The following is a 72,089-nucleotide window of genomic DNA, read 5'->3' as shown; positions in this document are numbered from 1 at the left end:
CAAAGCATTGTTTGTTAAGGGCTTGTAAGTAAGCATTTCACTGTAAGGTTGTATTTGGCACATGTTCAATAAAGGTTAAATAAAATACAAATGTGACAAATAAAATTGGATTTGATTTGAGTATGGCATTCTCTGGATTTATGGTGCTTTCCAGACAACTGGGAAAAAACAAGGTTGAGTCATGATGACGTCAGTGATCTTCAGGTCGTAGCTCTAGAAAGAGGCCCGAGTTCCCAACTTACAATTCCAAGTTGGATGACCTTTCAAAATATGTTTTGCCGGTCGGAGCTCGTTTTTTTCCCCGAGTTCCCAGTTGTATTGAACTCACTGAAGTCAGATTTCCCGGTTCTGTGTTAACAGTTGTTGTGAGCGCGTCAGAAATCATGCTGGATTGACAGCATGGTCAATGTTGAATGTCTATCCTTTTAAGCTTGGAATAGAGACCATTCAACACAGAATTAGGACCACACACCCACTCCACTGAATAGCAGGCTAGTGATTGCTTTGCAATGCTTGCAGTTAGCCACTGATTACATCCCCTCTCTGACTGCTCTGCCTTCAGAAAAGGTGTTGGACACTTCTGTTCTCTCTCGCTCTCTCTGTCTCTCGCTCTCTCTCTCTTCTCCCAGGCTCTCTGATGGGTGACCCAGTGGTTATGTTGAGCTTGTACCCAGAGTTCCCCAAGGATGTGATGTCATCGATGACCTCACACAGGGAGTTCCTGTTCGTAGTGGATCACTCTGGCAGCATAGAATACCCCATTCACAATGGATCTGGGTCACAGGACCGTATTGGCAGTGCCAGGGTATTCACACCCACACAACCCTTGAAAGATCATATTCTGGGGCAAGAGAGAGAAGACGGCTGTCCTTAGCCACTTCCCTACCGGCTTTCAGAGATTTTAACTCCTCAGGGAAGCTAACTGCTTGTGCTTGCTGGAGGAGTAGTGTCTCTGCCGCGAGGGAGGTAGGTATAGAAGCCACCCCATCTGAGGTCTGGTTTGTGGCGGTGATCAGATCCGGCAGTGTTTGGGATTGTGCTAGGTCAGGGAGAGCCGTTGTTGGTTCCGTAGAAATGCTGTAGCATTGGGCGGACCTCCTTAACTCATGAGCTTAATTTGGTTGCGGAGGGGCCGTACGCCTGGGGGCTGTCGGCCACTCGTTCTCTGTTTGGGACAAGCCTGCCTTCACAAGGTTATGAATCTCTCGGTTATGAACTTCTGCAAGCTCAGGATTCTTCACCAGGCGTCGCTCCGTTCCATGCAGTAGTGGGAGTACAGCCCGTGTCGTGGTTGCCAGAGGAGGATGGTTGGGCACCCGTAGCAGTGGGGTTGCATACCTGCAAACGCCATCCATTTCAGTGGTGGTGGTGCTCTTCTCCAGGAGGTCTAATGCATAGGAGTCATGTTTCGAGCGAGTGACCTCCTGTAGCTTCCTGTTGGAGAATGTGTCCATCTTCCAGAGCATCTCAACATTCCCGAAGGAGGTTAGTGGCTGCATATGGATTGCTTCTGGTGAAGAGGACTTGCTGTGACTGTACAGCTTGGGTGGAGAGAAGTAGATGGGATGGACCTTGCACAGCCCAACCCAAGGATGTATTGACAGCAATGGGCCCTCCTTCTGGTCCAGCTCGTATAGGCTCAGTCGGGGTGATGAGATATGGGTGGTCTGACCCAATCAGGATAAGTGGCGCTACTCTGGCCAGGTTAGGAAGAGGCAATCCTCGTAGATGAGGATATTGTTTCTGTAGAACACTTACCGGGCAGGAGTGCTCTGCGAGATTCAAGCCATCTGCCTTGAAGGCATTGGTGATGTTATAGGCCACGTCCCTGTTTCCTGAAGGTGAAATGCTAAATGTTACAGCAGAGCCTTTCATTTGGATGACATCATGTCGCAACGTTCTGAGATTAAGGGTCTCGGGGGTCCCCTCCAGGTTAAGCTGACGGGTGGCCGCCGTGAGAATGATTGTTCTTTCTGACCCATCATCTAGAACAGCGAATGTATCAATGCTTCTCCCTTCAGAGTGACCTTGACCACCTTCAACATGACCCTTGGAGACCGGTTCTGCTGGTCGAGGTACAGCTCCTTTGCAGCTCCTACCATGAGCATACTCTGCTCCTTCTGTGCTTGGGGAATTAGATCATGCAACACGGTGAGATGGATTTCTTTACAGCGGTTGCAGGGTTTCCTCAATGTGCAGGTCTCCGCCTTATGGCTACGGGCACAATTGTAGCATCGCTCGCCTGAAGTGATCCAGGCCTTCAATTGAGTTTGAGTGAGCTTTTTTACCCTGGGGCATGAGCCAAGGAAGTGCCCCTTACTATTACAATATGGGCAGTAAGGCTGGAATTTGATGTTCTTGCTCTTGAGAGGGGTCTTCTTCCCGGGTTCCTCCCGGGCCTCACTATTTAAGTACATGGTAGTGGGATTTGGCCTTTTCTGTCCCTCCTGGTGTTCAAATTCCTTCCTTCCCCCGGTGGCTATGGCTGAGATTGTGGCCTGGTGAGCGATGCTCTTCGCCTTTGCCTTCACCTCCAACCATGCGGCCAGGTCTCTAAGAGCATAGGTGCTTCTCGAGCCCTCTTTCAGGATGCCCTTATTCAAACAATGTTCAATGAAACTGTCTCTGAGGTACACTGGAAGTTTGCTAAGAAGCCTGTCCACGTGGGAGCCACATTTCAGCTCGTTCCCGTCTTCTCCTTCAACGGATTGGAGCATCGAGGTCAGGGATTGGACAGCCAGGGAGAATTCTTGGAAGGCAGCATGGTCTCCCATTTTAATTGGAGACGTGTTCAGGATGTTGTTTAGTTCATTCTGGACTAGCTGACGTGGCTCACCATATCTCGCCTTCAGGGCCTGGAGAGCTGCAGTGTACGGTGTTGCGGAGTGCATAAAGGATTGGGCCAGCCTGTATGCACTGGGAAACCGCAAATGATCCATTAGTACTTGGTATTTGTACCGTTCTGACAGATGACTGTGAATACCCAGTAGACTCTCCAATGCCATTTCCAAAAGGACAAATTCACTCTCCTTTCCGTTTTCAAAGTATGGCAGTTTGGGTCTGGGAATTCCATAGGCTGAGGCTACTAGAAGTTGCATAATGTTGGCTCCCTCTTCTGGTTGCGTGAAGGATAAACCCGGGACTTCTGATGAGCCCACTGTGGCTTCATTGGGCCGGTCCCCTACGGTCCCAGACCCTCCATTTGTGGCAGCCGGAATTGGGCGAGAGCCCTCCGACCTGTTGTTTGAGGACTGGCCTGGCCCTGGACGAAGGGAACGATTTGCCTTGGTTGGTAATTGGCGGAAAGGCGAAGGAGTGATGCTTTGTCCAGATGGAGGAATGCTAACTTGTGTCACTGGCATAGAGGGCGTTGGCGGAGCGGCCTGTCTCCCGTGCTCCGTGTTGGCTGTTGACCCCGGAGCCTCCGGGGACTGTGTGCCATGCTGTACCAGAGGGGCAGATTGAAAGGCAGACAGTTCAGGTCCATGTGGAGGGGTGGTCAGGTCAACTCCCTGTTCGTTCCTCTCCAGGAAGGATGAGACCATCCGTGCCTCCTCCAATTCCCTTCTGGCTTGACGGTGCCTTCGCTGCTGTGCCAGGTCCTTGGCAATGAATTCCCGTTCCTGTAGAGCTCTACGGGCCTGCACATCCAATTGGTGACATCGTTCATCAGCCTGTCGTTCTTCCTCAATCTGACGCTCAATTTCTTCCAAAGCTAATAGTTTCATCCTCTCTTGTAGGACAGCGGTCTGTGAATCGCTGAGGGCTAGTGAATGGCGGCTGCCATGGTCACTCCCAAAGGGGTATCCACTGGTCGAACTCCCACTCCGTCTACAGTGCTTCGATGATTTCCCATTAGTTAAGGAGTGAGTGGAGCCTGCCTCAGGAAGCTGGTCGACCTGTGCGGTGGGAGTTACCTCCTCCATAGGTTCTTCATGTAGACCACTTTCCTGCTCCAAAGCAGTTTCCAGTCCTTGGCTCAGAGGGGATGGTTGATGGCTGAAACGTATAGTTGATCCATCAACACTTTGAGCTCTGGTGGGCTTGCCCTTTGATGTTGGAAACTTGACCACATAATCCTTAAGATAACCAGGTGCTTGCCTGGTTCTTCTGGTGCTGCTGGTGATTGAGGATAAAGCCTTTGTTGCTTTAGGCTTAGCTCCTGGATATTTCCTTTGTTCCAAGACCTTTCCCTCAGCTGCTCTCTCCTCCTCTCTTCTTCCTTCCAGTGGAGACAATTCTTCCCTCTCCGCCTCCATTTCCTTTTCACCTGTCTTTGGTTCAGTCATCATCCGGTTCGAAGGACCATTGAAAGATTAGTGGAATCTGTGTGAGTAGCTGGACAGGTAGGATGACTGACAGTGAAGGTGAACGTGTCAGGTGACAGAGGAATGGATGAGACTGAGGCAGGAATTCCTTTAACCATAAAGTGGTATATTTACTGAGTAGTCTGTGCTGCATCACAAAGGAAACAAATAACATGTATCCAATTAGATTCATAATCAAAGATCAAATTATATCATTCATTATTAACACAAGTTAGGGAGGTCAACAGTTCAGTTCATTAAGTCAATAGTAATCATCCGCGAGTCATTTAGGCTCGTAACTATTTATCATAAATCATGAAAGAATACAAACAGTGAATCTCTGTGAACAGTGAATACAATCTATAATACCCATCAAAGTCAATCAGTTAGCAAACAATGACGTTTCTCATTTCACTCTTTCAATTGTCTTCATGTGTACATATAATTCATTTCAATACATATGAACCATATCGATTGCATAATTGGCCTATGAGGATCCGTAGGGCTGTGATCATTGACAATTCACATTACACAATATGTTTGAAGCGTGCGCTCCAAGCCGCGCTCCGCGGTAAAACCTATAAACAATACCTGAATGGCCCACTCTCCCGATCGCCACAGATAATTCAGATGAAAGGTAACATAGTCGGTGGACTTACGTGGATTCATGGACGCACAGAACTTCTGGATCAGATGGAGTTAAGGAAGAGAAAGCAGCGAGATCAGGCGATGGCAATTTCCTCCTTTTATGGAGTTGAGATCTGTCTGACATTTCCACCTGACCTAATTAGAGCGCCCCTGGCCCAGCTGAGTAAATGGCAATGAATTAAAGGAGTATTCCACCAACTCCATGGGCCTTTTCTACAACCCTATTCTAGTGAATGAACAGCTCAATCTGCACAGGATTCACCACAAGGTAGTTTGGCGTTAAATCCAATACACAGTGGTTACTCTGTACTAGTTCTTTAAGACTGTCCTATAAGGTTTATTAAAGAGTAAAGACACTTGTTGGACTTCTCTCTTGCAGGATACTGCTGCTCTTGCTGAAAAGCCTGCCCATGGGCTGCTACTTCAACATCATCGGCTTTCATTTCCTAGTTGGGGCAGAGATCCCATAGCTAGCTCTGTCACCTCCCACCTGAAAGAATTGGACTAACTGGTTTTAATAGAGTTTGTTACAGAACCCACTGCGCCTGTCTGGAAAGTAAAGGTCTAAACACGGGTCTTTTTGACTCAAAAGATGAATTGTAAAACCCAATCTAAAGTAAACCTACCCAACCTGTCTGTTAGCAGCAGTGTGGGAGAGTTCTGTAGGTTAGGGTTTTTTCACAGGTTAGAAAACGAAAGCCTTCTTATTGATGATTCTTCCTGTAGGGGTTAGTGGGGTAAGTTGAACCATTTTTTACACGCAGTATCACCCTGTCAAGAGAAATACAGCATTCTTTCTAACAAAGACATCTACATATACTGTATTTCAGGATGTTCTGTATCCCTGGAAATAATCACAATTATTAACATTAGCGTAGCATGTTTGACATTTAAGTGGAAATACTACTACTAGCAGCTTTTTGATAAGCGGCTTAACAAAATAAATATGTCCCGTATTAATCGGTATACAGTTCCATAAATGGCCACCTTAATATTTTGTTCAATATATATCCGTTTAATTTTGTTAAAAATGACACCAACCTCGTTTCCTGTCAACTTTTCATTGCGTAGCCCGGTGCACCCTCCTGTGGACTCTTAAAAAATGGTTCTTCACCAACATGTTCAGTGTTGTATTCAAATGTCTGATCGTTTGTTTCACAGATTAATCTTATGTTTTGAGAAAGTAGTTTAATACTAAAATATAAATTAGTATGAATAATTTACATCAAATAAAACGTTAATTTCAGTCATGTGCATTGACATAAACAATTAAAACAGTGTTGGAGTTTGTGTTGCAGAGATGCACTTGGAAAGTAAAGGAAGAAATACACAAGATGGGTTGAATAAAAATATGTATATTATATTTTAGACGTATTTTCTTTTTTACAAATAAATAATTTCATATGAAAACAAACAAAACAAACAATTAAATCTCGACCTCCATCCCTATATTGTCACAAAAAATCGTCTCCAACGTCACCTCTGGATCCCACAGCACACACCTGCAGTGGAACCAGTGCTGGGAGAAGTCACAGCACACACCTGCAGTGGAACCAGTGCTGGGAGAAGTCACAGCACACACCTGCAGTGGAACCAGTGCTGGCAGAAGTCACAGCACACACCTGCAGTGGAACCAGTGCTGGGAGAAGTCACAGCAAACACCTGCAGTGGAACCAGTGCTGGCAGAAGTCACAGCACATTCCTGCAGTGGAACCAGTGCTGGCAGAAGTCACAGCACACACTTACAGTGAAACCAGTGCTGGGAGAAGTCACAGCACACACTTACAGTGGAACCAGTGCTGGGAGAAGTCACAGCACACACCTGCAGTGGAACCAGTGCTGGCAGAGGTCACAGCACACACTTGCAGTGGAACCAGAAGTCACAGCGCACACCTGCAGTGGAACCAGTGCTGGCAGAAGTTACAGCACACACTTACAGTGGAACCAGTGCTGGCAGAAGTTACAGCACACACTTACAGTGGAACCAGTGCTGGCAGAAGTTACAGCACACACTTACAGTGGAACCAGTGCTGGCAGAAGTCACAGCACACCCATGGCACCTCGGATCTACAGTTCTGCGGGGAACTTGCAGGCCGATCACGCTCCCTGCGAGCACAGCAGATGGTGTCTTCTTTTATGTGAAAAAGATATATAAACACATGAAATTGATTAACATGGTTTTGCCAAATGTAGAAGTACTACAGAAACAATAGTGGAATTCCTGCAGTGGAACCAGTGCTGGCAGAGGTCACAGCACACACTTTTTTTATCAAAGACGACAACTCTGTGCTTTTATCGATGGCTTTTCAACAGAAATTTTTGGTGATCGACTAGGGATGCCTTGAAGATCGAACAGTTGATCATGATGGTCAGTTGGTGACCATTACTCTAACACAATACTCTAACACAGAAAATCCATTTTTGGACCTAACTTGCTACTTTTTCAATGTGGTTTCTTCCTTCACAGACACCATGAAATGATGGCCTCTTCCTAAATCTTTGGTCAAATTAATAATGTTGTGTATGGTTTCTGAGAAATAAATGTGGCTCAACTTACCCCTTCTTCCGTAGCAACGTCCCTCTAAGGCCCTTCTGCTAGCTTGCTATCTCCGGCCCGCTAGCTGTCTGAATCACCGTGTCTCCAGCCCGCCGAGCTACTCACTTAGATAACTCTTTAGTTCCACCTCCCACACATGCTGTGACCTCACCTGGTTTAAATGTTTCTATAGACAAAATCTCTCTCATCATCACTCAATAAATAAGTTTACCTCCACTGTATTCACACCCTACCATACCTTTGTCTGTACATTATGCCTTGAATCTATTCTACCGTGCCCAGAAACCTGCTCCTTTTACTCTCTGTTCCGAACGTACTAGACGACCAGTTCTTATAGCTTTTAGCCGTACCCCTATCCTACTCCTCCTCTGTTCCTCTGGTGATGTAGAGGTTAATCCAGGCCCTGCAGTGCCTAGCTCCACTCCCATTCCACAGGCGCTCTCATTTGTTGACTTCTGTAACCGTAAAAGCCTTGGTTTCATGCATGTTAACATTAGAAGCCTCGTCCCTAAGTTTGTTTTATTTACTGCTTTAGCACACTCTGCCAACCCGGATGTCCTAGCCGTGTCTGAATCCTAGCTTAGGAAGACCACCAAAAACCCTGAAATTTCCATCCCTAACTATAACATTTTCCGACAACATAGAACTGCCAAATGGGGCGGAGTTGCAATCTACTGCAGCTTGCAGAGTTCTATCTTACTATCCAGGTCTGTGCCCAAATAATTTGAGCTTCTACTTTTAAAAATGCACTTCTCCAGAAACAAGTCTCTCACTCTTGCTATAGACCACCTTCTGCCCCCAGCTGTGCCCTGGACACCATATGTGAATTGATTGCCCCCCCATCTATTTTCAGAGCTCGTGCTGTTAGATGACCTAAACTGCGACGTGCTTAACACCCTGGCCATCCTAAAATCTTACAGCCCTCAATCTCACACAAATTATCAAGGAACCTACCAGGTACAACCCCAAATCCGTAAACACGGGCACCCTCATAGATATTATTCTAACCAGCCTGCCCTCCAAACACACCTCTGCTGTCTTCAACCAGGATCTCAGTGATCACTGCCTCATTGCCTGCGTCCGTAATGGGTCAAACGACCACCCCTCATCACTGTCAAACGCTTCCTAAAACACTTCAGCCAGCAGACTTTTCTAATCGACCTGGCCCGGGTACCCTGGAAGGATATTGACCTAATTCCGTCTGTAGAGGATGCCTGGTTATTCTTTAAAAGTGCTTTCCTGACCATCTTAAATAAGCATGCCCCATTCAAAAAAAATTTGAACCAGGAAAAGATATAGCCCTTGATTCACTCCAGACCTGACTGTCCTTGACCAGCACAAAAACATCCTGTGGTGTACTGCATTAGCATCAAATAGCCCCTGCGATATGCAACTTTTCAGGGAAGTTAGGAAAGCTAAGGCAAGCTTTTTCAAACAGAAATTTCCATCCTGTAACACAAACTCCAAAAAGTTCTGGGACACTGTAAAGTCCATGGAAAATAAGAGCACCTCCTCCCAGCTGCCCACTGCACTGAGGCTAGGAAACACTGTCACCACTGATTAAATCCACGATAATTGAGAATTTCAATAAGCATTTTTCTACAGCTGGCCATGCTTTCCACCTGGCTAATCCTACCCTGGTCGACAGCCCTGTACTTCCCACCGCAACCTGCCCAAGCCTCCCCCATTTTTCCTTCACCCAAATCCAGATTACAGATGTTCTGAAAGAGCTGCACAATCTGGACCCCTACAAATCAGACGGGCTAGACAATCTGGACCCTCTCTTTCTAAAATGATCCGCCGAAATTGTTGCATCCCCTATTACTAGCCTGTTCAACCTCTCTTTTGTATCGTCTGAGATCTCCAAAGATTGGAATGCTGCCGTGGTCAGACACTCTAGACCCAAATGGCTATAGACCTATATCTATCCTACCCTGGATTTCTAAGGTCTTTGAAAGCCAAGCTAACAAACAGATCACCGACCATTTTGAATCCCACCGTACCTTCTCCGCTATAAAATCTGGTTTCCGAGCTGGTCATGGGTGCACCTCAGCCACGCTCAAGGTCCTAAACGATATCATAACCGCCATCGATAAGAGACAATACTGTGCAGCTGTATTCATCAACCTGGCCAAGGCTTTCGACTCTGTCAATCACCACATTCTTATCGGCAGACTCAACAGCCATGGTTTCTCAAATGACATCCTCGCCTGGTTCACCAACTACTTCTCAGACAGAGTTCAGTGTGTCAAATCGGAGGGCCTGTTGTCCGGACCTCTAGCAGTCTCTATGGGGTGCCACATAGTTCAATCCTCGGGCCGACTCTTTTCTCTGTATACATCACTGATGTCGCTTTTGCTGCTGGTGATTCTCTGATCCACCTGTACGCAGACATCACCATTCTGTATACTTCTGGCCCTTCTTTGGACACTGTGTTAACTAACCTCCAGACAAGCTTCAATGCCATACAACTCTCCTTCCGTGGCCTTTAACTGCTCTTAAATGCAAGTAAAATTAAATGCATGCTCTTCAAATGATCGCTGCCCACACCTGCCCGCCCATCCAGCATCATTACTCTGGACGGTTCTGACTTAGAATATGTGGACAACTACAAATACCTAGGGGTCTGGATAGACTGTAAACTCTCCTTCCAGACTCACATTAAGCATCTCCAATCCAAAATTAAATCTAGAATCGGCTTCCTATATCGCAACAAAGCATCCTTCACTCACGCTGCCAAACATACCCTCGTAAAACTGACCATCCTACTGATTCTCAACTTCGGCGATGTCATGTACAAAATAGCTTCCATTACTCTACTCAGCAAATTGGATGCAGTCTATCACAGTGCCATCTGTTTTGTCACCAAAGCCCCATATACTACCCACCACTGCGACCTGTATGCTCTCGTCGGCTGGCCCTCGCTTAATATTCGTCGCCAAACCCACTGGCTCCAGGTCATCTATAAGTCTTTGCTAAGCAAAGCCCCGCCTTATCTCAGCTCACTGGTCACCATAGCATAACCCACCCGTAGCACACGCTCCAGCAGGTATATTTCACTGGTTACCCCCAAAGCCAATTCCTCATTTGGCTGCCTTTCATTCCAGTTCTCTGCTGCCAATGACTGGAACAAACTGCAAAAATCTGGAGACTCATATCTCCCTCACTAACTTTAAGCACCAGCTGTCAGAGCAGCTCACAGATCACTGCACCTGTACATAGGCCATCTGTAAACAGCACATCTAACTACCTCATCCCCATATTGTTATCTATTTTTCTCATTTGCACCCCAGTATCTCTACTTGCACACTCATTTTCTGCACATCTATCACTCCAGTGTTTAATGGCTATTTTGTAATTATTTTGCCACTATGAACTATTTATTGCCTTACCTCCCTTATCCTACCTCATTTGCACACACTGTATTCTATTTTATTATTGACTGTATGTTTGTTTATTCCATGTGTAACTCTGTGTTGTTTGTGTCACACTGCTTTGCTTTATCTTGGCCAGGTCGCAGTTGTAAATGAAAACTTGTTCTCAACTAGGCTACCTGGTTAAATAAAGGTGTTCTCAACTAGCCTACCTGGTTAAATAAAGGTGTTCTCAACTGGCCTACCTGGTTAAATAAAGGTGTTCTCAACTAGCCTACCTGGTTAAATAAGGGTGTTCTCAACTAGCCTACCTGGTTAAATAAAGGTGTTCTCAACTAGCCTACCTGGTTAAATAAAGGTGTTCTCAACTAGCCTACCTGGTTAAATAAAGGCATTCTCAACTAGCCTACCTGGTTAAATAAAGGTGTTCTCAACTAGCCTACCTGGTTAAATAAAGGTGTTCTCAACTAGCCTACCTGGTTAAATAAAGATGAAATAAAATAAATAAAAATGTAGCTCAAATTACCCAACTCTCCCCGACAGTTATGTGTTTTAATTCAGTCTGCCCACAAGCACAAGAAAATGGTAGAAGTGATCGGGATTTGGTTGATAGCCTAATTTTGGTGTTTGATTACAACTAACAACAATAATAGTGTTTCCTGGGTGTGTCCGTGTCAGGTGTTTCTCCTTTGGGGTCGGGGAGGGGGCCAGCACTGCTCTCATCTCTGAGGGGGCCAACCAGGCCAGAGGGTACGCACAGTTTATCACAGGACAGGATGCAGCCCAAAGTAAGATCTCATTAGTGCGTGTGTGTTGTGTGCATGTGCATACGTAAAGAGAGTGCTGTAATGGTTTTATACCTTTCCCACCTCCGTCACTCTCAGCAGTGTGGGAGAGTCCTTCTACTGTTATGTGTGTTAATATTATTTAACATACAATTTGTATTGTATGCTTCGCTTGTAAATTATGTCTTAGTGTTGGAGCGTGCCCTGGCTTTCCATTTTTTTTAAATTGTGCCGTCTCATTGTTTAATATAAGGAATTTGAAATTACTTTTACTTTGGATACTTAAGTATATTTTAGCCATTACATTTGCTTTTGATACCTGAGTATATGTAAAACCATATACTTTTAGACTTTTTCACAAGTAGTATTTTACTGGGTGACTTTTACTTGAGTAATTTTCTATTAATGAATCTTCACTCAAGTATGACAATTGGGTACTTTTTTCTCCACTGTTGAACAAACCTGATTAATAGGATCCATGAGGAGTGTTTCGGTACCTCCTTATGAGGATGAGTAGGCTAGAATACCGCCCACACAGACACTCTAGGATGGTTGTTTTCGGGAACACACTCTGGACGACGCTTCGGAATCTAACCTCCCCTGGAGTTGCAGGGATACTCCCAATACATCGGCATATTTCACACCGTCAGATCAACCCTACAACCCACTATTCTTAGCTGCTTCAACAGTGCCCAGACCCATTTTCAACTCACTTAATCTCTAAAAGCCTTTTCGTTTTTTCTGCTTTAGTGAAAGAAAACCATAACGTTTTATTAAACCTACTATGGGCAGCAGAATGTCGTAACACCGTACTTCAATCTGACAGGAGATATCCAATGTATTGACTGTCTACAAGCACAATGACCAGACCGCTATGTTTAGTGTTCAGTCCATTGACGAATTGCTATAGCCTATTGAAATATGTGCCTAATAATACGTTTAAAGCATAAGGTAGAAAAAAACTGCACTACAGACGCAAAAACAACGATTGGTTGAATAGGCCCAATGTGTCTTTTCACCAATGGTAAGGAAGATAGCAGGCGTGACTATGAACACTGGCCAATGAGTTGATTGCGCAATGTTTTCTATTGACGTTAATCTTTATAAACCAGGAAGAAGTAGCCTACTCGGATATTAATGCTACACGAACGTTGAAACGGTGTGATTTTATCTCCAGGACCAGTAAAAGGAAACCATTGAAAACTAGCCTATCACATATGTCAAGGTAATACGTTACATGACTGCGTCGTTTGGGGATGATTCGCCTATTTATCTCAAAATATTCAACATATGTTGAAATGGCATGAACCTACTTTGCTTATTAATGTTGGTGGCCAATAAATGTTAGCCAGAAATAGCCATTCATTTCGATTACATCCACATATCATACCATACTTATTTTATGGATGAATTTTATGGAGGTTTAGGTTGCTAGAATTAACGCAATGACAGCGGAGCAACAAGCAAAGTGACCACGCCTCAGTGTCTGTTCTAGAGTGCGCAACGTTACAGAACGTTCAGAAATTAATCATTTTGGGGAGACCAGAGGCAATTGTGATTTTGTGTGTGTTACTCTATTGCCCGGAGCCCACTTGAATTAGGCCAGTAATTTTCTAATGTAAGACACTTCCATCCATAGCTGCTTGAAGTAGGGGTGTTGAGGGTGCTGCAGCACCCCCTGATAAACTGAAAAAATAAACTCACTTAATTTGTGCTGTTGAAGTCAGAAGTTCACATACACCTTAGCCAAATACATTTAATCTCAGTTTCACAATTCCTGACATTTAATCCTAGTAAAAATTCCCCGTTTTAGGTCAGTTAGGATCACCACTTTATTTTAAGAATGTGAAATGTCAGAATAATAGTGATTTTATTTAAGCTTTTATTTATTTAATTACATACCCAGTGGGTCAGAAGTTTACATGCACTCAATTAGTATTTGGTAGCATTGCCTTTAAATTGTTTAAATTGGGTCAAATGTTTCAGGTAGCTTTCCATATTAAGTTGCTTGAATTTTGGCCCATTCCTCCTGACAGCTGGTGTAACTGAGTCAGGTTTGTAGGCCTCCTTGCTCACACACGCCTTTTCAGTTCTGCACACACATTTTCTATAGGATTGAGGTCAGGGCTTTGTGTTTTCCTTTAGCCATTTTGCCACAACTTTGGAAGTATGCTTGGTTCATTGTCCATTTGGAAGACCCATTTGCGACCAAGCTTTAACTTCCTGACTGATGTCTTGATGTTGCTTAAATATATCCACAATTTTCCCACCTCATGATGCCATCTATTTTGTGAAGTGCACCAGTTACTACTGCATTAAAGCACCCCCACAACATGATGCTGCCACCCCTGTGCTTCACGGTTGGGATGGTGTTTTTCGGCTTGCAAGCCTCCCCTTTTTCCTCCAAACATAACGATGGTGATTATGGCCAAACAGTTCTATTTTTGTTTCATCAGACCAGAGGGCATTTCTCCAAAAAGTACAATCTTTGTCCCCATGTGCAGTTGGAAACGGTAGTCTGGCTTTTTTAAGGCAGTTTTGGAGCAGTGGCTTCTTCCTTGCTGAGCGGCCTTTCAGGTTATGTTGATATAGGACTCGTTTTACTGTGGATATTCCTCCAGCATCTTCACAGGGTCCTTTGCTGTTGTTCTGGGATTGATTTGCACCTTTCGCACCTAAGTACGTTAATCTCTAGGAGACAGAATGCGTCTCCTTCCTGAGCGGTATGACGGCTGCGTGGTCCCATGGTGTTTATACTTGCGTACTATTGTTTGTACAGATGAATGTGGTACCTTCAGGCGTTTGGAAATTGCTACCAAGGATGAACCAGACTTCTGGAGGTTTAAAAAAACAAAAAAATTCTGAGGTCTTGGCTGATTTTCTTTTTTGGATTTTCCCATGATGTCAAGCAAAGAGGCACTGAGTTTGAAGGTAGGCCTTGAAATACATCCACAGGTACATCTCCAAGCTTCTAAAGCCATGACATAATTTTCTGGAATTTTCCCGGCTGTTTAAAGGCACAGTCAACTTAGTGTATGTAAACTTCTGACCCACTGGAATTGTGACACAGTGAATTTTATGCAAAATTGCCTGTCTGTAAACAATTGTTGGAAATATTACTTGTGTCATGCACTGTATATCATTAACGTTTATGAATTAGCAAATTATCTAGCCTAGGCAGCCAATGTGCATATCTAGCCTAGTGCATATCGAGCACCCATTATTGGCTTCCTAGGCTACATATCATTCATCATCATCATCGTATATAGCCATTTCTTTACATAACCAATATTTACAGTTACACCCCTGTTTCGGCATGAACATTTTGTTCCTCTCAAAACATCTGGAGTAGTCTGATGGTGCCCAGAATATATTGTTTGCAACTTATTTGGCTTTCCACCTCTGGGAGTACTTGGCCCATCCACAGGGGGTACTTGAGAAGACTCATGAGATCATAGGCCTACTGGTAAAATATACATAAGGGGGTAGGTACTTCAGTGGCACTCTGAACAGAGCAAAATGTACTTGGTGTTACATTAACTGAATAAGGTTGGGAAACCATTGCTCTACAGGACAGCAAGGCTATTTTAAATATTTTTTTTGTAGAATTCATACCATCTTCAGGTTAAAATCACTTGTTTTCATAATTCAGCTGCTTGGCTCAGGATAATTTTAATATTGCGCTACAATTGCTCCAACCCTAGCAGTCTTGACAACCTCACGTGCCTAGCAAGAGACAACAATAGTCATGTCATTCATGTTATCCAACATATAGACGTTAATGCTCAGGACAGTACAATGACATAGTCGCCCCGCCCCCCCCCCCCCCCCCCCCCAAAAGAGCAAACATTTGCCCATAAAACATGCAGATAGTGAGACACTTTTCAAGCAGGGATAGGACCAAAATGGGCGTACTGAGTGAGTTTCATCACTCTAGCTTGTATCGGTTTGTAGAAATTCAAGGTGTTTCATTTGCCTCTGGTTACAATTGCCCCTGGTCTCCCCTGAACAGACATGAATCACAGGCTCTAACTTATTTATCTGCTATGGTTAATGTTGCACTATTGCATATTCTACCTCCGGTATGATGGGATAAAGTAGCCTAAATGCAAGTGTGTGTTTGTTCTGAGAAGCTTCTTGCAAAATGTTTATATCATCCTGGTTGATCAAACTAGTGTGAAACATTTACTTGCATCTGTAACTCTGTTTGTGGTAGCCTAAATCACTGAAAGATGCCATACCTGACCTCCAGCTGGCAGGTAGGCCTAACTCCTGACATTATTGACTATTTTTTTAAATTATTATTTATTACAAGAAACACAAGGAAGGGGTAACATTAAAGTATTAGAACATGAAGGACAAACACTACAGCATCAAGACACCATCAAACATGTATCAGTCTTTCCGCAACAGAGCAGAGCCATCCTTATGTGTGAGGGTGCATGATAGTGATATAAAATATGTAAGTTTCATGATCACAATCTTGTGAAACCCGAACCCTCCAAGATCCCCCCCACAGTTCCCCAATAGCTGTCCCTCAACCATTCGAGACCCCTCCCACAGTCCCCCCCCCCCTGAAAGAATAAATAGATACAATTAATTCCATTCCCTATCCCCAAGAACCCTCCGACTGCACCAACAACCAAGAGAATGAACTAACGAGAAAAAAGACAGAAGAAACAGCAAACAACAATGCACATTTTAAAAAATAAAAATAATAATACATTTAAAACAAAGGATATCAAGGACAACTGAAATCAGAACAGCAATGCTTACTTTATGTTTGTGTGCATGTCTGGCACTATTACATGTATGTGTGTGTTCTTGTATGTGTTTGTTTGAATGAGAGTGTGTATATGCATGTGTACAAACACCTGCACGGCATCATCCTCAGGCAAACTGGAATTAGTTGTAAAAACACTGCCACTTAGTGTCATTCTACTTTTACTATGTTTTATTGACTTTTTTTTCTCTCTCATGCAGCAACTTCACTCCCACTTGTCTCCAATTCCACATACCAAACCTCAGCTTCCCTCAGCCCATCCCATCTATCTCTGCTGGCCACCCACTTCATGTTTCTACACAACACATATCTTTCAACTATGCTATGATGTTTAATGTACAATTTCAATCTATCTAATCGCATAAAATCTACAGATTGCGTGTTGAAGATAAATACTTTTACTAAGAGTATTAGTAGTTTAGTAATTGACTTACCCGGTCTCTCCAAATCTCCTAACAGTACTATTTATTATTGACTATTGCATTCCATTCTATTTTACCAGTTCAACCAGAGATTACACTGGATGGACATATGTTGACATTATTGCATCAGGCTGCTGTGGTTTCATACTTTGTTGTTAACAATAACTTCATGCTTGGAAATGTACATTTCTGCACAAAGCTTCTGTTTTTTCAGGAATTACTGTATGTTCTGGAAAGACCAATATTGTATTACTGTACAAAGCAATGTTCTTTTTCAGCAACCAGCAGTTCTGGTGCATGATCAACCAGGGCTCGATACAAACTTAAACCAATTTAATGAAGAAGCAACATTAGCACGGGAATGCCCCTGTCGGTGCGTGGGTCAGGGTTCCACGTACAGGGCTGCACAGTTAAGCTAAACACTCCAGGCCAGACGATCATCCCTGTCAGTGCCAGTTAAAAAATTAAATAATGTTTGTAATAATTATATTTTTAATCAACCTATTTAATTTGTTAAATTACAGATGGATTACCGAAGCTGTTTGTTGGTTATGTAGATTATTATTCACACGTGCGCTGCACACACAGCCTGTATATCAGGGATCATCAACTAGATTCACCCACAGGACGATATTTTTCTTGAGTAGATGGATGGGGACCTGAACATAATTACAAATAATTTGTTGACTGATCTGTGGGCCACCATTTAGGGAACCCTGCCATAGATAGTCTCTGCCTGGCAGAAAGAATGTGCAGCTTTGAAACAGTTGGTTGTTGAGTGGTGCTGAAAGTGGTATAAAGTGTTGGTTGAATCCTTGGGACATCCCTGCCCTAACCCTTACCTAATCATTGTAAATGTCAACTTCAATAGCATGTGTTGCAGAAGACATTGCAGAGCTACATTGGAAGTGTGTGTGTAACTGACCACAAGATGGAGTAGAAGATGCTCTTTCCTCATCCAGAACAATTCATAAACTTCCATTGGAATAATACAACCTTAACCAAGGACTGTTTTACTTGAACTGATAGCAGGTGCAAATGGTAATACTGTATGGGTACATTTTTCCAACTCATGTTAGAGCCAACAGGGAAACCTTCTTACAACTTCAATCCAGTTCAATCCAGTTCAATGGCAGATCCCCTGGCTTAGTTCAACCCAATCCATTTGCACTAAAGCATTCTGCCTCAATGAAGGCACACTTTCTTGGCACAGCTGTCAAAGGCCTTCTTTCCCAACCACAGTCAGGACTGCCTTTTTATACCATTCTGACCATGTGACCTGGACTGGCTGTGTGGAGCTTTCCCTGGCCATTGACTTCTCTCTGTGATGTCATTCCATCCCTTCCCAACCCCATCCAACAGGAACTAACACTGGCATGCAGACCAAAGCATGAATTACCTGAATGAATTGACTCCTACCTCCGCTCCCCCATTCTTAAGAACTGGAACTACAGTTTTGATGAATTCAAATATGTTCACTACTCATTTTGGGATCTCATGAGTGTTGAAACATTTGGACAGTGCCGTCTTTGTTTTCTTGTTTATTTATATGGGCTCTGAGTGGTGCAGTTGTCTAAGGCACTGCATCTCAGTCCTAGAGGCGTCACTACAGACCCAGGTTAGATTCCAGGCTGTATCACAACCGGTCGTGATTGGGAGTCCCATAGGGCGGCGCACAATTGGCCCAGAGTCGTCCGTGTTAGGGTTTGGCTGGGGTAGGCTGTCATTGTAAATAAGAATTTGTTCTCTACTGACTTGCCTAGTTAGGTAAAAATAAACGGTGCAATCTCGATTGCGTCACTTCCTTTGTTTGGAGAGCATGTGTCTGGTTTGTCCATAATGTTTAATGTGTGAACGCGCATGCATAGATATACCTGGCCTGTGCGCCAAGAATAGGTATGGCCAAATGTTTGGGATGTTCACGTATGGTAACTCAATGGGGAGGCTGCATTTAAGCCTAGGAGTCTCTACCTGTGCCTTGTATGGTTAGGATAGGTTTTACCTGAGAAGAGGCCCTTTTTGTTTTGAATGCTCACATTTTAAAGTCAGAAGTTTGTAAATATAATTGAATTGTACATTTATCATGTCATCACCAGCGCTGTGTAAATAAATCCAATATTAATTTCCACCTCTATCTGCCTGATTACTGCAAAATCTTTGTCCTTATGACTGCTACACGGTCCCTATTTTACAGCAGTATGCTGTCTATTTAGTCAGGCAATGCCCATGTTATTCTGACATTTAGAATGTGGTAATGTTTATTTGTTTCATTTTTTTTTTTCTGTCGGCTATTAAAACGATTAAACATCAAATGTAGGTCTTTGAAAATTACAGTTAAATGCTTGAAAAGGTCCTTTTAAAATGGTCTTGTCAATGTCTGTATAAACCCTGCATTGGGGCTACTTGCCCAGCCCACAAATGAAAGATCAAATCACCTGCTATTGAAATGATGCACGTGTCATTCGCTTCCCTGACACATCTTTACTCGGGCACAAGGGCATGCTGATTTAACCCCTTGTGTTGTCTTAAGGGTCAAAAATGACCCGCCACTATGTTTAACAGCAGAGAAAACCCCCTAAATGATCAACTTGAAATTGGATGACTTTTCCTAGAGTGACCCCAACATTAGAAAAAGTGAAACATCGCCTTGGTTCATATTTCCATGAAAGCTGTACACCACCAGGGTAGAAAGCTGTACACCATCAGGGTAGAAAGCTGTACACCACCAGGGTAGAAAGCTGTACACCACCAGGGTAGAAAGCTGTACACCACCAGGGTAGAAAGCTGTACACCACCAGGGTAGAAAGCTGTACACCACCAGGGTGCAAAGATTGTCTTAGGGTCATTTTTGACCCGGCAGTTATAAAATCATTCACACACACACAATGAGAAATTGAGATTGTGTGTTACTGATTGAACTCAGCCAGAAGCTCTTGAAGAGGAAGATCACCATGGTTGGCACAATTGGAAAGAACTAACCTGAGCTTCCCCTGCACTCCTCGCAACAAGGGGGAGAGAGGCCTTCTCATCAAAGTTTGCCTTCACCCCCACCACCACTCTAGTTTCTTACCTCCCGAAGAGGAACAAGAATGTGGTCCTCCTGAGCACTGCACAAAACGGCTGAGATCAGTGATCGTGAGGAAATGAAGCCAGCCATCATCCTGGACTACAACCACAACATAGGAGGCGTGGACAACCTGGACAAGGTAATTGGAACTTACAGCTGCAGGAGGATGACTGGCCCCTGGTCATCTTCCATAACGTCATTGATGTTACAATGCCTTTGTGATATGGAAAAAGATCAACCCTACCTGGATGCCTGATAAGCGGAACAAGAGGAGGGTGTTTCCGGAGCAGATGGGAAAGGCACTTGTAACACCACACATTCAAAGAAGGGAGCGCCTCCCCCGTACGTACAGCAGCCTCTGCAGTGCTTGTGAAAGCTGTTCAGGGGGATGAATCTTGTTCTGAAACACCTGAGGCTGCAGCTGGGGAAGGCAAGAAGAGGAGATGCCAATTCCCCCCCCCCCCCCCCCCCAAAGAAGGACTGTAAAACAAATACTATGTGATGCACATGTGAGAAATACATCTGCAATGTCCATGCACACACACTTGCATACTGTCCTACATGTGCTAATTAGAGTTGATTGATTTATGTTCTTCAAGTTTTTGTTTTGTATCTATCTTATTGTATTTATTGTTGTTTACTAATTGTACAGTATATAAGAATATATCACTATGTTGCCAAAATTGTTTGACTGTTATTGTTTTCCTTCAATAAAATGCATTCAAAACTACTTTCTGTATATTTCTGCTACTTTCTTAGGTAATCTCTTGCTAAAAAAGTTATAAATACTCCTATGCTGTACCTTTAGCAATAATAATAAACCTCTACTTTAGTAAAGAAAACAACTATGACAGGTGTGTTGTAATAAAAACGAGTGGTGTCCCCTGATTAAAGGCAGGCTCATTATGGGACACAGGCCAGGTCATTATCAATTATAAAAAGTGGGACCAAATCATGTGATTGGTGCAACAACTGAATGTTGGTAGCAGTAGACCCCAGAATAAATACCAGTCCACAGAGAGCCACAAGATTGAACTTCTCTCAACTTTCTAGAGTTTTCCCTGTTAACACCATCAACATTTCCTTTTACCGTGGCAATTGTGATCAAATCGACGCAATATTAGCCACTTTAAATGCAACATACCAAAACAAACTATGCAAGAGATTTTGTTGTAGGCAGAAGGCACCAGAGTAGGATTCTATGGTACTCCTTTTGTGCACGACTCAGCCCCTACACTACACAGACCGATGCAGCATTAACAGAGTTGCAGCAGGCTTATATGCCAATAGACTATTGCCATATATGGATGTGTGCAATTTACTTTTAACTGGTCTGTGTTTACAGCTGTGAACGTGAGTAGCTGTGCTTGATTTTAGAAGAAAAAAAGTTGCATGTGCAAATTTTGTTAATATCCTTTGCTAGTAATTAGCCCAGTTGTTATAGATCATTTGTAGTCAGAAATAGGGGAGTGATTGCTTCCTACAAGAGCACAGTGTGTACATTTCCAGACATCTTTTTTTTTGTCTTAAAGGGGAAGTGTTGTATATTTAGGCTTGAATACGCTAAGTAGCCAATAGGCAGAGGGAAGCATAATTTGTCTGATTCTCTGTAATAATGGTATGGGAATAATAATGCATTATATTTTGTAAAGTGATTTATTGCATCACATTTTCATTCACCTCCTTGTATGAAGGACAAGTGGATAAACAGGTTAATGTCAAGCCCTGCATGTTTAAAAAAAAAATGTCTCATGTCATTGAACACCACACATTGGCTGTGACTGTAGGCTGAATGATAGAACAGCTATTTCCATGTTAATAAAATGTTATGGGATGCATTTTTCTCCATTGTTTTGATGGTAGGCCACTCTGGTAGACCTTCAGTAGGATCAAATAGCCACAGTAGCCTACTTGGCCACGGTTAAAACTGTAACTGAAAGTGGGTACAGCCTCGGTGTTCACAATTAAACCCGCGCTGGAAGTTACACAATATTTAAAAGATGTCCAGTTTGCTTTCAGCAGACTTGAAATTTGCTCCGTGGTAAAAAAATTTTGAGGGAACATTGTTGGAGAGCCCTGCCAACATGGCAACCTCTCAATGACTGTCATCCTACTGTCTGGTTGCATTCTGTGGCTGCCTTTATAAAACAATTCATCATAGACACTTGGAATATTACCATTAACTGTTTACTGTTGTACGGCAATTAACTTCATTAATGTAACAGGCCGGTAAAAGGACAATGATATGACACCTGACTTCTCCATACAGGAGCCAAAATGGTGACCTGCTGTGGATTGGTAACTGTCAAGAATGAACCAGGTACGGTTTGAAAGCAGACATGATTGTTTACTTCCAGTGTCTGTTTCTCTTCCTTTTTTATGAAATAAATACTTCAGAACATTTCACCACATTTTTTATTTTGTTTTCACTAAATTAAAAATGTCCATGAGATGAGCCATAAATTACATTTTACTATTTCCAAGTTGTTCCCAAACGTTGTCATCGTCAGTTTTCTCTCTTCCATCTGTTGCTCCATCCATCCCTCCTTCTCTCAGTGCCTCTGAAGAGTATTGCTGTGGAAGTGAGTGTGCAGGGGCATGTGGCCACTGTGAGCTCCACTCTGCAGTATGAGAACCAGGAGCAGAGCCCTCTGGAGGCCATCTTTATTTTCCCTCTGCCGGGAGAGGCTGCTGTCTGCAGGTTCAGCGCCAAGATAGGACAGACTGAGGTGGTGGCTGAGGTTCAGGAGAAACAGAAAGTGAGGAGAGATGACAAGTCAATAATGAGACAAATGCAACTATAGACATTTTTATGACATTTTCTTTCTGAGATCTACAAAAGTATAATTTATTGCAGGACTTGGGTTAATTTCATGTTAATACCAATCAATAACATGTTAGTACAAATGTTGTTACTAGTGTAATTAGAGCGTTACTACACAGTTTTAAGAGCAACTTAGTTTCATGAAAACCTAATAATTTATTCCTAAATGGCAAATACCCTCACAATCCACCATGTTATCTGGTGTGTGGTGATCATTCTGGCACAAAATGGTTGCTGGGTACCACACATTGATGGTGGATGAGATGAGTTTCCCCCTTACTATGTAAAGTGCTTGTGGTACCTCAGTTGGTAGAAAGGCTCTATATAAATCCAATCCATGACTTATTATTATCACTTTATGGTTAAACAGCCGTCTATGATCTAGGGGCCTTCAAAAGTTATTCAGATGTTTGTTGACAGCTCTCTGCTCTCAGTATTAGACTTTGACCCTGTAAAACTGGTTCCCAACCTACTGCTTTGTCAAAGCGACTCTCTGTCAAACCCCATTGACCTGACTAGTGTCAGTCACACGGCACCCTCCCCTGGATGTATGCTACTGTACTATACTGTGTCAGGCTGATGATGCGTCCTTGTGTTCCTCTGTCCCTCCTCAGGCACAGGAGCAGTATGATGATGCATTGAGTTCGGGCCAGCAGGCCTTCCTATTGGAGGAGAGCGATGAGAGCCCGGACGTGTTCAAGCTGAGTGTGGGCAGTCTGCCTCCAGGGGAGAAGGCCTCTGTCAGCCTGGACTATGTGACAGAGCTGTCTGTACAGGCTGACGACGGCCTGAGGCTCTGCCTGCCCGCCGTGCTCAACCCCCGTTACCAACCCCAGGGTAAGAACATGGGCCCCTGTATAGAGACACAAACCACTAATACATCATAGAGCAGTGCAAAACAAAGTAAAAACCTTGTGGGCAGCAGTGTGACTAGGAACCAGTACCTGGTCCCATAGGGCAGTGGTCTTCAGTCCTGCTATTTGAGACCCACAGAGGATGGTGCAGGCTTTCGTTACAGTCCCGTATTAATGAATGAATCATTATTGAATGAATCAAGGTCTTGGTGAGTTGTTGATGAGATGAAAGGAGTGTTAGTGTTGGGCTGGAACAAAAACATTCTAGTCTCTCTCCCCTCTCTCTTCCTCTCTCCCTCACCCATCTCTCTCTAAGGGTCAGACAGTGGTAGTGGTGGCAGTGCCCAGGTGTCCTCGGTGCCCGCTGGTTCTGTCCCCTACAGTCTGTCCCTCAGTGCCCATGTGTCGTCCCCTCATCCCATCTCTAGAGTAGAGTCCAACTGTCCCCTGGACCCACTCAACTACCTCAACACAGAGAAAACCCAAGCCACGGTACTGTGTGTGTGTGTTCATATGCATGTGTAAGTGTGTTGCTTTACGTACGTACATATGAATGTGTACACTGTGTGTATGTCTGTGTGCTTGCACTCTCACTAGCACCATAAACCATCAGAATCCTTCATAGTTGTTCAATTCCCTCTCTGACTGCTCTGCCTTCATGTGAATGTTGTTCTAACTGCAGGTCAGTCTGGCTGCAGGTCATCAGTTTGACCGGGATGTTGAGCTGTTGTTGTATTACCAAGACACCCACCAGCCTACTGCTATAGTAGAGGCAGCACAGGCTTCTGCCAAGCCAGGTGAGGGGGGGGGGGTGTACTCTGTTGTAGATTGGTGTATATGAGATCAATGAGTAGTCTAGTCTACTACCATCATCCGTGTTTATAGAGAGGGACATGGTGAGACTGAAGGAGAGGCATCTTATAGAAATGGAGAAAAACTGTTGGACACTTATTTCTTTCTCTCCTTCTTTCTCTCATTCTCTTTCTCTCGCCCACCCCCCAGGCACTCTGATGGGTGACCCAGTGGTCATGCTGAGCTTGTACCCAGAGTTCCCCAAGGATGTGATGTCATCTATGACCTCACACGGGGAGTTCCTGTTCGTAGTGGATCGCTCTGGCAGCATGGAATGCCCCATGCACCTTGGGTCTGGGTCACAGGACCGTATTAGCAGTGCCAGGGTACACACACACACACACACACACACACACACACACAGCAACCCTATTCTAGTGAATGAACAGCTCAATCTGCACAGGATTCACCACTAGGTAGTTTGGAGTTAAATCCAGTACACTGTGGTTACTCTGTACTAGTTCTTTAAGACTGTCCTATAAAGTTTGAAGAGTAAAGACACTTGTTGGACTTCTCTCTTGCAGGAAACTCTGCTGCTCTTGCTGAAAAGCCTGCCCATGGGCTGCTACTTCAACATCATCGGCTTTGGGTCCAGTTATGAGTCCTTCTTTCCGTGAGTGTTTTCTCCTTCCAACCCCTGTTTCAATCTTGTTTAATAATTTGCAGCAGGTAGGGGAAAGATTAAAATGTCCATGTCTTGGGTCTGTAATATGTTGTGGTGATGACCCTTTGACCTTGTGTGTGTATATCTATCTGGACGTTAGTAAGAGTGTGGAGTACAGCCAGAAGACTATGGATGAGGCTCTGCAGAAGGTGAAAGAAATGAGGGCTGACCTGGGAGGTACAGAGATCCTCCAGCCTTTAAAACATATCTACAGCCAGCCCTGCCTCCCTGACCAGCCCAGACAGGTATCTAACACACCTTACATTCCTTACAGTGCCTTAGACCGAGTGGCGCAGCAGTCTAAGGCACTGCATCTCAGTGCTAGAGGCGTCACTACAGACCCTGGTTCGATTCCATGCTGTATCACAACCGGCCGTGATTGGGAGTCCCATAGGGCGGCGCACAATTGCCCCAGCGTTGTCCAGATTAGCGTTTGGCCGGGGTAGGCCGTCATTGTAAATAAGAATTTGTTCTTATCTGACTTGCCTAGTTAAATAACAATAATAATATACACAAACACTCCCACAGAGAAATGTCTGTACTTTCTGTAACAATGCTTCCATTGTAACAGAACCTCATGCGTTGCTTTACTGTGGGTTATACAATGACAGTAGGGATGATGTTTTTCATCAGCTGTCCAGCCAAAATGATAGTTAAAATGATCTAGATGAAAATAATAAATTGTGTGCAATGTTATCAGGTAACAATAATGTAAATGCCTTTGCTAAAGCCTGCCACCGTATCCTCCAACAGACATTTCTTTGGAAGTTTCTGAATGTCCTTTTATCTACTTTAGTTTATGCATACGTGTATAGATGACGCAATGTATAACGACTGTTACCCAAAATATAGATGTATTTTTGATGATGCCAAAGGAACCACTGTACCATGTTTGACTAGGTTTGTTTTTTAGTGTCTCAACTATCTGAGTGGTCAACAAAAATCTGTCACTTATTGTATCATTGTGGAGTGGCATTTGAATATTTTTTTCTAATCATCTCACTCATTGGCCTTCTATATACCTTACACACACACACACACACACACACAGTGATTCATACAGGTTCCTCTTGAAACACCTGAAACTCCTCCCACCTTTTCATGTGTAACACGCAGGATATGAACCCTGGTCTCCCACGGGAGCAACCAATGTCTTAGACCATGAGGGAATTCCCTTTTGGGCATGTTTAGTTACAGAGTAACACCCAACCAAACAGTGTATTTTGAGTGTGGTATTACTGGGACACCAAATAGACCTGTGTTTTTGGTTACTAAGGAAACATTCTCAGTATCAGTGCTGCACGTACATTATTTAACGTTGACACATTATCAACATACCCGCTCTGTCCTCCACAGCTCTTCTTGTTCACTGACGGTGAGGTGGAGAACACCAAGGAAGTCCTGGATCTGGTGAAGACGAATGCCGGTTCTCACAGGTGGGCCCACAAGCACTGTTTCCCCTATCATTACCTAGTTGGGGCAGAGATCCCATAGATAGCTCTGTCACCTCCCACCTGAAAGAATTGGACTAACTGGTTTTAATAGAGTTTGTTACAGAACCCACTGCGCCTGTCTGGAAAGTAAAGGTCTAAACACTGGTCTTTTTGACTCAAAAGATGAATTGTAAAACCCAATCTAAAGTAAACCTACCCAACCTGTCTGTGTTTTCAGTCACCCCACGAGGACAAGAAAATGATACAAGTGATATGGATTTATTTTGGTATTTGATAACAACAATAACAGTGTTTCCTGGGTGTGTCCCTGTCAGGTGTTTCTCCTTTGGGATCGGGGAGGGGGCCAGCACTGCTCTCATTTCTGGGGTGGCCAAGCAGGCCAGAGGGCACGCACAGTTTATCACAGGACAGGACAGGATGCAGCCCAAAGTAAGAGAGCTTATCAGTGTGTGTGCATGTGTAAATTGAGGGCTGTATTGGTTATAAACATTTATCACCTTCCTTATTCTCTCTTGTTTTATCTCTTTCCTTTTTTTAATGACATTTTTTACCACTCTCCCACCTCCTTAACACTCCTCCCTCAGGCGATGCAGTCTCTCCGGTTTGCCCTGCAGCCAGCTGTGGTGGACATCTCAGTCAAGTGGAATGTCCCAAAGGAGGTGTCTGTCACCCCTCTGTCTCCACCAATCAGAGTGCTCTTCCAGGGCCACAGGGCACTTCTGTATGCCCAGCTCACTGGGGAGGTGAGGACTCTGCCTTCTACTGTTATGAATGTTAATATTGTTTAACATACAATTTGTCAATGTTCAAATGACACTGGTAAGGTCATAACTTATTTGTAAGACAACTATATTTTGGGTCACGGTCCACGTGTTTCACTCAACCCTGTATTTACTTGTTTTCTTTCTCTCGTTCTGTCGGTCTCTTTCTCGCTCTCTCTCATTCTCTCCTCCGCTCAGAGATCGGGGGACACAGAGGGCTCGGTGACAGTGAAGTACAGCCTGGCCAAGCAGCCTGTTGAGAACCAGCTGAGCTTCAGTCTTAAGCCTGCAGAGGACACTGGGTAAAAACAACACTGCAGGCCTTGGTCAGATGCATTTTAAGAGAATGTGCCACTATTTACAGGCAACACTGCCATGACACTCCATTAATATAAACTGTGCCAGCACTTCTAATGCATTTCAGCTATGTAGTATGGTTTGATATATATATATATATATAGTACTGTAGGTACCCCCATCTTATCATCGACCCTCGTCTCCCCCACTCCACCGTCTTGATCTCTATATCCCTCCTCTCCCCCCACTCCACCATCTTAATCTCTCTATCCCTCCTCTCCCCCACTCCACCATCTTAATCTCTATATCCCTCTAACTCTTCTCTCTCTCGCTCTTTCCTCTAATTCTTCTCTCTGTCCCTCCTCTCCAGAATGACCGTCCACAGGCTGGGTGCTCGAACCCTAATCCAATCCCTGGAGGTGGAAGAGAGGGAGCAGGATGGTGGGAAGGAGGGAGTGAAAGAGAAGTTGATAGAGCTCAGCATCCAATCAGGAGTGAGCAGTGCCTTTACTGCCTTCATCGCTATCCACAAAAGAGATGGAGAGGCCCTGCAAGGACAGCTGCTACGCAGACATGTCCCCACACCAAGTGAGTGAGTGTTTGTGTGACGGGGAGAGGCCCTGCAAGGACAGCTGCTACGCAGACATGTCCCCACACCAAGTGAGTGAGTGTTTGTGTGACGGTGAGAGGCACTGCAAGGACAGCTGCTACGCAGACATGTCCCCACACCAAGTGAGTGAGTGTTTGTGTGACGGTGAGAGGCCCTGCAAGGACAGCTGCTACGCAGACATGTCCCCACACCAAGTGAGTGAGTGTTTGTGTGACGGTGAGAGGCACTGCAAGGACAGCTGCTACGCAGACATGTCCCCACACCAAGTGAGTGAGTGTTTGTGTGACGGTGAGAGGCCCTGCAAGGACAGCTGCTACGCAGACATGTCCCCACACCAAGTGAGTGAGTGTTTGTGTGACGGGGAGAGGCTGTGCAAGGAAATTATTTTATGCAGATATGTAAACGGCGCTAAATAAATGGTAACCGTGAGCTGAAGTGTCTCAATCTGTGCCCCCTGCACGTGTAAGACAGAATCTTCATAGTTTAGTCATTAATGAGTTTGGTGCGTGTACCTTCATGTTTGTAACCCAGTGACCTGTGTTTTTCCCTTCTTTCTCAGTGTTGGATCTAAGGGGATGTTCACTGACAGGTTTGTGCTACTTTGCCACGGTTACATTGTTACTGTTGCAGATTCATTTTATGTGAACAAACAATACAAGGTACTTATACAAATTGAATTGACTGATTTATTCTTTAAATTAATACCATTGTTGGTGTGGGTGGAAATTTAACCACTTTATAATTTGTATTGTGGATCTTCATGTTTTGTGCAGATTGGGATTTTAGCAGTAGTGTACTTGAGCGCGATATGAAACTATCTGAACTCGATGATCGAGCTGATCAGCTTATGTGCTCTGCGTCAGAGTTTGTGGTCGGCACAAAGAGTAAGTGTAAGATGCATAAAAGAAGCAGTAAGCACCAAGTCTATTTGGTTTAGAAGCAAATTTGCATGATTTGAGGATATTACCATATTTCAATTATGCATAAGTATCCGTTTATGAGTTTATAATAAACATACTAATTCTAGACCCTGTTAATACAATCACTGTTCATTTGTATTAAGGTATGTCTGCTAAAAAGAAGGCCGAAGGTTCGCTCGCCTCTAGGGTGAAGGGTACGTTTAAACTACACTTGTTTAGGTTTAAAAAAGAAATGCATTTTAATTTGTGTGATTCGCGTTGAATGATTGAGGAAGTTACTAATACTGCTCTTGGTCCTTTACCTCCTGGTTTCTTGTGTCCTGGTGCAAATAGGATTCTTCTCTAAACAACGTATGTAATTTGCAAACTTTTTAATATTCTATTTTGACTGTGTTATTCCCAGCACAAATATTTTACTGCGATAATTAGGGTCAGGGTGACCCAGTTAGGGTCAGGGTGACCCAGTTAGCCACTGGCGATTATAATGGAGAGGTTGAGGTATTAGATAACAGTATGTGATCATTTGTTGTCAGAACAAACTTTGCCCATTCTGAAGGGAAGCCATTAGTGCCTGGAGATTTGTTTAGTTTTAAAAAATAAATGCATTTTAATTTGTGTGATTCGCGTTGAATGATTGAGGAAGTTACTAATACTGCTCTTCGTCCTTTACCTCCTGGCTTCTTGTGTCCTGGTGCAAGTTGGATTCTTCTCTAAACAAGGTTTGTAATTTGCAAACTTGTAAATATTTGTTTATTTTGACTGTATTATTCACAGCACAAATATTTTACCGTGATGATTAGGGTCAGGGTGACCCAGTTAGGGTCAGGGTCCCAGTTAGCCACTGGCGATATAATGGAGCGGTTGAGGTATTAGGTTCTAGTAAATCAAATCAAATGTTATTTGTCAGATACACATGGTTAGCAGATGTTAATGCGAGTGTAGCGAAATGCTTGTGCTTCTAGTTCCGACCATGCAGTACTATCTAACAAGTCATCTAACAATTTCACAACAACGACCTTATACACAAGTGTAAAGGAATGAATAAGAATATGTACATAAAAATAAATCAATGAGTGATGGCCGAAAGGCATAGGCAAGATGCAGTAGATGGTATAGAGTACAGTATATACATATGAGATGAGTAATGTAGGGTATGAAAACATTATATAAAGTGGCATTGTTTAAAGTGGCTAGTGATATATTTAATTACATCAAGATGGCAAGATGCAGTAGATGGTATAGCGTACAGTATATACACATGAGAAGAGTAATGTAGGCTATGTAAACATTATATAAAGTGACATTGTTTAAAGTGGCTAGTGGTACATTTATTACCTCAATTTTTCCATTATTAAAGTGGCTAGAGTTGAGTCAGTATATTGGCAGCAGCCACTCAATGTTAGTGATGGCTGTTTAACAGTCTGATGGCCTTGAGATAGAAGCTGCTTTTCAGTCTCTCGGTCCCAGCTTTGATGCACCTGTACTGACCTCGCCTTCTGGATGACAGCGGGGTGAACAGGAAGTGGCATTTCTTCAGCCTCCTGATGTTGAAGAGCTGCTGCTGCGCCTTCTTCACCATGCTGTCTGTGGGTGGACCATTTCAGTTTATACGTGTTGTGTACGCCGAGGAACTTAAAACTTTCTACCCTCTCCACTACTGTCCCGTCAATGTGTATAGGGGGGTGCTCCCTCTGCTGTTTCCTGAAGTCCAAAATCATCTCCTTTGTTTTGTTGACATTGAGTGTGAGGTTATTTTCCTGACACCACATTCCGAGGGCCCTCACCTCCTCCCTGTAGGCCGTCTCGTCGTTGTTGGTAATCAAGCCTACCACTGTAGTGTCGTCTGCAAACTTGATGATTGAGTTGGAGGCGTGGATGGCCACGCAGTCGTGGGTGAACAGGGAGTACAGGAGAGGGCTGAGAATGCACCCTTGTGTGGACCCAGTGTTGAGGATCAGCGGGGTGGAGATGTTGTTACCTACCCTCACCACCTGGGGGGGTGGCCCGTCAGGAAGTCCAGGACCCAGTTGCACAGGGCGTGGTCGAGACCCAGGGTCCCGAGCTTAATGACGAGTTTGGAGGGTACTATGGTGTTAAATGCTGAGCTGTAATCGATGAACAGCATTCTTACATAGGTATTCCTCTTGTCCAGATGGGTTAGGGAAGTGTGCAGTGTGATGGCGATTGCGTCGTTTGTGGACCTATTGGGGCGGTAAGCAAATTGTAATGGGTCTAGGGTGTCAGGTAGGGTGGAGGTGATATGGTCCTTGACTAGTCACTCAAAGCACTTCATGATGACGGAAGTGAGTGCTACAGGGCGGTAGTCATTTAGCTCAGTTACCTTAGCTTTCTTGGGAACAGGAACAATGGTGGCCCTCTTTAAGCATGTGGGAACAGCATACTGGAATAAGGATTGATTGAATATGTCCGTAAACACACCAGCCAGCTGGTCTGCACATGCTCTAAGGACGCGGCCGGGGATGCCGTCTGGGCCTGCAGCCTTTCAAGGGTTAACACGTTTAAATGTTTTACTCACGTCGGCAGCAGTGAAGGAGAGCCCGCAGGTTTTGGTAGCGGGCCATGTCAGTGGCACTGTATTGTCCTCAAAGTGAGCAAAGAAGTTGTTTAGTCTGTCTGGGAGCAAGACATCGTGGTCCGCGACGGGGTTGGTTTTTCTTTTGTAGTTCGTGATTGACTGTAGACCCTGCCACATAACTCTCGTGTCTGAGCCTTTGAATTGCGACCCCACTTCGTCTCTATACTGACGTTTAGCTTGTTTGATTGCCTTGCGGAGGGAATAGCTACACTGTTTGTATTCGGTGATGTTTCCGGTCACCTTGCCCTGATTCAAAGCAGTGGTTCGCACTTTCAGTTTTGCGCGAATGCTTCCATCAATCCACGGTTTCTGGTTGGGGAATGTTTTAATAATATGTAACTGTTTCGATAATTTGTTGTCCCATCAAACTTAGCCCATTCTGAAGGAAAGCCATTAGTGCCTGGAGATTTGTTTGCTTAGTGCCTGGAGATATTGCATTATTCATTTCTGAAGTGGTTATTTCTGAAGTATGTCTATCATGTTGCTCTGTCCCAATTGATGGGGGATGAAGTAAGTTTAAAAAAATGCTCTTTCTCTGGTTGCTTGTACAGATTTGTATAGTATGACTCAAATGCATTCTGTATTTCATCCAATTTGCATGTAATCTTCTTTGTTTTAGGGTCTTTTATTTTGAAAATGTTATTTTGTGCTTGTTGTTTTCTGAGTCTCCATCATTCAGCATGCTTGTATTAAGCCTCTATACAGTATTTATTGGTTTGCGATCAAGGAGTTGAGTTAGGCAAACTCCCTTATGATCTGATAAGTCGCTCTGACCGACCCTACAATCCTTAAGCTTGTGCCTTTCTGTACTGTATATAAAAAAGTAGTCTAAATTGGAGTATTCAGTGTGGCGGGCTGAGTAAAAACCATATTCCCTATCTGACATGTGGATGTCACGTCATACATGGAGTCCTAAATCCTGTAATATCCTATTGATCTTTTTAGCAACCAGGTTCATTTTCATATTTTGATTTGTGCTGTCCTATTTTGAGTTTAAAATCTATATTAAAATTCCCTCCACAGATAAGAGTGCCAGAGGTTTCTGTGGCAATTACCGTAATTTCTGAATTTAAAAAAATTATGTATTTTGTACATAAATAAGCCGCACGTGCCTACCGGTACATTGAAACAAATTAACTTTACACAGCCTTTAAACGAAACACGGCTTGTAACAAAAATAAATAGGCTTTTAAACGAAACACAGCTTGTTACAGTGAATTTGCGGAAGTTTGAAACTTTTTCCTCGTAGTCGGGAGGGAGCTGCTGACACAGACTCGTCCGTACCCTGATGGACAGGCCTTTACGTCTCATAAATCTTAGACACCACGATGGTCCACCTCTAAAATCCTCAAACTTCATTGCGGTGGTGATTGTTTTGGCTTTCAGTCGGATCTGCACAGTTGAAACACCTCGGCCATCTGCTCTCTGTGTGTTGACCCAGTCTTCAAGCTCATTTTCTAGTTCGGGCCATCTGCTTTTCTTCCCTCTGAAAGCTTTTGTTGTCTTTTTGCACTGAGTCAGTTCCTCACGCTGCTGTTTCCAACGTCTTGTCATCGACTCATTAAGGCCAAGCTCCCGTGCAGCAGCTCTATTTCCTTTTCCAACAGCCAGACCGATCGCCTTCAACATGAAAGCTGCATCATATGCATTTCTCTGTCTTTGCCATGATGAGGGTGACAAAATGAGTACCGTAATCAGAATGATGGGAAGTTTGAGCGCGCTCGATTTACGTCACATTATGTGACGGTGCTCAGTTTTTTGGCGGCATGAATCTTGTGAAAGCGGGAAAAATCCATAAATTAGCCGCGTCATTGTATAAACCGCAGGGTTCAAAGTGTGGGAATAAAGTAGCGGCTTATAGTCCGGAAATTACGGTAAATCAAACACCTTCCTGTACAAGACCATGTCACTCTCCAGAGGCACGTATGCATTAAATCATGTAAATTCCTTGTTATCCAGTTTACATTTAACAAATATAAATTTACCCTTTTACGTCTGATATAAACTCAAAGTTAACTGAATTTGGGATCAAGATTCCAATGCCCCTTCTACCCATGTTATAAGAAGAAAAAAAGCTATTCCTATATGCCATTTTCTTGAGTTCTTGTGTTCAGGAGGGGATAAGGAAGTTTCCCGCCAGAATAGTATTTCAACTCTCTCCCGTTTCTTCTTTGCTATTACCTTACTTCTCTCGATGGCACTCCCCAGTCCGTTTGAGACTGATGACCTTAAATTCTCGATGACGCATCGATATAAACCATAAAACCTGTGCACCATAACAGCCTGCTTAATATGAACCTAAAAATGAACTCTAAAACAAGAACAATTAAAAAGGTAAACCAAAGTGGGAAAATAGTTTGTTATTTGGACTCCCGTGTCAGTGGACTGTCTCTTGCCTCTGGAATTTGAAAAGCCCCTCACTCAAATATCAAAATCCGAGACGCACCTGTTGGAACCAAAAATAAAAAGGGCACCCTTTTCGTCACTTAAACACATCGGTTAATTACAAGAGAAAAATACACTGCTCAAAAAAATAAATAACTTAAACAACACAATGTAACTCCAAGTCAATCACACTTCTGTGAAATCAAACTGTCCACTTAGGAAGCAACACTGATTGACAATAAATGTCACATGCTGTTGTGCAAATGGAATAGACAACAGGTGGAAATTATAGGCAATTAGCAAGACACCCCCGATAAAGGAGTGGTTCTGCAGGTGATAACCACAGACCACTTCTCAGTTCCTATGCTTCCTGGCTGATGTTTTGGTCACTTTTGAATGCTGTTTGTGCTTTCACTCTAGTGGTAGCATGAGACGGAGTCCACAACCCACACAAGTGGCTCAGGTAGTGCAGCTCATCCAGGATGGAACATCAATGCGAGCTGTGGCAAGAAGGTTTGCTGTCTGTCAGCGTAGTGTCCAGAGCATAGAGGCGCTACCAGGAGACAGGCCAGTACATCAGGAGACGTGGAGGAGGCCGTAGGAGGGCAACAACCCAGCAGCAGGACCGCTACCTCCACCTTTGTGCAAGGAGGAGCAGGAGGAGCACTGCCAGAGCCCTGCAAAATGACCTCCAGCAGATGTGCATGTGAGAGCACAAATGTGCATGTGTCTGCTCAAACGGTCAGAAACAGACTCCATGAGGGTGGTATGAGGGCCCGACGTCCACAGGTGGGGGTTGTGCTTACAGCCCAACACCGTGCAGGACGTTTGGCATTTGCCAGAGAACACCAAGATTGGCAAATTCGCCACTGGCGCCCTGTGCTCTTCACAGATGAAAGCAGATTCACACTGAGCAGACGTGACAGAGTCTGGAGACGCCGTGGAGAACGTTCTGCTGCCTGCAACATCCTCCAGCATGAGCGGTTTGGCGGTGGGTCAGTCATGGTGTGGGGTGGCATTTCTTTGGGGGGCCGCACAACCCTCCATGTGCTCGCCAGAGGTAGCCTGACTGCCATTAGATGAGATCCTCAGTCCCCTTGTGAGACCATATGTTGCTGGGTTCCTCCTAATGCAAGACAATGCTAGACCTCATGTGGCTGGAGTGTGTCAGCAGTTCCTGCAAGAGGAAGGCATTGATGTTATGGACTGGCCAGCCTGTTCCCCAGACCTGAATCCAATTGAGCACATCTGGGACATCATGTCTCGCTCCATCCACCAACGCCACGTTGCACCACAGACTGTCCAGGAGTTGGCGGATGCTTTAGTCCAGGTCTTTTTTTATTTTATTTTATTTTACCTTTATTTAACCAGATAGGCAAGTTGAGAACAAGTTCTCATTTACAATTGCGACCTGGCCAAGATAAAGCAAAGCAGTTCGACAGATACAACAACACAGAGTTACACATGGAGTAAAACAAACATACAGTCAATAATAAAGTATAAACAAGTCTATATACAATGTGAGCAAATGAGGTGAGAAGGGAGGTAAAGGCAAAAAAGGCCTTGGTGGCAAGGTAAATACAATATAGCAAGTAAAACACTGGAATGGTAGTATTGCAATGGAAGAATGTGCAAAGTAGAAATAAAAATAATGGGGTGCAAAGGAGCAAAATAAATAAATAAATTAAATACAGTTGGGAAAGAGGTAGTTGATAGGGCTAAATTATAGGTGGGCTATGTACAGGTGCAGTAATCTGTGAGCTGCTCTGACAGTTGGTGCTTAAAGCTAGTGAGGGAGATAAGTGTTTCCAGTTTCAGAGATTTTTGTAGTTCGTTCCAGTCATTGGCAGCAGAGAACTGGAAAGAGAGGCGGCCAAAGAAAGAATTGGTTTTGGGGGTGACTAGAGAGATACCTGCTGGAGCGTGTGCTACAGGTGGGAGATGCTATGGTGACCAGCGAGCTGAGATAAGGGGGGACTTTACCTAGCAGGGTCTTGTAGATGACATGGAGCCAGTGGGTTTGGCGACGAGTATGAAGCGAGGGCCAGCCAACGAGAGCGTACAGGTCGCAATGGTGGGTAGTATATGGGGCTTTGGTGACAAAACGGATTGCACTGTGATAGACTGCATCCAATTTGTTGAGTAGGGTATTGGAGGCTATTTTGTAAATTACATCGCCAAAGTCGAGGATTGGTAGGATGGTCAGTTTTACAAGGGTATGTTTGGCAGCATGAGTGAAGGATGCTTTGTTGCGAAATAGGAAGCCAATTCTAGATTTAACTTTGGATTGGAGATGTTTGATATGGGTCTGGAAGGAGAGTTTACAGTCTAACCAGACACCTAAGTATTTGTAGTTGTCCACGTATTCTAAGTCAGAGCCGTCCAGAGTAGTGATGTTGGACAGGCGGGTAGGTGCAGGTAGCGATCGGTTGAAGAGCATGCATTTAGTTTTACTTGTATTTAAGAGCAATTGGAGGCCACGGAAGGAGAGTTGTATGGCATTGAAGCTTGCCTGGAGGGTTGTTAACACAGTGTCCAAAGAAGGGCCGGAAGTATACAGAATGGTGTCGTCTGCGTAGAGGTGGATCAGAGACTCACCAGCAGCAAGAGCGACCTCATTGATGTATACAGAGAAGAGAGTCGGTCCAAGAATTGAACCCTGTGGCACCCCCATAGAGACTGCCAGAGGTCCGGACAACAGACCCTCCGATTTGACACACTGAACTCTATCAGAGAAGTAGTTGGTGAACCAGGCGAGGCAATCATTTGAGAAACCAAGGCTGTTGAGTCTGCCGATGAGGATGTGGTGATTGACAGAGTCGAAAGCCTAGGCCAGATCAATGAATACAGCTGCCCAGTAATGTTTCTTATCGATGGCGGTTAAGATATCGTTTAGGACCTTGAGCGTGGCTGAGGTGCACCCATGACCAGCTCTGAAACCAGATTGCATAGCAGAGAAGGTATGGTGAGATTCAAAATGGTCGGTAATCTGTTTGTTGACTTGGCTTTCGAAGACCTTAGAAAGTCATGGTAGGATAGATATAGGTCTGTAGCAGTTTGGGTCAAGAGTGTCCCCCCCTTTGAAGAGGGGGATGACCGCAGCTGCTTTCCAATCTTTGGGAATCTCAGACGACACGAAAGAGAGGTTGAACAGGCTAGTAATAGGGGTGGCAACAATTTCGGCAGATAATTTTAGAAAGAAAGGGTCCAGATTGTCTAGCCCGGCTGATTTGTAGGGGTCCAGATTTTGCAGCTCTTTCAGAACATCAGCTGAATGGATTTGGGAGAAGGAGAAATGGGGAAGGCTTGGGCGAGTTGCTGTTGGGGGTGCAGTGCTGTTGACAGGGGTAGGAGTAGCCAGGTGGAAAGCATGGCCAGCAGTAGAAAAATGCTTATTGAAATTTTCAATTATGGTGGATTTATCAGTGGTGACAGTGTTTCCTATCTTCAGTGCAGTGGGCAGCTGGGAGGAGGTGTTCTTATTCTCCATGGACTTTACAGTGTCCCAGAACTTTTTTGAGTTAGTGTTGCAAGAAGCAAATTTCTGCTTGAAAAAGCTAGCCTTGGCTTTTCTAACTGCCTGTGTATAATGGTTTCTAGCTTCCCTGAACAGCTGCATATCACGGGGGCTGTTCGATGCTAATGCAGAACGCGATAGGATGTTTTTGTGTTGGTTAAGGGCAGTCAGGTCTGGGGAGAACCAAGGGCTATATCTGTTCCTGGTTCTACATTTCTTGAATGGGGCATGTTTATTTAAGATGGTTAGGAAGGCATTTTAAAAAAATATCCAGGCATCCTCTACTGACGGGATGAGGTCAATATCCTTCCAGGATACCCCGGCCAGGTCGATTAGAAAGGCCTGCTCGCTGAAGTGTTTCAGGGAGCGTTTTACAGTGATGAGAGGAGGTCGTTTGACCGCTGACCCATTACGGATGCAGGCAATGAGGCAGTGATCGCTGAGATCTTGGTTGAAGACAGCAGAGGTGTATTTAGACTGGAAGTTGGTTAGGATGATATCTATGAGGGTGCCCATGTTTAAGGCTTTGGGGAGGTACCTGGTAGGTTCATTGATAATTTGTGTGAGATTGAGGGCATCAAGTTTAGATTGTAGGATTGCTGGGGTGTTAAGCATGTTCCAGTTTAGGTCGCCTAGCAGCACAAGCTCTGAAGATAGATGGGGGGCAATCAGTTCACATATGGTGTCCAGAGCACAGCTGGGGGCAGAGGGTGGTCTATAGCAGGCGGCAACGGTGAGAGACTTGTTTTTAGAGAGGTGGATTTTTAAAAGTAGAAGTTCAAATTGTTTGGGTACAGACCTGGATAGTAGGACAGAACTCTGCAGGCTATCTTTGCAGTAGATTGCAACACCGCCCCCTTTGGCAGTTCTATCTTGTCTGAAAATGTTGTAGTTTGGAATTAAAATGTCTGAATTTTTGGTGGTCTTCCTAAGCCAGGATTCAGACACAGCTAGAACATCCGGGTTGGCAGAGTGTGCTAAAGCAGTGAATAGAACAAACTTAGGGAGGAGGCTTCTAATGTTAACATGCATGAAACCAAGGCTATTACGGTTACAGAAGTCGTCAAAAGAGAGCGCCTGGGGAATAGGAGTGGAGCTAGGCACTGCAGGGCCTGGATTCACCTCTACATCGCCAGAGGAACATAGGAGGAGTAGAATAAGGGTGCGACTAAAAGCAATAAGAATTGGTCGTCTAGAACGTCTGGAACAGAGAGTAAAAGGAGGTTTCTGGGGGCGATAAAATAGCATCAAGGTATAATGTACAGACAAAGGTAAGGTAGGATGTGAATACAGTGGAGGTAAACCTAGGTATTGAGTGATGAAGAGAGAGATATTGTCTCTAGAAACATTGAAACCAGGAGATGTCATTGCATGTGTGGGTGGTGGAACTAATAGGTTGGATAAGGTATAGTGAGCAGGACTAGAGGCTCTACAGTGAAATAAGCCAATAAACACTAACCAGAACAGCAATGGACAAGACATATTGACATTAAGGAGAGGCATGCTTAGTCGAGTGATCAAAAGGGTCCAGTGAGTGGAGAGGTTGGTTGAGGGTCACGGCGATTTAGACAGCTAGCCAAGCCAACCGGTAGCAAGCTAGCATAGGATGGAGTCTGTTGTTAGCCACCTCTTGCGTTCGGTCAGTAGATTAGTGGGGTTCCGTGAGGTAGAGGGGATTAATCCAAATCACACAACAACAACAAAAATAAGAACAATAGATATAGTTATAGAGGCCCGAGAAGAAAACATAATAATAATAATAAAAATAAATAAATTGTCCGATTGTCTATTCAGATAGCAGCCGGTAAGACAGCTAACGGTTAGCGGGCCGCAGATGGGCGTAACGTCGCGACAGAGGAGCCAGCCGGATCTCCTTCAGGTAGATAACGTCGGCAGTCCAGTTGTGAAGGCCCGGTGGGACTCCGCGTAGGCAGTGAAACGGGTCCGGATAGGTGACTGCAGTCTGGGAGGAGATCCCTCAGGAGACCATCCGCCACCTCATCAGGAGCATGCCCAGGCGTTGTAGGGAGGTCATACAGGCAGGTGGAGGCCACACACACTACTGAGACTCATTTTGACTTGTTTTAAGGACATTACATCAAAGTTGGAGGGTGGTTTTCCACTTTAATTTTGAATGTGACTCCAAATCCAGACCTCCATGGGTTGATAAATTTGATTTCCATTGATAATTTTTGTCTGATTTTGTTGTCAGCACATTCAACTATGTAAAGAAAAAAGTATTTAATAAGAATATTTCATTCATTCAGATCTAGGATGTGTTATTTTAGTGTTCCCTTAATTTTTTTGAGCAGTGTATATAGGTCATACGTGCATATCATGAATCCTCCCCATGATATGCCTTTCTGTCACCCTGTTATCGCTGTGTCATTCATTGTTAGCTAATAGATATGTTATTAAGTTGACCAGACATAATGTGTCCATAAAGGCATGTACTTTTGGCTACTCCCCCTTGCTCAGTAGTGGGGAAAAATAGGGGAGACATTTACCTATTGCAATGTCAACCGTAACAACCCAATATGTCTAACAGCTAGCGGTAACTATTAAGTCTGTTAAATCTAATTCAGTGTTTTACATCTTCTCACTGGAAATGCCTGAGTCTCTGTCGAATGTGAGCGTTCTCTTGCCGAGGTGACTTGCTTGAGTCTTTCCGCCGGTGAAGACTACTTTCTCCTGGTGGTATACTTCACTGAGATGCCCCTCGACTTCAGGTCCTCCGCCGCCTCGTCTGCATTGCTCGTATGTAACCGGGCCATTACATTTTTGCCGGGAATGGTGTTTAAAAGTGAATCCCTTTGTCTTTTTGTGCCTTCTTGATAGGGGTGTAATTCCTTACTTCCTTTTCAGTATTTCTCCCGTGTAGTCATGATCAAAGAACACTCATTGGCCTTGGAAGTTAACAGGCTTTTTCCAGGCTGCGTGGGGAAAAACGATGGATTATGGTGGGATCCAGCTGGGGGTTTTTGAGGCCAGAACTCTGTGTGCTCTCTCGAGTCTCAGGTCTGTGTCATCTTCAAGTATTTATTTGAATAGACCCTCCACGAAGGTGGGCATCGAGTCTTTTTCTGTGCCCTCTGCCACGGAATAAAGTTATTATGTTATTATGAAGTGAAAAACTGTTGTTCTGTCACTTTTGCCTGTAGTGCATGATGGCTTTTCAAAGACTTTACAAGTGCACCCTTGACTGCAGTGTTCTATGTGTCTGTTTCCCAAATGTGCTGATCTGCATCCCACATTTTTGTAGATATGCTGTGAAGTTGTTTGTTTTCTTTGAGTTTGTGGTTAATGTCCATGTTGAACTCCTTTAGTTATTTTCGTACATCTTCTCGAAGTTCTTCTTGAAAGCCTGTGAGCGCATTGCGCAAATCCTCCTTTATCACCTCATGAAATTGGGATACTTTTGCTGCTGCTAACTTATTTGCGCTAGCATGAGCCATCTCTGTTTAGACTACGATTTTAGCTTCTCCTGTCTTGTTACAAACTATTGTTGTAGCTCCACAACCTTTTCCTACTTCTTTTCCATTTTAAAGTAAGTTACTATAATGCTCAGAGTAAATACTTGAATTTAGGGGGGAAAAAACCAACCGATGTGCAGTATGAAAAATCAGGCAGCCATTTCCTAAGTTGCGTCACAGGAAGCCCTCGACAATACACATTTTATAGCTTTATTTCACATTTCATAGCTTTTACAGAAGTGTTGGAATCACATAATTAATATTGATTTATTTTAGAAGTAAACTGTGATTAGATTATTTAGTTAATCAATTATTGATAGACTTGTGTTAATGGGAATATTCAACGAATATACGTTTTTCAGGTGCTTGTGAAGTATTAGAATGTGACGAAGACTGTGATGAAGAAGGTCATTTGGGACAGATGTTAATGTCTGTTTTAACCTAATTCCAAATACCTGCAAATTGTTACTGTGTTTGATGCTATTTTTTATTGTGACACAGCAAAAGGATTTAACTGCAACGGTTAGGATTAGAGTTTGGGTTGAGGTATTAATGTACATTAAGGAAGCATTTCGATTTCAATTATGTTGTCCAATCCCAATAGACTTTGACTCTCCAGCCCCAACCTCTAAGCCTATGAGGGACCCTCTCCTCCAGCTGATCTCCCTTCAGAAGGCCTCTGGTTCCTGGGTCCTAGAGGCAGCATTGGCTGAGGTGCTGGTGAAGACAGAGGAGGAGGTGTCCAAGCCAAAGCCTGCACAGGTGGGTCCACAGAAATAAACTGATATGGCGTTTCCACATGCAGCAGGATGAACCGAAAATAGATGAGCATGCTGCAAGATGATGCACTTTCACAGAGTGTCTGCGCGTGTGCTCTATAGAAAGACCATCAGATCTGGACAAAGGCATGATGACCATTGAACTGAATCTCATGTCTCAGCGTCCTTAACTTCTGCCTCTTTCCTCTCTCTTTCTCATCTTTCTCTTTCTCTATCCCTTACTCTCCCTGTCTCTCATCTGTATGTCTGTCTCTCCCTTACTAAGGTGGACCAGGAGGTGTGGGCCACAGTTTTAGCCCTGATATGGCTCTATGGTTTCAAGATGGAGGCTCAGGAGGATTGGCAGTTTCTGGCTATGAAGGCAGTATCATGGATTCAGGCTCAGAAAGGTAAGCTATAGCTTACACTCATAGTCCTGGCAACTCTTGTCCTTCATCTGCCCTGATTTGGAAAGAAATTGTTCAGGTGAAAGCAATTTCCTAGTAGAGATCCACCATATTACTTAAATGGCAAATATATTTGTATTTTGAATATAATCATTCACAAGACAATGTTGGTGGTATTTTGTCTTCAAACAAGTGTTGAAGATACATTTTGCCCATCCTTGCCACCATGATGCCACAGTATAATGATGCCTGTCCTGGTGATGTTGTGTGTTTCAGTGGCCAGTGTGTCTGAGTGTGTCCAGGCTGGAAACACCCTTCTGGGTTGCCAAGTGCAGAAAGACACCCTGGGACTCTGACATGTTCACCCTCCCAGTCCTCAATCTGTCCCCCATACGCCTGCTACTCTACCTGGGGTGAGATTTTCACACAACCCTGCCTGCTCCTAGTCCCCTACTCCAAGCAAACTGGTGGAGCTAGCAACTGTATCCGCCTAAACAAGCCTAATTATCAACCTCTTACCTATATCAGCCTATTGTCATTTACTGTTGGGACACTTATGTATCTCAATGTATTGGTTGTTATTAACATATCAACATTCATCTACGTGTGACGTATACAGCTAAACTTGTTTAGACTTTGCTTTGGTTATCAATTCCATATAGACTACTGGAAACAATGTGTATGCAGTACTTGTCATCACTAACCAAAATTATTGCCTTATGCTTGCTCCAAATGCTTGGAAAAAAATGGCTTCCCACTGGGCACAGTTGTCAATTCAACGTCTATTCCACCTTGGTTCAATGTCATTTTATTGAAATAACGTGGAAAAAACATTCTATGTATATTGTATGTATCCATTATCCATGTATATGGGGCCAAATGCATGCAGGAAGGAGTTGTGGATAATATGCAAAGCTAGATGAGTGCCTATCCCAGTGCCTTTACTGTGTGATCATGTAACACTGTGTCTCTGTATTCATGTAATTCCTCATATATGACTGCACTTGATTAAAATCTATCACAATCTACATCTTAATTGGTCATTGTATCTATTTTCTTAATGACTTCACTCTGTTCCTTCTGCATGGAACCTAGAATAGGAGTAGCCGAACCCTCCTGGAGAGTCACTGGGAGTGCAGGCTTTTGTTCCAGCCCTGCTTTAACACACCTGATTAATATAGTCCATGAGGAGTGTTAGGTATGATGAGTAGGCTAGAAGACCCCATTAACGTCTTTTTAAGCCTAATATGGGCAGCGGAATGTGGCGACACCATACTTCACTCTGAGTAGATAACCAATGAATTGACTAGCCATAAACACGAGAACCATACAGATATGTTCAGTGTTCAGTCCATTGACGAATTGCTATAGCCAATAGAAATAAATGTCTAATAATACGTTTAAAGCATTATAAGGTCGTAAAAACCCGCGCTACAGACACAAAAACAACGATTGGTTGAATGGCCCAATGTGTCTTTTCACCAATGGTAAGGAAGAGAGCAGGCGTGACTATGAACACTGGCCAATGAGTTGATTGCGCAATGTTTTCTATTGACGTTAATCTTTATAAACCAGGAAGAAGTAGCCTACTCTGATATTAATGCTACACGAACGTTGAAACGGTGTGATTTTATCTCCAGGACCAGTAAAAGGAAACCATTGAAAACTAGCCTATCACATATGTCAAGGTAATACGTTACATGAATGCGTCGTTTATAGGATGATTCGCCTATTTATGAGAAAGCATTCAGGTTCTCAAAATATTGTACATTTTATCAGACATTTCGAAATGACGTATTACCTACTTTGCTTATGATTGTCGGTGGCAAGAAATAGCCATTCAATTCGATATCATCCACATATCACACTCTCCTTATTTTTTGGATGTTTGTTTTAGGTTACTTGAATAGGCGCAATGACTGTGCAGAGCAACAAGCAAAGACCACGCCTCAGGGTCTGTTCAGGAGTGCAGAACGTTCAGAAATCGGTCATGTTGAGGAGACCGGGGGCAATTGTGTGTTTTTAAAAATGTATTCTAATCCGCAGAGACCACTTGAACTAATCCTGTCATTTTTGTATATTAAACACTGGGTGTACTTGGCTTATCCTCAGAGTGTACTTGAAGACTCATGAGACCATATGCTAACTGGTAAAATGCACTTCTGGGGGTTCTTCCGTGGTACTCTGGACAGAATAAAATGTTCTTGTTGGCACATTAACCGAAAGAGGTTGGGAAACCACTGCTCTACTTGACATCAAGGCTATTTTACATGTATTATTTGTATAATTCATACCATCTTAATTAAAGTTAAAATCACTTGTACTCATAATTTGGCTGCTTGGCTCAGGATCATTGTATTACTGTGCTACAATTGCCCCCAACCCTAACAGTCATGACGGAACCTGATGTGCCTAGCAAGAGACAGTAATAGTCACATGTCATTCATGTCAATGTTTATCCAACATATAGTTTGAATTGTTGGATGTTAATGCTCAGGACCGTACAATAAGAATACAAATGAAATACCTGACCTCCAAGTGGCAGGTCAGCCTACCTCCTGACATTATTGACTATTGCATTCCATCCTATTTCACTAGTTCAACCAGAGATTACACTGGCTGGACAGATATTGACGTTATTGCATCAGGCTGCTGTGATTTCATTATTTGTTGTTCACAATAACTTCAGGCTTGGAAATGTCCATTTTTACACAAAGCATTTGTTGTATGAGGAATTACTGTCTGTTCTGGAAAGACCAGTATTGTGTTACTGTACAGAGCAATGTTTTATCAGCAACCAGCAGTTATGGCGCATGATCAACCAGGGCTCGATACTGCGACCAGAACAGTTGTCTTTGTGACCAGTTGACTTGGCAGTGCGACACACATTTTGAATTGGTCACAATGGTGCCAATGAGAAATGTACCTGGTCACGGTAGTTTTTAGTTCACAATTTGCTTTTCAAATGTTTATTAAAATTAAATGATTTAATTAAACAGCAATGTGCAATTGACCCAAATTTAACCAACCTTCTGAAGAAGCAACAACAGCAGGGGAATTCCCCTGTCCGTGCGTGCATCAGGGCTCCACATACAGGGCTGCACAGTTAGCATAAACACTCCAGTGCAACATTGACTGTCAGTGCCAGTAAAGAAGGTTCTTGTGATAATGCTGTTTTAATCTAGGCTATATAATTGATTATTAATCACAAGTGCGTTGCACACATATAAATCAGAGTTCATCAACTATATTCAGCCACGGCCAATATTTTTCTTGAGTGGATGGTCGTGGACCATAACATAATTACAAATCATTTGTAGACTGCATATTGACCGCAAGAATCCCAAATATATTTGACTAAAACAATCATTTGAAACCTTGCATACATTTGTGTACAATCACTTGGGTTTCTCTATTATGCGTGGGAATACTTGGGATGTCCAAAATAAAAATCACTTGGAGCTCATTTCCTGGTGTTTTTACAGTTTTATATCCAACAATTAAAAATATATTTACAAATTAAAATTTAAGTTGGGGAACCCTGCAATAGTCTCTCTGGAATAGAGAATGCACAGCTTTCAAACGGTTGGTTGTTGAGTGGCGTTGAAAGTGTTATAAAGTGTTGGTTGAATATTTGCAATGCCAAATTCAGTCAACGGAATAAGCCTATCTTAAATTATATTTTGGCCTTGAAAAGCAATTGAAGTTATGGTAGCATATTTAGAAGTTCTACTGCTCCAATATAATTATTCTGTGATTTTATTTCAGATCAGTTTATATGATAGATGTTGCCGCTTTCATTTTGTTTCCCACTGTGTCAATTGAAGGGTGTTGCGCTAGTCTGTTGTGCTTTTTGAGGTAAAACCACGTGCGGTTATTATGAGCAAGGCATCAGATGTTTGTTTCAACTTGGTTTTCCATACAAGTGCCTTGACGGTCTCCATGTCACCCCTGTTGATGAGGATGGAGTCTTGTCCAGCCTGGTTCCTCCTGAAGTCCACAATCAACTGCTTTATTTTGCTAATGTTGAAGGAGAGGTTGTTTACATGGTGCCATGCCATCAGAGTGCCTACCTCCTCCCAGTAGTCTGTCACGTAGTTAATGGTAATCAGGCCTACTATTGTCGTGTCGTCAGCGAACTTGATAATGGAATTGGAACTATGTTAAGCACGCAGTCGTGGGTACACAGGGAATATAGGAGGGGACTGAGGACGCACCCTTGTGGGGCCCCCGTGTTGAGAATCAATGTCAAGGAGGTAATGTTGCCTATATTCACCGCCTGGGGGGGACAACCCATTAGGAAGTCCAGGACCCAGTTCAGACCCAGGGCTGTCAGCTTTGTAATGAGCTTATAGGGCACTATGGTTGGTATTGAAGGCTGAGCTGTAGTCGATGAACAGCATCCTCACATATGTATCCCTTTTGTCAAGGTGGGTAAGGGCAGTGTGTATTGCAATGTCGATTGTCAATTTCTTTGTTTGGAGAGCATGTGTCTGGTTTCTCCGTCATGTTAAATGTGTGAACTTGCGTGCTTGAGCATTTATAGATAGATACACCTGGCCTGCGCTCCAAAATATGGCCGGCCACACCTGTTCTTTAGAAGTGCCTGATTTGGGATGTTCATGTCTGTTCACGTTTGATAACTCAATGGGGAGGCTGCATTTGAGCCTAGGAGAACCCACATGTGCTTTGTATGGTAAGGATAGTTTTTTTTTCCTGATAAGAGGCCATTTTCTTTTGAATGCTCACATTTTAAAGTCAGAAGTTTGTAAATATAATTTAATTGTACATTTATCACCATCACCAGCGCTGTGAAAATAAATCCAATATTCATTTGCACCTCTATCTGCCTGACTACTGCAAAATCTTTGTCCTTATGACTGCTACAAGGTCCCTATTTTACAGCAGTATGCTGTCTATTTAGTCAGGCAATGCCCACATTATTCTGACATATTTAGAATGTAAAAAATAATCATCTGAATGTCAATTCATAATGCCATTGGGTAGGCCTGTTAAAACATGTTATCCTTACGGTGGTTATATATATATTATTTTTTTTATTTATTTAAAAATACATATAATTATATTGGCTATTAAAACAAGTTACATTTTTAAATGTAGGTCCTTGTAAATTACAATTCAGTGCTTGAAAAAGTCATTTTAAAATTGTATTGTTAATGTCTGTGTAAACCCTTCGTTGTGGCTACTTGCTCAGTCCACAAATGAAAGATCAAATCACCTGCTATTGAAATTATGCACTCGTCATTCACTTCCCTGTCACATTTTTACTCGGGCACAAGGGCATGCTAATTTAAAAGATGGCTTGTCATTATTAGGCAGGTTCTATATGGAATTCAGGCTCATTATGGAACACAGGCCAGGTCATTGTCAATTATAAAAAGTGAGACCAAATCATGTGCTTTGTGAAACAACTGAAAAAGTTGGTGTAGAGAGTTCCCTCTAAAGTGCGCAGAAGGTATAAAGTACCTGTCAAAAGTTTGGACACACCTGCTCATTCAAGGGTTTGTCTTTATTTGTACTATTTTCTACATTGTAGAATAAAAGTGAAGACATCACAACTATGAAATAATCATGTTGCAACCAAAAGTGTTAAACAAATCCAACTATATTTTATATTTGAGACTCTTCAAAGTAGCCACCCTTTGCCTTGATGACAGCTTTGCACACGCTTGGCATTCTCTCAACCAGCACCTGGAATGCATTTCAATTAACAGGTGTGGGATTTCTTTCCTTCTTAATGCGTTTGAGCCAATCAGTTGTGTTGTGACAGGGTAGGGGTGGTATACAGAATATGGTCCTATTTGGCAAGAACAGCTCAAATAAGCAAAGAGAAACGACAGTCCATCATTACTTTAAGACATGGAGGTCAGTCTATCTGGAACATTTCAAAAACTTTGAAAGTATCTTCAAGCGCTATGATGACACTGGGTCTCATGAGGACCGCCACAGGAAAGGAAGACCCAGAGTTACCTCTGCTGCAGAGGATAAATTCATTGGAGTTACCAGCATCACAAATTGCAGCCCAAATAAATGCTTCACAGAGTACAAGTAACAGACACATCTCAACATCAACTGTTCAGAGGAGACTGCACGAATCAGGCCTTCATGGTCGAATTACTGCAAAGAAACCACTTCTTGAGGACACCAATAAGAAGAGACTTACTTTGAACAAGAAACAAGATCAATGGACATTCGACCGGTGGAAATCTGTCTTTTGGTCTGACGAGTCCAAATTGTATATTTTTGGTTCCAACCGCCATGTCTTTGTGAGACGCAGAGTAGGTGAACAGATTATCTCTGCATGTGTGGTTCCCACCGTGAATCATGGAGGAGGAAGTGTGATGGTGTGTGGGTGCTTTGCTGGTGACACTGTCTGTGATTCATTTAGAGTTCAAGGCACACTTAACCAGCATGGCCACCACAGCATTCTGCAGTGATATGCCATCCCATCTGGTTTGCGCTTAGTGGGAGTATAATTTTGTTTTTCAACAGGACATTGACCAAACACACCTCCAGGCTGTGTAAGGGCTATTTGATCAAGAAGGAGAGTGATGAAGTGCTGCATCAGATGACCTGGCCTCCTCAATCACCTGACCTCAACCCAATTGAGATGGTTTCGCATGAGTTGGACCGCAGAGTGAAGGAAAAGCAGCCAACAAGTGCTCAGTATATGTGGGAACTCCTTCAAGACTGTTGAAAAAGCATTCCAGGTGAAGCTGGTTGAGGGAATGTCAAGAGTGTGGAAAGCTGTCATCAAGTCAACGGGTGGCTACTTTAACTATCTCAAATATAAAATGTATTTTAATTTGTTGAACACTTTTGTTACATGATTTCATATGTGCTATTTCATAGTTTTGATATCTTCACTATTATTCTACAATGTAGAACATAGTAAAAATAAAGGAAAACCCTTGAATGAGTAGGTGTGTCCAAACTTTTCACTGGTACTGTATATCATCCCATGTATAGAACCACAAGATTGAACTTCACTCAACTTTCTAGAGTTTTCCCTGTTAGTCCTTTTGTGACTAGGGGGCAGTATTTTCATTTTTGGAAAAATAACGTTCCCGTAGTAAACGGGATATTTTGTCAGGACAAGATGCTAGCATATGCATATAATTGACAGCTTAGGATAGAAAACCAACATTGTCTGTGAGTATAACAGAACTGATGTTGCAGGCGAAAGCCTGAGAAAAATCCAATCCGGAAGTGCCTCATGTTTTGAAAGCGCTGCGTTCCAATGCGTCCCTATTGAGCAGTGAATGGGCTATCAACCAGATTACTTTTTCTCCGTATTCCCAAAGGTGTCTACAGCATTGTGATGTAGTTTTACACATTTATGTTGGAGAATACCTGTAAGCGGCTACATTGCGCAAGTGGTCACCTGATGCTCCCAGAGTGATTCTCGTGAAAAATACAGAGGTAGCCATTATTCCAATCGGTCCTACTGAAAAACCAATCCCCGGTGGCTATATTATCGAATAGATATTTGAAAAACACCTTGAGGATTTATTATGAACCACGTTTGCCATGTTTCTGTCGATTATTATGGAGCTAATTTTGAATATTTTTCGGCGTTTTCGTGACTGCAATTTCCGGGTGATTTCTCAGCCAAACGTGAAGAACAAACAGAGCTATTTCGCCTACAAAAATTATATTTTTGGAAAAAAGGAACATTGGCTATCTAACTGGGAGTCTCGTGAGTGAAAACATCCGAAGCTCATCAAAGGTAAACGATTTAATTTGATTGCTTTTCTGATTTCCGTGACCAAGTTACCTGCTGCTAGCTGGACAAAATGCTATGCTAGGCCATCGATAAACTTACACAAATGCTTGTCTATCTTTGGCTGTAAAAGCATATTTTGAAAATCTGAGATGACCGGGTGATTAACAAAAGGCTAAGCTGTGTCTCAATATATTTCACTTGTGATTTTCATGAATAGGAATATTTTCTAGGAATATTTATGTCCGTTGCGTTATGCTAATTAGTGTCAGTCGATGAGTACGCTCATGCGGGATGGGGAGTCACTTTTAACACTGTCAACCTTTCCCTTTACTGTGTCAATTGTGATTGAATCAACACAATATTACCCACTATCAATTCAACATAACGAAACAAAACAAACTACGCAAGAGATTGTTATATGAAGGATTCAATAGAGTAGGATTCTATTGCGCACAACTGAGCGCATACTTTACACCAAACGGTGCAGCATAACTAATCAGAGCTGCAGTTGGCCTATATGCAAATAGACCATTGCCATATTTGGATCTGTGCCATTTACTTTGAACTGGACTGTGTTTACAGCTGTGGTCTTGAGTAGATGCGCTTGTTTGGAGATCAAAGTGAGAGCAGCATGTAGCCACGTGTGCACATTTAGTTCATATCCTTTTCTAGTTAGTGAGTTATTAGCCCAGTTATAGATCATTTTTAGTCAGCAATAGGGAGTGATTGCTTCCTGCCAGAGCACAAACCATGTACATGAGACAGGCTTGAATACGCTAAGTAGCCAATAGGCACAGGTTAGCATAATTTGTCTGATTCTCTGTAATAATGGTTTGGGAATAATAATGCATTATATTTTGAAAAGTGGTTTCTTGCATTGAAATAACACAACATATTTTGTCACCTCCTTGTCTGAAAGACAAGTGGATAAACAGGTTAATGTCAAGCTCTGCATGTTTTAAGTCTCATGGAATGAAGCCTACATTGAACACCACTCATTGGCTGCTACTGTAGGCCGAATGATAAAACAGCTATGTCCATGTTAAAATGTTATGAGATACATTTTTGCATTGTTTTTGATGGTAGGCCATTCTGGTATACCTACATAATGATCAAATAGCCACAGTAGCCTACTTGGCCACACATGGCATTTAACTTCATTAAAGTAATAGGCCGGTAAAAGGACAATGATATGACACCTGACTTCTCCATACAGGAGCCAAAATGGTGACCTGCTGTGGATTGGTAACTGTCAAGAATGAACCAGGTACGGTTTGAAAGCAGACATGATTGTTTACTTCCAGTGTCTGTTTCTCTTCCTTTTTTATGAAATAAATACTTCAGAACATTTCACCACATTTACAGTTGAAGTCGGAAGTTTACATACACTTAGTTTGGAGTTATTAAAACTTGTTTTTCAACCACGCCACAAATTTCTTGTTTACAAACTATAGTTTTGGAAAGTCAGTTAGGACATCTACTTTGTGCATGACACAATCACAGAAGTGCACAAACAAACAAACAAACAAAGTAAATATGGTTACAAGAAATGATATGGGAATGTGCCCTAGTGGGCTAAACCGGCATCGCGGCTTGTTAGACAAAAGGGGAGTGGGGGTCAGATGAGAAGTCACTACAGAGTTGATAATTATAACAATTGAAATGCGAATCCTTTGCACATGAACTCTCACTCATTCGGGAACAATTGCAATCAATATATATATTTACGCTCAGTGTGTCGTCTTGATCGCTGTTGGAAAGTTTGATTATTTTGTAGAATTGTCCGTCTCTCTCACTCTGCCATGGTTAGAATGGATAGTTCAGTGACATTCATTCATGTCGTTCTTCGCGTTCAATGATACCGAATTCCTAGCTGCAGACTAGTAATTAATATCAAAGACTTGTTCTTATTCTGTCGGTATCGATAGTCTAAGAGTTTAAACACGTGGTATGGTTAAAAGATTCAGCCATCTACTCAAACCTTGGCCCTCTCGTTATCGAGGTAAGCTGGTCTGCAACCTTTGTCCTCTCGTGATTGAGAGAAACATGGTATGTTGAGAAATTCTCAAGGTGGGGTTTTATTCAGAATTGCAGAAAAGGGCCTGTACCAGGATGCCTTACGTTAACTGCGCACATGGGCGGTCCTCTGATTTAGTTCAACTCAACGGGGAATTGGAGTTTCCTTCATTAAAAAGTCCAAAATCACATTACACAATTTTACAAACAGTATCATCCTCACTCATTCATCTTATACAACAATTAGATGTAAACCTCATATCTGAGGTTATTATATAAACAGTGTTATGGTAATGTGGCCGCACCGTCTACCATGAGCTTCACCAAATTGTACCAACCGAACCAGTTCGTAGCTGGATTCTTCACCGATCTTTTATACCTTCTCCGGAACATAAATGTTGTTCAGACCTTAAGTTCTGTGAGGTGGAAGAAATTCCTTTGTTCTCTATGAAAATTCACTCTGTCTCCTCATGGCCACAGTATAGAGACAATCTCCTCCAGGAATTTATGACCTCTCTGACCACAGCAGCCTAGTTGTAGGAGACAGAGATTGGGATGGTGCTCGCTGTACCCAAAGAGGGCAACGTCATGACACTTGCAAGCCGAAGAACACCATCCCAACCGTGAAGCACGGGGGTGGCAGCATCATGTTGTGGGGATGCTTTGCTGCAGGAGGGACTGGTGCACTTCACAAAATAGATGGCGTCATGAGGCAGGACAATTATGTGGATATATTGAAGCAACATCTCAAGACATCAGTCAGGAAGTTAAAGCTTGGTCGCAAATGGGTCTTCCAAATGGACAAAGACCCCAAGCATACTTCCAAAGCTGTGGCAAAATGGCTTAAGGACAACAAAGGCAAGGTATTGGAGTGGCCATCACAAAACCCTGACCTCAATCCTATAGAAACTTTGTAAGCAGAACTGAAAAAGCGTGTGTGAGCAAGGAGGCCTACAAACCTGACTCAGTTACACCAGCTCTGTCAGGAGGAATGAGACACAATTCACCCAACTTATTGTGGGAAGCTTGTGGAAGGCTACCCAAAACGTTTCACCCAAGTTAAACAATTTAAAGGCAATGCTACCTAGTACTAATTGAGTGTATGTGTAAACTTCTGACCCACTGGAATGTGATGAAAGAAATTACAGCTGAAATAAATAATTCTCTACTATTATTCTGACATTTCAGATTCTTAAAATGAATTGCTGATCCTAACTGACCTAAGACAGGGATTTATTACTAGGTTTAAATGTCAGGAATTTTGAAACTGAGTTTAAATGTATTTGGTTAAGGTGTATGTAAACTTCTGACTTCAACTGTATATTATTTTTCACAAAATTAAAAATCTATTGCTCCATCCATCCCTACCTCTCTCAGTGCCTCTGAAGAGTATTGCTGTGGAAGTGAGTGTGCAGGGGCATGTGGCCACTGTGAGCTCCACTCTGCAGTATGAGAACCAGGAGCAGAGCCCTCTGGAGGCCATCTTTGTTTTCCCTCTGCCGGGAGAGGCTGCTGTCTGCAGGTTCAGCACAAAGATAGGACAGACTGAGGTGGTGGCTGAGGTTCAGGAGAAACAGAAGGTGAGGAGAGATGACAAGTCAATAATGAGACAAATGCAACTATAGACATCTTTATGACATTTTCTGAGATCCACAAAAGTATAATTTATTGCAGGATTTGGGTTAATTTCACATTTAATACCAATCAATAACATGTTAGTACAAGTGTTGTTACTAGTGTAATTAGAGCGTTACTACACAGTTTTAAGAGAAACTTGGTATAAAATGTTACCGGCCAGCTAACCTGGCCCCATTTCCATCATGGCAACCTAATAAGCCCTTCATTCCTAATTGGCAAATATCACTCCTCGCCTCTCCACCATGTTATCTGGTGTGTGGTGATCATTCTGGCACAAAATGGTTGCTGGGTACCACACATTGATGGTGGATGAGATGAGTTTCCCCCTTACCACGTAAAGTGCTTGTGGTACCTCAGTTGGTAGAAAGGCTCTATATAAATCCAATCCATGACTTATTATTATCACTTTATGGTTAACCAGCCGTCTATGACCTAGGGGCCTTCAAAAGTTATTCAGATGTTTGTTGACAGCTCTCTGCTCTCAGTATTAGACTTTGACCCTGTAAAACTGGTTCCCAACCTACTGCTTTGTCAAAGCGACTCTCTGTCAAACCCCATTGACCTGACTAGTGTCAGTCACACGGCACCCTCCCCTGGATGTATGCTACTGTTACTATACTGTGTCAGGCTGATGATGCGTCCTTGTGTTCCTCTGTCCCTCCTCAGGCACAGGAGCAGTATGATGATGCATTGAGTTCGGGCCAGCAGGCCTTCCTATTGGAGGAGAGTGATGAGAGCCCGGACGTGTTCAAGCTGAGTGTGGGCAGTCTGCCTCCAGGGGAGAAGGCCTCTGTCAGCCTGGACTATGTGACAGAGCTGTCTGTACAGGCTGACGACGGCCTGAGGCTCTGCCTGCCCGCCGTGCTCAACCCCCGTTACCAACCCCAGGGTAAGAACATGGGCCCCTGTATAGAGACACAAACCACTAATACATCATAGAGCAGTGCAAAACAAAGTAAAAACCTTGTGGGCAGCAGTGTGACTAGGAACCAGTACCTGGTCCCATAGGGCAGTGGTCTTCAGTCCTGCTATTGGAGACCCACAGAGGATGGTGCAGGCTTTCGTTACAGTCCCGTATTAATGAATGAATCATTATTGAATGAATCAAGGTCTTGGTGAGTTGTTGATGAGATGAAAGGAGTGTTAGTGTTGGGCTGGAACAAAAACATTCTAGTCTCTCTCCCCTCTCTCTTCCTCTCTCCCTCACCCATCTCTCTCTAAGGGTCAGACAGTGGTAGTGGTGGCAGTGCCCAGGTGTCCTCGGTGCCCGCTGGTTCTGTCCCCTACAGTCTGTCCCTCAGTGCCCATGTGTCGTCCCCTCATCCCATCTCTAGAGTAGAGTCCAACTGTCCCCTGGACCCACTCAACTACCTCAACACAGAGAAAACCCAAGCCACGGTACTGTGTGTGTGTGTTCATATGCATGTGTAAGTGTGTTGCTTTACGTACGTACATATGAATGTGTACACTGTGTGTATGTCTGTATGCTTGCACTCTCACTAGCACCATAAACCATCAGAATCCTTCATAGTTGTTCAATTCCCTCTCTGACTGCTCTGTCTTCATGTGAATGTTGTTCTAACTGCAGGTCAGTCTGGCTGCAGGTCATCAGTTTGACCGGGATGTTGAGCTGTTGTTGTATTACCAAGACACCCACCAGCCTACTGCTATAGTAGAGGCAGCACAGGCTTCTGCCAAGCCAGGTGAGGGGGGGGGGGGTTGTACTCTGTTGTAGATTGGTGTATATGAGATCAATGAGTAGTCTAGTCTACTACCATCATCCGTGTTTATAGAGAGGGACATGGTGAGACTGAAGGAGAGGCATCTTATAGAAATGGAGAAAAACTGTTGGACACTTATTTCTTTCTCTCATTCTCTTTCTCTCTCCCCCCCCCCCCCCCCCCAGGCTCTCTGATGGGTGACCCAGTGGTCATGCTGAGCTTGTACCCAGAGTTCCCCAAGGATGTGATGTCATCTATGACCTCACACGGGGAGTTCCTGTTCGTAGTGGATCGCTCTGGCAGCATGGAATGCCCCATGCACCTTGGGTCTGGGTCACAGGACCGTATTAGCAGTGCCAGGGTACACACACACACACACACACACACACACACACACACACACACACACAGCAACCCTATTCTAGTGAATGAACAGCTCAATCTGCACAGGATTCACCACTAGGTAGTTTGGAGTTAAATCCAGTACACTGTGGTTACTCTGTACTAGTTCTTTAAGACTGTCCTATAAAGTTTGAAGAGTAAAGACACTTGTTGGACTTCTCTCTTGCAGGAAACTCTGCTGCTCTTGCTGAAAAGCCTGCCCATGGGCTGCTACTTCAACATCATCGGCTTTGGGTCCAGTTATGAGTCCTTCTTTCCGTGAGTGTTTTCTCCTTCCAACCCCTGTTTCAATCTTGTTTAATAATTTGCAGCAGGTAGGGGAAAGATTAAAATGTCCATGTCTTGGGTCTGTAATATGTTGTGGTGATGACCCTTTGACCTTGTGTGTGTATATCTATCTGGACGTTAGTAAGAGTGTGGAGTACAGCCAGAAGACTATGGATGAGGCTCTGCAGAAGGTGAAAGAAATGAGGGCTGACCTGGGAGGTACAGAGATCCTCCAGCCTTTAAAACATATCTACAGCCAGCCCTGCCTCCCTGACCAGCCCAGACAGGTATCTAACACACCTTACATTCCTTACAGTGCCTTAGACCGAGTGGCGCAGCAGTCTAAGGCACTGCATCTCAGTGCTAGAGGCGTCACTACATACCCTGGTTAGATTCCAGGCTGTATCACAACCGGCCGTGATTGGGAGTCCCATAGGGCGGCGCACAATTGGCCCAGCGTTGTCCAGATTAGCGTTTGGCCGGGGTAGGCCGTCATTGTAAATAAGAATGTGTTCTTATCTGACTTGCCTAGTTAAATAACAATAATAATATACACAAACACTCCCACAGAGAAATGTCTGTACTTTCTGTAACAATGCTTCCATTGTAACAGAACCTCATGCGTTGCTTTACTGTGGGTTATACAATGACAGTAGGGATGATGTTTTTCGTCAGCTGTCCAGCCAAAATGATAGTTAAAATGATCTAGATGAAAATAATAAATTGTGTGCAATGTTATCAGGTAACAATAATGTAAATGCCTTTGCTAAAGCCTGCCACCGTATCCTCCAACAGACATTTCTTTGGAAGTTTCTGAATGTCCTTTTATCTACTTTAGTTTATGCATACGTGTATAGATGACGCAATGTATAACGACTGTTACCCAAAATATAGATGTATTTTTGATGATGCCAAAGGAACCACTGTACCATGTTTGACTAGGTTTGTTTTTTAGTGTCTCAACTATCTGAGTGGTCAACAAAAATCTGTCACTTATTGTATCATTGTGGAGTGGCATTTGAATATTTTTTTCTAATCATCTCACTCATTGGCCTTCTATATACCTTACACACACACACACACACACACACACACAGTGATTCATACAGGTTCCTCTTGAAACACCTGAAACTCCTCCCACCTTTTCATGTGTAACACGCAGGATATGAACCCTGGTCTCCCACGGGAGCAACCAATGTCTTAGACCATGAGGGAATTCCCTTTTAGGTTTTGGGCATGTTTAGTTAGAGTAACACCCTAGCAAACATTGTATTTTGAGTGTGGTATTTACAGTAACACGCCTGGCTTACTGGGAGACCAAATAGACCTGCGTTTTTGGTTACTAAGGAAACATTCTCAGTATCAGTGCTGCACGTACATTATTTAACGTTGACACATCAACATACCCGCTGTTACAAATCCCTTTGGCTCTAGTCTAGGGGGGATGGCAACGAGACCCGTAACATAACTCATGCAAATTATAACAAAAAGTCAAAAAGTAACAGTGAGAACGGACAACCACAGACAACTTAAATCTACCGTCAAACACTCATGGTTTATTTGGTAAACACACGGTAAAGTGGGACTGAGCTGCACCCAAGGAAAGAAACAAATATCCAAAAACACAGCTAAGCTAGACTAGCCTACTTCAATACAGCTAATTAACTAACAAAAAATACAGTGGGTGGTCCACCCAGTTCTAACTAGTGTTCTTAGACAAAGTATTCCTATGGGTAGTGTATGCCCATGGGCGACTTGTCTAAGTACCCCCTTTTCCCACCATCAAACAAACAGTCAAACACCATAACAAAAACAATAACTAATACTCACAGGGTAATGGACAAAGTGACATGTAGTTGCTAAACCAAACAAGAGATCTACAGAGAGATTGAGCTCTAGAGAAAACAACTGACAGGGTTTTTAAACCAAGGGAATGTGATAGGGTAAGGGAAAAGGAGCAGGTGTCTTCTGATTGGAGAATGATGATTGTCATCTGTGAGGGGAGAAGGAGAGACAAGAAATACACACAGGATACCTGTATCCGTAACACTCCCACCCTTAAAAGAGAAACCCCGGGGATTGCGACCACAGTATTTACAAAACATTCAAAAATCATAATTTTTAAACACAAGACAAAGCATCGCCCAACCCTTTTTCAGAACCCTTTTTGTGGCGGATCTCCAAATGATAATCTGCACAATAAGCGCCCAACGCATAAGGCGCTGGTTCTGGTTGTACATCCGGTGGAGAAACACTAAGGGGTTATGGTCAGTATATACGGCCACTGGTAGGGCACTGGAACCAATATATACTTCAAAGTATTGCAGAGCCAACAACAAAGCTAGAGCTTCTTGTTCGATGGTTGCATAGTTTGTCTGACATTTGTTAAATTTACAAGAAAAATAACAAACAGGATGATCCACTCCACTTGTCCTGCTGCAGTAGAACAGCACCAGCACCTCTGGCACTAGCATCTACCTCAAGTTTAAACGGTTGTTCAAAATCCGGAGCAGCAAGTACAGGGGTACTACATAAGAGTGCTTTCGCAGTATCAAAAGCTACGTTAAAATCAGGGGACCACTCAAATGATCTAGCCGGACTGAGCAAATCGGTCAATAGAGCAACTACAGCAGAGACATTTTTACAGAAACTACGGTAGTAGCCAACCATCCCTAAAAAGCGGCGTAGCTCTCGTCTGGTGGTAGGTGTGGGAAATGCAGTTATAGTTATGATGTACCATCAGATTTATGAACCAGAATGCAAGGAGAACTCCAAGGGCTTGAACTTGGCATAGCCACGTCATTCTCCAACAAATATCTCACTTCATCCCTCATGATCTTCCTCTTAATAGCGTTGATACGATATGGGTGTTGCTTGATAGGGGCAGCATTTCCAACATTAATGTCATGTTCCAACACGTTGGTGCGAGTAGGAACGTCATTAAAGAGAAATGGAAAACTGTGTAGTAGCCTCACAATATCGTCGGCCTGTCCGTCCGTTAAATGAACCAGACCTGACTGGAGAGACAGCAGCATTTCTGAGTTGGGCAATCTAATGCACTGCTGCTGAGTATTGCACAACTCTAATCCATCTCCATCAACATCATTAATATGACAGCCCACTATCATAGCAGTAGAAGCAGAGGAGACAGCAGTACCTTCCGCTGTTTTTGAACTATCTACCTGGGTGATGGGTCGGGTGTGGTATGCTTTTTTTTTTACCTTTATTTTACTAGGCAAGTCAGTTAAGAACAAATTCTATTTTCAATGACGGCCTAGGAACAGTGGTTTAACTGCCTGTTCAGGGGCAGAACGACAGATTTGTACCTTGTCAGCTCAGGGATTCGAACTTGCAACCTTTCGGTTACTAGTCCAACGCTCTACCCACTAGGCTACCCTGCCTGCTTTCAACATGTCAATGTGGCACACTCGATACTTGCGTTTCGATCAGGAGTTTGAAGCACATAATCAGTTTCACTTAATTTCTTTTCAATGAAATACGGACCAGAGAAACGAGCTGACAGTGAAGATCCTGGAACAGGCAAAAACACCAGTACTTGGTCACCTGGCTGTAGTGGATGAGAAACAGCCTGGTTATCATAATGTATTTTCATACTCCTCTGTGAGGCAGAAAGAGAACAACAGCATTTGGAGCTCAAAATGCGCCAGATGGAACTGAAGGCAGAGAGCGCGAGGCTAGCCTCCATTCCTGCTGTGCCTGTTAGTGAGGCGTCCTCACCAGCTGTCTTCCAACACTTTTGATATTAGTAGGCAGATTGCCTTAGTACCTTTGTTCAGAGAGTCGGAGGTTGACTCCTATTTTTGTGTATTTGAGCGTATAGCCGTAGCATTGAAATGGCCTGAAGAGGTATGGTGCCTATTACTTCAATGTAAATGAACTGGTAAAGCCCAAGAGGTTTTGTCAGTGCTATCTCCGTAACACCCGCTCTGTCCTCCACAGCTCTTCTTGTTCACTGACGGTGAGGTGGGGAACACCAAGGAAGTCCTGGATCTGGTGAAGACGAATGCCGGTTCTCACAGGTGGGCCCACAAGCACTGTTTCCCCTATCATTACCTAGTTGGGGCAGAGATCCCATAGCTAGCTCTGTCACCTCCCACCTGAAAGAATTGGAGTAACTGGTTTTAATAGAGTTTGTTACAGAACCCATTGCACCTGTCTGGAAAGTAAAGGTCTAAACACTGGTCTTTTTGACTCAAAAGATGAATTGTAAAACCCAATCTAAAGTAAACCTACCCAACCTGTCTGTGTTTTCAGTCACCCCACGAGGACAAGAAAATTATACAAGTGATATGGATTTATTTTGGTATTTGATAACAACAATAATAGTGATTCCTGGGTGTGTCCCTGTCAGGTGTTTCTCCTTTGGGATCGGGGAGGGGGCCAGCACTGCTCTCATTTCTGGAGTGGCCAAGCAGGCCAGAGGGCACGCACAGTTTATCACAGGACAGGACAGGATGCAGCCCAAAGTAAGAGAGCTTATCAGTGTGTGTGCATGTGTAAATTGAGGGCTGTATTGGTTATAAACATTTATCACCTTCCTTATTCTCTTGTTTTCTCTTTCCTTTTTTTTCATGACATTTTTTACCACTCTCCCACCTCCTTAACACTCCTCCCTCAGGCGATGCAGTCTCTCCGGTTTGCCCTGCAGCCAGCTGTGGTGGACATCTCAGTCAAGTGGAATGTCCCAAAGGAGGTGTCTGTCACCCCTCTGTCTCCACCAATCAGAGTGCTCTTCCAGGGCCAAAGGGCACTTCTGTATGCCCAGCTCACTGGGGAGGTGAGGACTCTGCCTTCTACTGTTATGAATGTTAATATTGTTTAACATACAATTTGTCAATGTTCAAATGACACTGGTAAGGTCATAACTTATTTGTAAGACAATTATATTTTGGGTCACGGTCCACGTGTTTCACTCAACCATATATTTCCTTGTTTTCTTTCTCTCGTTCTGTCTGTCTCTTTCTCGCTCTCTCTCATTCTCTCCCCCGCTCAGAGCTCGGGGGACACAGAGGGCTCGGTGACAGTGAAGTACAGTCTGGCCAAGCAGCCTGTTGAGAACCAGCTGAGCTTCAGTCTTAAGCCTACAGAGGACACTGGGTAAAAACAACACTGCAGGCCTTGGTCAGATGCATTTTAAGGGAATGTGCCACTATTTACAGGCAACACTGCCATGACTCTCCATTACTAGAAACTGTTTCAGCACTTCAAATGCATTTCAGCTATGTAGTATGGTTTGAGATATATATATATATATATATATATATATATATACATACAGTGCCTTGCGAAAGTATTCGGCCCCCTTGAACTTTGCGACCTTTTGCCACATTTCAGGCTTCAAACATAAAGATATAAAACTGTATTTTTTTGTGAAGAATCAACAACAAGTGGGACACAATCATGAAGTGGGACGACATTTATTGGATATTTCAAACTTTAACAAATCAAAAACTGAAAAATTGGGCGTGCAAAATTATTCAGCCCCCTTAAGTTAATACTTTGTAGCGCCACCTTTTGCTGCGATTACAGCTGTAAGTCGCTTGGGGTATGTCTCTATCAGTTTTGCACATCGAGAGACTGACATTTTTTCCCATTCCTCCTTGCAAAACAGCTCGAGCTCAGTGAGGTTGGATGGAGAGCATTTGTGAACAGCAGTTTTCAGTTCTTTCCACAGATTCTCGATTGGATTCAGGTCTGGACTTTGACTTGGCCATTCTAACACCTGGATATGTTTATTATTGAACCATTCCATTGTAGATTTTGCTTTATGTTTTGGATCATTGTCTTGTTGGAAGACAAATCTCCGTCCCAGTCTCAGGTTTTTTGCAGACACCATCAGGTTTTCTTCCAGAATGGTCCTGTATTTGGCTCCATCCATCTTCCCATCAATTTTAACCATCTTCCCTGTCCCTGCTGAAGAAAAGCAGGCCCAAACCATGATGCTGCCACCACCATGTTTGACAGTGGGGATGGTGTGTTCAGCTGTGTTGCTTTTACGCCAAACATAACGTTTTGCATTGTTGCCAAAAAGTTCAATTTTGGTTTCATCTGACCAGAGCACCTTCTTCCACATGTTTGGTGTGTCTCCCAGGTGGTTTGTGGCAAACTTTAAACAACCCTTTTTATGGATATCTTTAAGAAATGGCTTTCTTCTTGCCACTCTTCCATAAAGGCCAGATTTGTGCAATATACGACTGATTGTTGTTCCTTGTTCTTCATGATGCTCTCTGCGCTTTTGACGGACCTCTGAGACTATCACAGTGCAGGTGCATTGATACGGAGACTTGATTACACACAGGTGGATTGTATTTATCATCATTAGTCATTTAGGTCAACATTGGATCATTCAGAGATCCTCACTGAACTTCTGGAGAGAGTTTGCTGCACTGAAAGTAAAGGGGCTGAATAATTTTGCACGCCCAATTTTTCAGTTTTTGATTTGTTAAAACAGTTTGAAATATCCAATAAATGTCGTTCCACTTCATGATTGTGTCCCACTTGTTGTTGATTCTTCACAAAAAAATACAGTTTTATATCTTTGTTTGAAGCCTGAAATGTGGCAAAAGGTCGCAAAGTTCAAGGGGGCCGAATACTTTCGCAAGGCACTGTATATATATATAGTACTGTAGGTACCCCCATCTTATCATCGACCCTCCAACTCCCCCACTCCACCGTCTTGATCTCTATATCCCTCGTCTCCCCCCACTCCACCATCTTAATCTCTCTATCCCTCCTCTCCCCCACTCCACCATCTTAATCTCTATATCCCTCTAACTCTTCTCTCTCTCGCTCTTTCCTCTAATTCTTCTCTCTATCCCTCCTCTCCAGAATGACCGTCCACAGGCTGGGTGCTCGAACCCTAATCCAATCCCTGGAGGTGGAAGAGAGGGAGCAGGATGGTGGGAAGGAGGGAGTGAAAGAGAAGGTGATAGAGCTCAGCGTCCAATCAGGAGTGAGCAGTGCCTTTACTGCCTTCATCGCTATCCACAAAGGAGATGGAGAGGCCCTGCAAGGACAGCTGCTACGCAGACATGTCCCCACACCAAGTGAGTGAGTGTTTGTGTGACGGTGAGAGGCCCTGCAAGGACAGCTGCTACGCAGACATGTCCCCACACCAAGTGAGTGAGTGTTTGTGTGACGGTGAGAGGCTGTGCAAGGAAATTATTTTATGCAGATATGTAAACGACGCTAAATAAATGGTAACCGCGAGCTGAAGTGTCTCAATCTGTGCCCCCTGCACGTGTAAGACAGAAACCTCATAGTTTAGTCATTAATGAGTTTGGTGCGTGTACCTTCATGTTTGTAACCCAGTGACCTGTGTTTTTCCCTTCTTTCTCAGTGTTGTATCACAGCTCCATGCTCATGATGCAGTCGTGTGCTATGGCTCGGCGCAGCCCCATGGTGATGGCGTGTAGTCTGCAGATGAATATGAGTGCCCCAGGCAAGTTAAAGTTGAGCAAAAAGAGTAAACGTAAAGGTCAGCACCGAGTTTATGTGTTTAAAAAACAAGTTACATGTCTCCATTTCAATATGCTTACGTATCACTATTATGAGTTAATACTAAACCCTGTTAATATGATCCCTGTTCATTTGTATTTAGATTGTGATCTTATGGGTTCATGTTTAAAGTCTGCATGTTTTGATGAAACTACATGTTTTATTCATTTCAGGGTTAATTTAAATAATTCAGTTTTACAAAATGTGTTTTGACACATTTCATAACTTTTACAGAAATGTTGGAATCAACATGGTTCATGTTGAATTATACTGAACAAAAATATAAAATGCAACATGCAACAATTTTAATAGATTTTACGGAGTTACAGTTCATATGAGGAAACCAGTCAATTTAAATGCATCCATTAGGTCCTAATATATTGATTTTACATGACTGAGAATATAGATATGCATCTGTTGGTCACAGATACCTTTAAAAAAATGGGCCTTAGGATATCATCACGGTATTTTTGCGCATTCAAATTGCCATCGATAAAATGCATTTGTGTTCGTTGTCCGAACTGTAACGTATGCCTGCCCGTACCATAACCCCACCGCCACCATGGGGCACTCTGTTCACAACGTTGACATCAGCAAACCACTCACCCACACAATGCCATACACATGGTCTGCAGGTTGTGAGGCCGTTTTGACGTACTGCCAAATTTTCTTAAAAGGCGTTGGAGGTGGCTTATGGTAGAGAAGTTAACATTCAATTATCTGGCAACAGCTCTGGTGGACATTCCTGCAGTCAGCATGACAATTGCATGCTCCCTCAACTTGAGACATCTGTGGTGTTGTATGAAAAAACTGCACATTTATTGTCCCCAACACAATATCATGCTGTTTAATCAGCTTCTTGATATGCCACACCTGTCAAGTGGATGGATTATCTTGGCAAAGGAGAAATGCCAATTTGTGCACAACATTTTATTTGAGCTTACCGGAAATTTCCGTCATCTTTTATTTCAGCTCATGAAACCAACACTTTACATGTTATGTTTATATTTTTGTTCAGTGTATTTTGGGTAGAAGTACTGTAATGTTGAATTGTGATCTTTAATAGATAGACTTTTGTTTGTGGGAATGTACGACACAACCTAAACAATTTACATTGGGTTTCAGCTTTGGATGCTTTACAAGGATTCGGCTATGACGACAACTGTTCTGAAGGTAATTTTTTTAATTAAATTTTTATTTCACCTTTATTTAACCAGGTAGGCTAGTTGAGAACACCTTTATTTAACCAGGTAGGCTAGTTGAGAACACCTTTATTTAACCAGGTAGGCTAGTTGAGAACAAGTTCTCATTTGCAACTGCGACCTGGCCAAGATAAAGCGTAGCAATTCGACACATACAACAACACAGAGTTACACATGGAATAAACAAAACATACAGTCAATAATACAGTAGAACAAAAGAAAACAAAAAGTCTATATACAGTGAGTGCAAATGAGGTAAGTTAAGGAAATAAATAGGCCATGGTGGCGAAGTAATTACAATATAGCAATTAAACACTGGAATGGTAGATCGGCAGAAGATGAATGTGCAGGTAGAGATACTGGGGTGCAAAGGAGCAAAATAAATAAATAAATACCAGTATGGGGATGAGGTAGGTAGATAGATGGGCTGTTTACAGATGGGCTATGTACAGGTTCAGTGATCTGTAAGCTGCTCTGACAGCTGGTGCTTAAAGCTAGTGAGGGAGCTTCAGAGATTTTTGAAATTCGTTCCAGTCATGGGCAGCAGAGAACTGGAAGGAAAAACGACCAAAGGAGGAATTGGCTTTGGGGGTGACCAGTGAGATATATCTGCTGGAGCGCGTGCTACGAGTGGGTGCTGCTATGGTGACCAGTGAGCTGAGATAAGGCAGGGCTTTACCTAGCAGAGACTTGTAGACTGCATCCAGTTTGTTGAGTAGAGTGTTGGAGGCTATTTTATAGATGACATCACCGAAGTCGAGGATCGGTAGGATGGTCAGTTTTACGAGGGTTAAGGGTTAATGTCTGTGTTAACCTAATTCCAAATACCTGTTATTCAAGGAATTGTAACACTGTTTGATTCTCCTCAGTGTTCTATTTATTGTGATTGTATTACACACAGCACAAGGATTTTACCGCAACTGTTCCGGTTAGGGTGACCCAGTTAGCCACTGGCGCTATAATGGAACAGTTAAGGTATTAGGTATGTAATCATTTAGATCATCTGTAACCGTTCTAACCATTATGTTGTCCAATCCCATTAGACTTTGACTCTCCAGCCCCAACCTCTAAGCCTGTGAGGGACCCTCTCCTCCAGCTGATCTCCCTTCAGAAAGCCTCTGGTTCCTGGGTCCTAGAGGCAGCATTGGCTGAGGTGCTGGTGAAGACAGAGGAGGAGGTGTCCAAGCCAAAGCCTGCACAGGTGGGTCCACAGAAATAAACTGAGATGCCAGGGTTTTTCTTTGTTTTTACTATTTTCTACATTTTAGAATAATAGACAAGACATAAACACTATGAAATAACATATATGGAATCATGTAGTAATCATATGTGTTAAACAAATCAAAATATATTTACAATTTTTCAAAGTAGCCACCCTTTGCCTTGATGACAGCTTTGCACACTCTTGGCATTCTCTCAACCAGATTCACCTGGAATGCTTTTCCAACAGCCTGTAAGGAGTTCCCACATATGCTGAGCACTTGTTGGCTGCTTTTCCTTCACTCTGCGGTCCAACTCATCCCAAACCATCTCAATTGGATTGAGGTTGGGTGATTGTGAAGGCAGGTCATCTGATGCAGTACTCCATCTCTCCTCTTCTTGGTCAAATATCCCTTACACAGCCTGGAGGTGTGTTGGGCCATTGTCCTGTTTAAAAAAATAATATTCTCCCACTAAGCGCAAACCAAATTGAGTGGCATATCGCTGCAGAATGCTGTGCTAGCCATGTTGGTTAAGTGTGCCTTAAATTCTTAATAAATCACAGACAGTGTCACCAGCAAAGCACCATCACACCCCCTCCATGATTCACAGTGGGAACCACACATACGGAGATCATCCGTTCATCTACTCTGCGTATCACAAAGACACGCCGGTTGGAACCAAAAATCTCAAATTTGGATTCATCAGACCAAAAGACAGATTTCCACAGGTCTAATGTCCATTGCTTGTGTTTCTTGGCCCAAGCAAGTCTCTTCTTCTTATTGGTGTCCTTCAGTAGTGGTTTCTTTGCTGCAATTCGACCATGAAGGCCTGATTCACGCAGTCTCCTCTGAACAGTTGATTTTGAGATGCGTCTGTTACTTGTACTCTGAAGCATTTATTTGGGCTGCAATTTCTGAGGCCGGTAACTCGAATGAACTCATCCTCTGCAGCATAGGTAACTCTGGGTCTTCCTTTCCTGTGGCGGTCCTCATGAGAACCAGTTTCATCATAGCGCTTGATGGTTTTTGTAACTGCACTTGAAGAAACTTTCAAAATTCTTGAAATTTTCCAGACTGACCTTCTTTCATGTCTTAAAGTAATGACGGACCGTCGTTTCTCTTTTGCTTATTTGAGCTTTTCTTGACATAATATGGACTTGGTATTTTACCAAATAGGGCTGTATTCTGTATACCACCCCTACCATGTCACAACACAACTGATTTGGCTCAAACTCAATAAGAAGGAAAGAAAATCAACAATTTAAATAGGCTGTTCATTGAAATGCATTCCAGGTGACAACCTCATGAAGCTGGTTGAGAGAATGCCAAGAGTGTGCAAAGCTGTCATCAAGGCAAAGGGTGGCTACTTTGAATAATCTCAAAAACAAATCAAAATATATGTTTAACTTTTTAGGTTACTACATGATTCCATGTGTTATTCCATAGTTTTGATGTCTTCACTATTATTCTATTCTATGTAGAACATAGTAATGAAGAGGTGTGTCCAAACTTTTGACTGATACTGTGTATTGTGAGTATGCTGCAAGATGATGCACTCACGGAGTATCTGCACGTGCGCTCTATAGAAGGACCATCAGCTTTGGACAAAGGCTTGATGAACATTGAATTGAATGTCCCCATGATACCCATGTCTCAGTGTCCTTATTTTCTGTTTCTCTCTCAATCTGTCTGTCTCTCTCTCTCACTCTCTTCCTCACTCAGGTGGACCAGGAGGTGTGGGCCACGGTTCTAGCCCTGGTATGGCTCTATGGTTTCAAGATGGAGGCTCAGGAGGAGTGGCAGTTTCTGGCCATGAAGGCAGTATCATGGATCCAGGCTCAGAAAGGTAGCTATAGCTTACACTCATAGTCCTGGCAACTCTTGTCCTTCTGCCCTGATTGGAAAGAAAATGTTTAGGTGAAAGCAATTTCCTAGTAGGAATCTACCATACTGTATTACTTAAATGACAAATATATTTACATTTTGAATATAATCATTCACAATACAATGTTGGTGGTATTTTGTCTTCAAACAAGTGTTGAAGATACATTTTGCCCATCCTTGCCAACATGATGCCACAGTATAATGATGCCTGTCCTGGTGATGTTGTGTGTTTCAGTGGCCAGTGTGTCTGAGTGTGTCCAGGCTGGAAACACCCTTCTGGGTTGCCAAGTGCAGAAAGACACCCTGGGGCTCTGACATGTTCACCCTCCCAGTCCTCAATCTGTCCCCCATACGCCTGCTACTCTACCTGGGGTGAGATTTTCACACAACCCTGCCTGCTCCTAGTCCCCTACTCCAAGCAAACTGGTGGAGCTAGCAACTGTATCTGCCTAAACAAGCCTAATTATCAACGTATTGCCTATATCAGCCTATTGTCATTTACTGTTGGGACACTTATGTATCTCAATGTATTAGTTGTTATTAACATATCAACATTCATCTACGTGTGACGTATACAGCTAAACTTGTTTAGACTTTGCTTTGGTTATCAATTCCATATAGACTACTGGAAACAATGTGTATGCAGTACTTGTCATCACTAACCAAAATGCTTGGTAAAAGGCCTTATTATTGTATGTATGCATTATCCACATATATGAGGCCAAATGCATGCAGGGAGAAGTTGTGGATAATATGAAAAGCCAGATGAGTGCCAATCTGGGTGCCTTTACTGTGTGATCATGTAACACTGTCTCTGTATTCATGTAATTCCTCATATACATTACAGTTCAAAAATTTGGGGTCACTTAAATATTTTCTTATTTTTTTAAAGAAAAGCACATTTTTGTCCATTTAAATAACATCAAATTGATCAGAAATACACTGGAATAACACATGGAATCATCTAGTTACCATAAAAGTGTTAAACAAATCACAATGTGAGATTCTTCAAAGTAGCCACCCTTTGCCTTGATGACAACTTTGCAAACTCTTGGCATTCTCTCAACCAGCTTCACCTGGAATGCTTTTCCAACAGTCTTGAAGGACTTCTCACATATGCTGAGCACTTATCCTCTGCAGCAGAAGTAACTCTGGGTCTTCCATTCCTGTGGTGGTCCTCATGAGAGCCAGTTTCATCATAGCGCTTGATGTTTTTTTGTGACTGCACCCCCCACCTTGTCACAACACAACTGATTGGCTCAAATGCATTAAGAAGGAAAGAAAGTCCACAAATGAACTTTTAACAAGGCACACCTGTTCATTGAAAATTATTCCAGGTGACTACCTCATGAATCTGGTTGAGAGAATGCCAAGAGTGTGCAAAGCTGTCATCAAGGCAAAGGGTGGCGACTTTGAAGAATCTCAAATATATCTGAGAGCCCCAGTAAGCCATTAATGACAGTAAGCCATTAATGACTCCACTCTGTTCCTTCTGCATTGAACCTACATCAGGAGTTACCAACCCCTCCTGGGGAGCCACTGGGTGACGGCTTTTGAACACACCTGATTAATAGGGTCCATGAGGAGTGTTACAGTAGGTCCCCCCTGATGAGGAAGAGTAGGCTAGAAGATGATAACTTTTAACAAACACTATATAGACACAAGTATTTGTGTATTTTCAAATTAGCAGATTCGGCTGTTTCAGCCACACCTGTTGCTGGCAGTTGTATAAAATCGAGCAGACAGACATGCAATCTCCATAGGAAAACATTAGCAATAGAATGGCCTTACTGAAGAGCTCAGTGACATTCAGTGTGGCACCGTCATAGGATAGAGCTGCCCCAGTCAACCGTAAGTGCTGTTATTGTGAAGTGGAAATGTCTTGGAGCAGCAACAGCTCTGCCGGTAGGCCACGCAAGCTCACAGAACGGAACGGGACCGCTGATGCGCTTAGCGTGTAAAAATTGTCTGTCTTCTACTGGAACAGTCGCTACTGAAATCCAAACTGCCTCAATGTCAGCACAATAACTGTTCGTCGGGAGCTTCATGAAATGGGTTTCCATGGCCAAGCAGCCGCACACAAGCCTAAGAGCACCATGCGCAATGCCAAGCGTTGGCTGAAGTAGTGTAAAGCTCACCACCATTGGACTCTGGTGCAGTGGAAATGCGTTCTCTGGAGTGATGAATCACACTTCATCTGGCAGTCCAACCGACAAATCTGGACAAATCTGGGTTTAGCGGATGCCGGGAGAACACTACCTGCCCGAATGTATAGTGCTAACTGCAAAGTTGGATGGAGGAGGAATAATGGTCTAGGGCTGTTTTTCATGGTTCGGGCTAGACCACTTAGTTACAGTGAAGGAAAATCTTAACGCTACAGCATAAAATGACATTCTAGACCAGCTATTCCCAAACTGGGGTATGCGCAATGCTGTCGGGGGTACGCCAAATAAAAATGTGATTCACATTTTTAAAAATTAATGTTTATCTTCACATTTTCACACAGTACATTTATATTTTCCAACGGGACTACACCTTTGGGTGAGGTTTTTTTCTTGCCTGAGTAGCCTCGTTATACTGCCAAAAATTGTATTAAACCATCTAGTGTTCAGCGAAATAACAACACAATATCAAATACAGGTAGCCTATTCAAATAATTAACATCCAATCACATTAACCATTACTCTCTCACGGGAAACCTTCACTCTTACGCAGACATTTAGAAATGAAACATGACCATTTTAAAAACAACCCCCCCATGAGTTTTTTGCGTGAGAAAAAGACTACTTTCGAGTAGTAAGACATCTGTAAAAGCAACAGATGCATTTATAAGAAGGGGCTAGAAGCATCTTATATGGTGAGCTACAGAGTGGCTAGGACAGGCAAGCCCCATATTGTGGAGGAATTCATTCTTCCTGCTGCCGCGGTTATGACAATGCTGGGGGAAAAGGCCCAAAAAACTATACAGACCATGCCTTCATCAAACGACAATGTTTCACGATGCATCAGTGACATGGCAGGAGATGTTTTGAAACAATAACTGCTTTGCATACAAGCCAGTGAATTATATGCGCTACAGCTGGATGAGTCAACAGAAATGGCCTGGCACAGGTCCTGGTACAGGCCTGGCACAGGTCCTCGTATATGTCTGTTACGTTTATGGGGGGTCAATTAAGGAAGACATTCTCTTCCGCAAACCACTGGAAACCATGACAACATGAGAGGATATTTTTAAAGTACTGGACAGGTTTGTGACATCAAATGGACTTTGGTGGTCAAGATGTGTTGGTATCTGTACTGATGGCGCAAAAGCCATGACAGGGAGACATAGTGGAGTGGTAACGCGCCTGCAAGCAGTTGCTCCCGACACCACTTGGGAATGCCTGACAGCTTGAAAAATGTTTTGTACACGACAGTGAAAATGGTTAACTTTGTTAAAGCAAGGCCCCAGAACTCTTGTGTATTTTCTGCATTATGCAATGATATGGGCAGCGACCATGTAACGCTTTTACAACATACAGAAGTGCGCTCGTTATCAAGGGGCAAAGTATTGAAGTGGTGGAAGTGCAAATTAACTCAAGCTTACGGACAATGTAAAATGTGATATAGTGAAGCACCTGAGTCAGCTGGGTGTGCAATTACACAGGTACTTTCCTGAAACGGACGACATAAACAACTGGATTTGTTATCCCTTTCATGCCCTGCCTCCAGTCCACTTACCCATATCTGAACAAGAGAGACTCATCGAAATTGCAACAAGCGGTTCTGTGAAAATTTAATTTAATCAGAAGCTACTGCCAGATTTCTGGATAGGGCTGTGCTCAGAGTATCCTGCCTTGGCAAATTGTGCTGTTAAGACACTGATTCCCTTTGCAACCATGTACCTATGGGAGAGTGGCTTTTCGGCTCTCACTAGCATGAAAACTAAATACAGGCACAGACTGTATGTGGAACATAATTGAAGACAGACTCTCCAATACAACCCAACATTGCAGAGTAATGTGCATCATTTCAAGCACACCCTTCTCATTAACCTGTGGTGACTTATTCACAATGTTTGATGATCAAATAAGGTTTTATATGTAATATGGCTAAATAAAGAGCAAAATTATTGATTATTATTATTTGTGCCCTGGTCCTATAAGAGCTCTTGGTCACTTCCCACGAGCTGGGTTGT

At 43.2% G+C, this 72,089-nt stretch overlaps 1 protein-coding gene across 1 annotated transcript; it reads left to right on the top strand.

Annotated features, from left to right (window-relative positions):
• The first annotated feature begins 12,735 nt into the window (after positions 1-12,735).
• On the top strand, positions 12,736-68,767 carry LOC110507991 (uncharacterized). Its single transcript, XM_090223889.1, has 43 exons — positions 12,736-12,896; positions 22,213-22,263; positions 22,500-22,702; positions 23,382-23,604; positions 23,938-24,113; positions 24,304-24,418; positions 24,624-24,799; positions 24,998-25,086; positions 25,238-25,382; positions 26,494-26,573; positions 26,906-27,020; positions 27,176-27,334; positions 27,551-27,654; positions 28,020-28,237; positions 28,819-28,848; positions 29,033-29,143; positions 29,323-29,373; positions 29,513-29,530; positions 29,878-29,898; positions 41,513-41,557; positions 41,755-41,912; positions 42,195-42,293; positions 42,592-42,728; positions 43,984-44,003; positions 44,213-44,269; positions 51,279-51,329; positions 53,456-53,658; positions 54,383-54,605; positions 54,939-55,114; positions 55,305-55,419; positions 55,623-55,798; positions 56,009-56,097; positions 56,249-56,393; positions 60,067-60,146; positions 60,479-60,593; positions 60,746-60,904; positions 61,121-61,224; positions 62,956-63,173; positions 63,467-63,604; positions 64,750-64,797; positions 65,870-66,027; positions 67,751-67,874; positions 68,148-68,767. Exons 2-43 carry the CDS (start codon positions 22,221-22,223, stop codon positions 68,225-68,227), a joined length of 4,995 nt encoding a protein of 1,664 aa, XP_090080015.1. The 5' UTR covers positions 12,736-12,896; positions 22,213-22,220; the 3' UTR covers positions 68,228-68,767.
• The last annotated feature ends 3,322 nt before the right edge of the window (positions 68,768-72,089 follow it).

The sequence above is a fragment of the Oncorhynchus mykiss genome, chromosome 27, assembly GCF_057628025.1.
Source record: "Oncorhynchus mykiss isolate SJ-2025 chromosome 27, ASM5762802v1, whole genome shotgun sequence".
NCBI lineage: Eukaryota > Metazoa > Chordata > Actinopteri > Salmoniformes > Salmonidae > Oncorhynchus > Oncorhynchus mykiss.
This window is presented reverse-complemented; position numbering and strand designations above follow the sequence as displayed.

What these genes read in the sequence shown, in the direction of transcription:
- LOC110507991 (XM_090223889.1), top strand. Translation starts at nt 22,221, where the DNA reads ATGGTGACCTGCTGTGGATTGGTAACTGTCAAGAATGAACCAG. An exon ending in AAGGGGATGTTCACTGACAG is followed by an intron (nt 28,849 to 29,032) that starts GTTTGTGCTACT and finishes TGTTTTGTGCAG; the next exon opens with ATTGGGATTTTAGCAGTAGT. An exon ending in CAAAAAGAGTAAACGTAAAG is followed by an intron (nt 63,605 to 64,749) that starts GTCAGCACCGAG and finishes ATTGGGTTTCAG; the next exon opens with CTTTGGATGCTTTACAAGGA.